Here is a 72,089-nt window from a genome sequence, read left to right on the forward strand (position 1 = left end):
TGCAGGACCCCAGAATGTAACCTGACTATATTACAAATGTATGAAACAACCTTACTCAAGAAGGTGGAGGATAAAAATTCTGACTTCATTAATTCATTTTGGAAATGAGTTTAATCCATGAAACCAAAGGCAGAAGGAACTTTTTTATAAATCCTACATGCTAGTTGATAGTGTTGGATTGTATCATAAAGTATAAAAGAAAAACTCATGAGTGCATACTGATATCAATGAAGTATTTTATACATAAATAAATGCAGGAAAATAGACAAATCTCCCACACAGGATTTCAAACAATTTATGCAGATATGCTGCCCTCAGGGAAGTGGGGCATAACTCCTCACTTCTTATGTTTAGGCTGCCCATATTAACTTCGCTGTAAAGAGAACAGTACAGACAGGTGAAAAAATAATAACTTCATGGTGGAGAAATCTGAAGAACACTATCTCACCCAGGTAATCAAAGCTACCATCCAGAGAGAGAAGTTATGTTGATAGAATGCACCCTTGAGATGGTATAATGTAAATGACACTTTACCTCTGTCTTCCTCCCAAAAACTCATAACCCCCAGTCTAATAATTTAAATAAACAAACAAAACTTTCCAGCAAATACCAATTAAGCAGCATTCTACAAAATACCGTCTGTAATACTCAAAACTATCAAGGTAATCAAAAACAAAAAAGATCCAAAAACCTGCCGCAGACAAGACGGTCCTTAGGAGTCATAATAACTAAATGTGGTATGATGTATTTAATGGAATCCTAGTACCGAAAGAATAACTTTAGTAAGAAGTGAGAAAAATCTGAATAAACGATGTACTTTAGTTAATAGTAATCTATCAACGTTGGTTCATTAACGGTGACAAATTTACCATACTAATGTGAGATGTTAATAAGAGAGGAAACAGCACGTGAGGTATAAGGGCACTCTGTGCTATCTTTCCTTTTATTTTTTTTTTCTTTTTGTAACTCTAAAGATATTCTAAATTGAAAGTTTATTAAAAGCAAATTAGCATTTCCCAAATTTGTTGACGGTAGGCTTTATTTCACAAAACAAAACACACATGCAAAAGAATCCCTTGAGTGCTTGATTTGACAGATGTTCTTAAAAACCTTTTTTTAGCATAAATAATTGAAAGTGTTAAAGGAATATTTGGAAAAAAGCAGTAACTTAAAGACGGGCAGGGAAGGTAAAATGCAACTAACTGAGCCTGTTTATCAAGATAATCCATTATGGAGTTAAATTCTATGGGGAAAAAGACTCACATTAAGAAGCAGAGACACTGTTTCCATAAGCATATCTTTAAAAAGTTAAATTATAAACTTCATTAATGGTGAAATAATGTGATTTGATTACTACAGGGGTTTAGCACATGCAGAGAACTCATTTTTTGAATGGATAAATAAGTACAGTTAGGGATCAACAAATGATACCCCAAAGCATGGCGCCTTTGGTATGATGAGAACTTTGAACTGAAGGACATTGGAAGGGCCTCAGAAGCAAAATCTGGTTCTGACCTTCTCTTGCCCTTCTTTCTCCTGCTTCCCTTCCTTTCTCAAGTCAGCCCCAAAACCTAGAATTCCTCTTCCCCGAGGCAGGTCAGAGAAACCAAAACCCCTATCCCCCAGAGCCAGCCGTAAAACCGAGAAATATTACTCTAACCTGCTGCTGCCTTTCTCTGTAAGGGTTGTCCATAAGAAATTCTCTCACCTATCTTGTCTGAAGGTAGGTCATGAGACCATCATTGAAGAAGGGGTTCTGCCCTACACCTGGGAGAAGGAAGGTCACACAGAAAGACCATAAAGAATCTGAACAGACAGGGCTTGCTTGCTTTCCTCTCTCAGTCTATTTCTGTTGGATCATTCCATTTTTGTCCAATCACAATTCCACACGACTCTCCATTCTGCATCAAACCTAAACATAAAGATACCACTTGATCCAGCAATCCCATTACCGGGTATATACCCAAAGGATTATAAATCATTCTACTATAAAGATATATGCACACGTATATTTACTGCAGCACTATTTACAAGAGCAAAGACTTGGAACCAACCCAAATGCCCATTAATGATAGACTGGATAAAGAAAATGTGGCACATATACACCATGGAATACTACGTAGCCATAAAAAAGAATGAGTTCATGTCCTTTGCAGGGACATGGATGAAGCTGGAAGCCATTATCCTCAGCAAACTAACACAGGAACAGAAAACCAAACACCACATGTTCTCACTCATAAGTGGGGGTTGAACAATGAGAACACATGGACACAGGGAGGGGAACATCACACACCAAGGCCTGTCAGGGGGTTGGGGGAAAGGGGAGGGAGAGCATTAGGACAAATACCTAATGCATGTGGGGCTTAAAACCTGGATGATGGGTTGATAGGTGCAGCAAACCACCATGGCACATGTATACCTATGTAACAAACCTGCACATTCAAGCACATGTGTCCCAGAACTTGAAGTATAATTTAAAAAAAGGAATTTAGGGAAAATAGCCATTCTAAACACTAAAGTATTATCAATACTTAAAAAATAAAAAATACATAGATTGTTTTCCCTTGGTTCTTTGAGTCTTCATTTTTGAAGGTTCTCATGTCAGATAAAATCTTGATTAAAAAATTTGTTTTTTCTCTCTTGTTAACCTGTCTTTTGTTACAAAAGTGTGGCCTTGACCCTTGTGATGGCAAGGAAAAGATCACACGTTTCTACTCTACTGTACTGTGAACCTTAAGATAATTTATGTTCAAGATAGTAGCAGTAGAAGATAGTTTTTACTTGACTTACTAAAATTAGTAACAAGTGAAGACCAATTTGACCAATTCTATTTGGAATATCCTGAAATCCATCTGTACTTTTCCCTTGGAGACTTTCCTTGCATTAAGTAATTAACTTTGGTATATTTGACCCTTTAGGAAAAAGGTTGAAATATTACGTCAGGACAATATACACACCCCTATTTCAGCATGGCTTAAATATTTTGGAGAATATTGTTGGTTACATATTCAACAACATTCCATTTATTATGTTAATTGCCCCATGGAATCGTCAATTAGGTATTTTGCTCCCCAGTAAATTACTCCATCCCAAAAGACCAACTCTGTATTTGGAACATGTTTCAGTAGATCTGGGCTATACCGATTGCTATTTTTTTCTCTTCTTTGCCTGCCACAGTGTGGTGGCAAAATGTCTATTTTACCCCCAATTCTCTCGAGCAGGTTTTTTTTTTTTTTTTTTTCCACTGAAAGCAAAGGCTTGCGATTGTTAATATCTGTGCTACCATGGCCTCCAAAGTCAGACATTCCTCATGAATATTCCCCCAGGCCAGACCTTTAATTCCAGGACGAACACCAAGGCCAGCAATCAATAAGTTGATTCTCCATCTGCCTTTGACAGAGGAAACACCAGGCTGACACCAGCCAGTCTGGGATCAGCTGTTTCCCTGCCTTTGATCTCCTCAGTTAGGGCTGTCCAAACTCCCATGGGCGTCTGTTTCAGCTTAGATACAGGCCACATCATGCTGATAACTCCTCCAAGGGCTATTGTAGCCATTGTATTTGAGGAGGGGATCACCTGTCAAAGTGACTGGTTACAACCCCTCCTTGACTGCGGGAAGTCTTTTTGATGCGGGGCAGATGATAATGAGAGTCTAATTGAGTGATTAACTACCTTGACTGACTTGGAGGTTTTAATGACACCTCTACATTAAGGTCTGCATTTCCCAGCAGGCTCCCAGTTTGTAACTGTATGGCCATGATATTTGCAATTATAAGCCTTTCCTTTAACCAGCAGGGATTTAACAAATGGACTTGGTTAATCACAGCTAGAAGGCCCTCACATCTGACTTTGTTATGGAAAAACATGTATAAATTCAAGGGCATGATTGATTTCTTAATACAGCCCATTCCAGGTCCATGGTCCTGTACGTAAGACAGAAACTATGTTTTTCAGAAGACATGGAAACTAACAAAAATATGTGGCTGACGTACGTTTCAATAGAATAAAATGACCTTGAAGATAAGTGCTGGTCTTTAAGAGTTGCCATGCACATGATCCTTCTAAGCGATGAAAGTCTGCCTAGATATACTGTCTTTAATTAAGTGGGTCTGAAGGGCCTATTAATGCAATGTTAAAAGGAACCAGTCTCAGCGGGTTCTCACAGTGGGAAAGGTATCTAGGGCTTTCAATTTACAAGGTCTTGTTACAAAAGTGCCCTGCTGTTCTGGTCCTGTTCTTTCTGCCTGGGAGCAATTTAATGATCTGCTTTAGAGCAGAGAAATGGTCAGAGAGAAAACGTTCAGGGTTATGTGTTAGCGATCAAATGCCCAGTGGAATTTACAATGGTAACCAGACACTTCCTTTTCATATCAAAGTAGAGCAGGGACAATGACATCAATACGTTTGATTTGAAAAACTCTAATTGAACAAAATGGTAACCCTTCAGTGAATGTTTGCTGATAAATATGAGGCTGATACTGAGCATGAAGCCAACACAAACAATCCAGACAACGAGGATAATGAAAAAAAAAGGAGAAAGAGAATGAAAATCAGGAAAGGCAAATTCTTCCAGGATAAAAATAGGGCTTATGACTTGAAAGTTTCTTCATTAATTTGTTCTTCATTTATTCAACATTATTCAAGAAATATTCAAAACAATCTATCATGTCCCAGGCCTTCTACCGAACATGCTGGAGCAACAGCTGTCCACAAAGCACTTGTGGCAAGTGAGGAATGCATATATTTTTCTCCTTTATTCATTTAAGAAATCCTTGGTAAATGGCTACAATGTGACAGGTATGATACTCTGTTGATAATAATTGAAGTACCTGTATTTCCCAGAACTAAGATGAAGGAAGCCTAGAAAATCCTTGAATGAATACATAGGCATATATTTGCTGAAAGAGTTCTACCCCAGTTAATGTGCTTCTAGTTGAAATCACGAACACAAAACAAATACTGATGATGAAATGCAGTAAAAAAAAACAACCCATAGAAATGTGTGCATTGTGTTAGGGACCCATGGAAAAGAGGCTTGCTAACTCTCCAAAATTGAAGAAAACACAGACTACGTGAAATTTCAATGCATGGGATGAGTACTATTAGGGTACTATTAGAGGGGTGAAAAGTATGGGTCTGAGATGAGTTTTGGACATCTGTGGCTTTTAAAATATAGATTGGAATATGTAAAAAAAAAATTTCATTTTACAGATCTGGAAAGCCTTTATTTCCAAAGGAACTATTATAAACTAAATGCTATAAGAAGAATTGCAGAATTTTACATTTTCAATCCTCAAACCACTGTCTTATCTTAGAATAACATATTAGAATAACAGGAAGGTAGGTGGACCAAGTGGATGTTTCCATTTTGGAATTTAAGGAAACACTGTGAAATATTAACTCTACCTTCTTATCTGCACTGCACTTTCATCACCAGAATTACTCTGTCTTCCAGTAAAAATGAAAATGTTTCAGGAATGTTACTACGGCAGTCCAAAACAACTTTGAAATTTTCTTTAGTCTTGTCCGAATACTACAGTCTACATTCTCAGATTAACCTTTTCTGACCTTTAAACATACTATATACGAGAAATGGTTCTATAATAAGATGAATTAGACCATTACCTTGAGCACTAAAAGGTCAAGCCCTACTCTACACTAATAGCCTCAGTCTAACTTAATAATTCGATAATTATTTGCATTCAAAGATTGTTTACCCTCTTCATACAGTATTTTAATGCTAAGAGTAGATGTAGTAGATTGGGATGGCAAATTTACTGAGTTTATTGAGCCAGACATTGTTAGATATTTATTTTAAAAAATTTGAAAGTCCTATACTGTCTGCAAAATATAAAACAAGGGGAACATTGCTTCTCTGCAAGAATAGTTACTGCAAGTTTCTTACTAGATAGAGAAGGATCATCTTTAACACATGGTTGGAGTAATCGAACCACTTGTGAACTCAAGCCATAAGAATTCAGCAAAGCTCTGGCTGGGTGTGTTGGTTCCTGCCTATAATTCCAACACTTTAGTAGGCCCAGGTGGGAGGATCACTTCAAGCCAGGAGTTCCAGACCAGCCTGGGCAACAAAGCAAGATCTCTGTCTCTCCAAAACAGCAACAACAAACACTCTGACCGTTGGTTACTCAGACATAGTGTCGTTTGCTGACACTAGATATGAAAACCCTAGATTTTAGCAAATACTGTAATGACATGGCACTCTACAAGCAAATACATAGATTGTAAAAGCAAATTAGTAATGACAATCACTCAGTAAGATTGTAAGTCATATTTATCAAGTACAAAAACAGGTCCTTTTAGTAGGAAAGTTGAGAGGGGCAGATAATTTGAGTTAGGTCAGACAAAAAAAGGTCAAAATTGGTGTCTTTGGAAAAATGCAAAATGACCATGTGTTACTTTGACTGAAGGTCTCTGACATGCTGTGTCTAAGAAGGGGCACTGCTCTGCCCATTGGTTTTTATGATGAGTGGGGTACTGGGTAGGGACAGATTAATTAAGACAATAATGTATCTCAAATCACTGTTTAGTTGCATAAAAATATTACTAAGCTTCTTTGATCTTTCTTGATTCTTTTAAAAAACTCATGTTCTATCCTGAATGTGTCCCTTCTTTGCAACTGGAAAATGCCCAGTGACATAACTTGCCCTACAAATGACCTCACATGACAATCTCCATTATGTGTACATTTTCTATAGTGCTTTGGGCTTTCATAGGATGAGATTGGATATCAGTATAAGTTTCCCTACAAAGCACGAATTGGGATAAAAATTAAGTCAATGGAATCAATCCAAATGTTATAACTCATAAGATGTTCATTTAAAGAACAACCCTCTATTTCTTGAAGCTGTGTATGTAAGATTTGTACCCTGTGATGTTATTAGGTTATTCCACATGCAGCATTTGCTTTAGTTATTTATCTGTTCAAATATTGAAAATCTCTCTAGGCAACAATATTTCTTATCCGTAAATGCATCCTTATCAGAATCTTTAAGCAATAGAAGTATTCATTTGGGCTATACAAAATTCAGGCCCACATTTTGCATGAATCTAATAGAATCTTATCCAAATAATAATTTAAAACAATAGAACATGTCTTTTCTCTTAAAAATACAACCTAGAGAACTTCATCTGGGAAATGTATACATCCATGTATACACACACACAGTGGATGCATTACCCACAAGCAGTAATTGCAGTGAACTCGTGACAACCATCACATAATCTGTGGTGGGAATGAGAATAATATATTTTTAAGAGATTAAAAACATTGAATATTTATCATCCTACCCTGTAGGAAGGAGAGTGAACATTCTAATTTACTAGAAAAATCACTAGCCATTACTTGTTCTGTAAAATCACTGTTATTGCCTTGTAACAGTAAGGAAAGGACCTTGCTCAATAACAGTGCAGAATAAACCTTGGATATTTAGTTTTATAAATAGTGAAATGCAGCCCATACAGAATGAACCCTGGAGATTTAATTTTATAGATAGTGAAATGAAAGCCCAGAAAGAAGGAATGACTCCTTTACCATCACAAAGCTATTTGGTGGCCTAGCTGACATTAAAACCCATGTTTTCGGCCGGGCGCGGTGGCTCAGGCCTGTAATCCCAGCACTTTGAGAGGCCGAGACGGGCGGATCACGAGGTCAGGAGATCGAGACCATCCTGACTAACACGGTGAAACCCCGTCTCTACTAAAAATACAAAAAACTAGCCGGGCGAGGTGGCGGGCGCCTGTAGTCCCAGCTACTCGGGAGGCTGAGGCAGGAGAATGGCGTGAACCCGGGAGGCGGAGCTTGCAGTGAGTTGAGATCCGGCCACTGCACTCCAGCCTGGGCGACAGAGCGAGACTCCGTCTCAAAAAAAAAAAAAAAAAAAAGAAAAGAAAAGAAGAAAAAACCCATGTTTTATTGATAATGCCATTCTGTTTTTCTGTTTCCAATACACTACTTTTCCTTTTACTTAAATGTGAATTGTGTGAATCTGAATGTGTGAAAAAAAAATAACATTCCTCCTGGAAGAAAGAAGCTTAAGTCCACTAGCAAGCTTGTCATTGGTTCGGGTCGGGTCCGATTGGAATTTGGAAGAAATGTGGTTTGCTTTATTTGGCTGGGAGCAGTTCTCTGTAACCTAAGGATTCATTAGTTTGAAGTGCTGGCCTTTTGCCTCTTTCCAAGGCCATTTTAGATGCAAATTGTACCCCAGACATCATTTTTAAGTGACAGGAAAATCTCTGGAGATAACAAGAATCAGTCTGTGAAATTTATAGACCTTTTGCATTTTCTAATCCTTCTTGATGAATAACTCAGTTCCCAGCCAGGGTTTGAATTTAAGAGTTGATAAAGCATCAGTCCAAGCTGCTGGCTACTAAATCAATGCAAGCAATGGCTTAATCAGCCTTTCTGCTCCCCCCACGACCATCCAACAGAGTTCCATCAGATTTCTATGGAAGCAGGTCAGCAAGAGACAGACACCCTGACAAGCCCATTTGTAGCCATTAGATAGCATGGGAAGAGAATGCTGAGCAGCAGCTCGGTTGAGGATACTGGTATTCCGGGAAACAGGACTGAAAGCATTGACTTAGAGATCACTTGAGTTTGAGAAGGAGATGTGGATGAGATGGGGAGTATTATGGCAAATGGGGAAGAGACAAAAAATTATGATAGAATTCTAACAATTTGGTGCATTTATAGAGAAGAAACCATTGATGATGCTGTGTACTTGGCTGGCTCTTATAATAGGAATTCATGCCTGGGAGTAAAATACACAACAAATTAAAGAGGGCCCTCTGTAAACCCTTGTGAGAGGGGACTGAGTGGGAGAGTAGCATTTGAGTGAGAATGGGCCCTCCTTAGTTTTCCTCTTCGGGATTTGATTATGGAAATGTCCACGTTCTTCTCCCCCACACCCCCTAATCCCCATCTTCTCCTGGCAATCTGATAAAGGTTTCCACTATCGTGAAACCAAAGTTCTGGCACACAGTTTCATGGGCAGGTTGAGGTTCTACAGAGAGATCTGTATTGCCATGGAAGGATGCGCTGGTGTGATAGTTTGCCTTATTAAAATGTTGTTGTTCGTGTCAGTATGGAGTTTGGTTACAACTGAGAAAAAAATGTAACTAAGGCATCCAGCGTTTAACTGATTAGGTATCTTTTTGTACCCAGACCCATGAAGAAACACTGGCCCCACTCTGGTTTTTCCACTCTTGTGCATAGGGAAGTTGATAGTTCCTGAACCTGCCATGACTTTCTAAACCAGATTCTTGGAACACACAAGAAGATAGTCTGAGCTAGGAGACGGGGTCACGTGACAAGATGCTGAGTCTAGGAAATAAAGGTGTGGTTTTCTCTAGCCTGCTTCTTACAGTCTGAGTGGTTGTCAGGGGAAAGGTTTTTGTGTTGTTCCCTCCAACATTTCTTTTTAGGTTCAAGGGGTACCTGTGCAGGCTTGTTACATGGGTAAATTGAGCGTCCCAGGGGTTGCGTTTGTTTTTGTTTTTGAGACAGGGTCTCACTCTGTCACCCAGACTGGAGTGCAGTGGTGGGTCCATGGCTCATTGCCTCCTCCATCCCCTGGGCTCAAGGGATCCTCCCACCTTAACCCACTGAGTAGCTTGGACCACAAGCTCAAGTCACCACATCCAGCTAACTTTGTAAATCTTTTGTAGAAAGAGGGTCTCACAATATTGCCCAGGCTGGTCTTGAACTCCTGAGCTGACGCCATCCTCCAGCCTCGGCCTCCAAAAGTGCTGGGATTACAGCACTTTTGCTGGGTGAGCCACGCAGCAAAGTGGGTGAGCCCACCATGCCTATGTGGAAAAGTTTGTTACTTGACTAAGAATAAATCTACCATAAGAGATGAAGATGTCTATTTTTGATGGAGGATCAGTGTTACCCTAAATCCTCAATGCTGAAGTGCATTTGTTATTCTGGAAACTTGCTATTTAAAGTGTGATCCATGGACCAGCAGCAGCAACATCTCCTGAGAGCTTTTGAAAAACACAAAATCTCAAGTCTCAACCCAAACTTACTAAATAAGAATCTATAACTTAACTAGATTTTCAAGTGCATCAGATGGACCTGAAAGCTTGTGAAGCACTGTTTTTAAAAAGTGCCAGGTAAAGCTTTTCTCCATTGAGGGTCTTGGGTTTTCTGGACTTTTGTTCCCAGGCAACTCAAATATCTATGGTTGAATTCATCTCTTTACAGGCAAACCCATTCTATTGTAATTTAAATTTTTCAAACCAATTCTCATGTGCATGAGATACTCATGGTTTTAAATAATTCAGATGGATCGAGGCTGTCTGTCTCCTCTCTGGAGGATTAAGCCTATCAGTCCATAAATCTTCAGTATTTTAGTATGAAGACAAAAGCATTTTCTCTGACTGGTTTAAGGATCTCCATGGAGATCAGGAGTGGAGAGATCTGTATTCTCAGGCATAAACGTGAGATTTGATTGGCAGGGTGATTGACAGACTGGCATCTTCGATCGTCATCGGAACCATAAAAGTGTCCTCAAAGTTTTTACCAAAGACTTAATGCAGTGGCATCTGTGACAAAAACGTAAGTACCTTTTTCACATTAAAAGTTTCACAATTTAGAATTTAGACTGCATTAAATTTTGCCTAGATGGAAGGATGTCTAAAAACAAAACATATTTTTCATCTTTTCAAGAAAGTGTACTTAAGTAGGTACAAAGAACTTTGTGGCCAGATGGAAGTTTGTTTAATAAACCAAAAATTTGCTCCAAAAACCAAGTTCCTTTTTTTAGTGGATTTTAAATAAATTACTGAACAAACAAATATTTACTTTTAGCTAATTGCTACAGTAGGAGAGAGAAATAATAGGTTTACTTAGTAATAATTCTTGGATTTTCATGTATACACTTAGATCTGCACTGCTTCATTTCAAACTCAGGGAAAATATCTATGATTATCGATATAAACTAGTTTCCCTGGAGTTTTAAAAATATTTTCTTTCAAATTATTTTTCATATCCAAATTTAGAGAGTAAATGATCCAATCCTTCCTTCTGATGGCAAAGAAGAAATATACAGCATAAAGGAATGTAAGTTAGGCATGCTCAGAATCAAATTGGTTTTTGAATGAGAGTAAATGATAATTATTACTAATCATACTAATATTTAGATAAAGAAAATATTGTAGCTTTAATGTTTTACCAATATCGTGTTTTGGGGAGGTTAGAATAACAACAGTATTCCTAATGGGTATAAACTAATTTTTTAGATCCCATAGACAGCTGAATTTTTAAAAAACTAGAGGAAATTTTCAACATATCTTTCAGTTTCTGCTTTAAATGTGTCTTTAAATTTTTTCATTTATGATTTTCTTATGACCATTGTCACAGCAACAGATACAAAGTGAGCCATTCACTGAAATGGCAACTCACATTATTTGTCTTTATGTCATGCCTTTAAGTATTTAAATTTTATAATGATAAGTAACCAGGGATGATTCATTAGTTCATCTGTTTGCCTGTCTATCTATATTATCTATTTATTTTCAGGAGTGGCATTTTTAATAGATGACTTAAATAGGTATGATTTAACTAAGCCATTAAAAGCCAGTTGATTGTGGGAGTTATTGTTCAATGGGTATAAAGATTCAATCATACAAGATGAGTAAATTCTAGAAATCTGCTGTGCAACATGATGCCAAAGTTAACAGTACTGTATTGTGCACGTAAAAAATGTTTGTTAAAGCGAGGAATCTCAGGTTGGGACTTCTTCACACACACACACACACACACACACACACACACACACAGAGCAACAAAATCGCAAAGGGGCACAAGGAAACTTTTGGAGGTGACAGATGTTCACCCTGATTTTGGTGGTGGTTTCACGGTGTATCCATGTCCAAAGTAATCAAATTGTATACGTTAAATATGTATGGTTTTCCATATACCAGCTATACCTCAATGAAGCTGCCAAAATAACAATGACAAGAAAAAGTAGTTAATTATGGCCTACAAAATTAAGGAGTCCACACCATAGGGTGCATGCCAGTGGGGGAAGATTGGTCTAAAAGAGGCCACTCTGTCATATAGTCAGTCGTTAAGTGAAAAGAGGGTAAGAAGTTTTTCTATAATAATTCATCTTTTCTCTTTGTTTGTTTGCTTTTGTTAACTGACTCAATTATATCTGAAGATGATCTCTTATTCTTCCATCCCTTAAGCACCCACTGATACCTTCCCATACCACTTAGAATGAAATCTGAATTTCTTATATTGATTTTGAAAGTTATCTGTAATCTGGCCTCTTTCATATGACAAGTCCCTACCCCGCCATCCTTTCCATATTGGCTTTTTGTTCCTTACGCTCTTGAACTCTGATCTCCTCTAAAGGACCCAGCACTGGCCTCTCCCACTATCTGAAATAGCCTTACAACTGATAGTCCAGGACTCCACATAGCCAACCAGGGGTCTGCTTAAGTATCCCTATAGCCCAATAGCCTCTGCTGGCCCTCAAATCCACAGTCGATATTGTTGCCTTTCTGTGACTATCCTGACTATTCTGTACCTCGCTACAAAGTACCTATCGTCATCTAAAATCTTTCTTTTTTATTCTTTCTTTAATCATTTAAAAAATTTCGTCCTTATTTATTGTTCTCTCTCCTGAACATATTATAGGATGCATAAGATCAGGGACCTTGTCTGTCTCATCCTCTAGCTTCTCATTTCCAGGCATGTTGAAGCCACCTAGATATATGTCAGGGAAAGGCAAAGTTGATTATAGAGGGGCCAGAAAGGCTGAGTCTGAGGCCCATTTTCTAAGCCCATCCTCTACACAAATATCAGTCACAGGTGCTCAGTGCTAGCTAACACGTGGGAGCAGTTGTATTCTGGAGACCTATGTACAATTGCAATCTCCTCTTTCATGGACAAGCAGGAAGACATACTATCAACTTGGCTCGGTAACTGTCATGAAATGATTAACTATTGTGTCTTAACTCATCTATAAAGAGGCATAGGTTAAGTATTTTGGAGATCAGCAAAGCAACAATCTCCTGTGGGTTCAGGTCTTCTGATTTTTTTTCTCACATGCCTACAATGTGCTGATAAGTAACAGGGTCCAAAAGTGGACGACTGAGTAGATACAATTAGGTATTTCCTGGATCTCTAGGAAAACAAAATTGAGTGCATTTGTTTTGTGTGACAAGGATACTACCAATAAGAAAACTTGTTTTCTATTATGTGCCTAAATAAACTAAACTGAAAAAGGTAATTTAATGCACACATATTTATGATTATGTAAATAAATAATACAATTCTGCACATTGTATTGTTGAAAAAAGTATTATTTACACTAAATTACACAAATAATCATGTTCATTGCAAAACACTATACAATATAGAAGCATTGTATTCTTCAGGTTTAAATGTATGAGTGCATAAGTAAAACTGAATAGAAATCATTGAACTTCAGAGAGTTACTATGAGAGTGAGAGAGAGTGTAGTTTTAGTGGCTAGCCATTTATTCGTATTGTTGAATGCCACGTAAGGACTCACTGTTTCACTTGCTCCTCAAACTCCCTTCTGCTCTGAGATTTAACCCATCTATTCTTTAGATATCTAAGCAACTGTGTGGTTATTATGTTTTTCCCCAAGAAATCTTACTTTAAAAAAGATATTACTACCTAAAGCTGGAAACAAAAATCCTTTCACAAATTAAAGGTATGAGCTAGCAAATCATCAGCAGAGAGAAGTTTATAAGAATCAACAGAAATGGAATAATCAGAGTTAAGGTTTCAGAGGTGAGGAGCAGGGACCTTGGAAAAGTCAAAAACATTGAGCTTTTTTAGGAAGGGTGAGCTCAGCTGGAAATCCAGAATTAGGGTACATCGTAGAAAGGCTAAAGAGAAGGAATATGAGTTTCTCAGTACAAGCAAATCAGGCACATTAGAGGTAAGCCTTGTCTTTTCCACGATTTTGCCATTGCTAACTGCTAGAAACACAAGAGAAGAAAAGTGAAGTTGATGAAGTTTTTGGAACAACCTGGTTCATAGATTTTGAAATAGTGGAGTCCTGTGCCACCTTTTAGTCATTGCTGGCTTTTAAGTTTCTGGGCAAAGGTGAATAATCACATGGAAAGTATACAAAGTAATAAATGTCCTGAAAGACTGGCCAGTCATGGTAGTCAGTCTTCTATGCAATGTCTGTTATTGGGGGCCCCACCTGAGCATGGCTCATGAGCAAATGCTCCTCCCTTCTCAGGGTCCTCATGTAGGAGCTGTGTCTGCTGTCTGAGCAGCCCATGGAGCAAAAGGACTTCAGGGGTCCCATGAGACACAAGGATCACTTCTTGCTCCAGAGACAATCTTAGCTGGTTTGACAACTTTAAGACGTTTGGCAAAAGAACTCACGGGCCTTCTCTGTATCTTGATATCTATATCTCTATATCTCTCTCCCTAAACTCTCTTCATTAAAGGGTGACGTTCTTGCTTAGGATGTATATTCCAAAACAAGGTGTGAGTCAAAAGGCAATTGTAAGCTTTTTTTCCATTTCTTGTTTGCTGGATTGGTTTGGTTTTAATTAGATATTTGTACCAAGAAGTTGAACCCTGAAATGGAGAATTCCATACAAGATCTCACGGTAAAAAGTTTCATGAGGAACACAAATCCATGACGGCTCTTGACACTTAGACAAGGCCCTGTTTTCTTCTGAAAACCTGCATGTCTGAAGCTGGGTCCTCTCTCCTCTGCAAGATCTACATAAAATTGGACCCATCGTCAATTTCAAGCCCAAGGAAAGCAAAAGCCCACTGCGGTGTTTTGTCCCTTTGGAACTCATAATTTCATTTTCTTACCCAGGGCCAACTGTGTAGAGCCAACACACCAGCCTGGCAAGAAGATAGTGCTGCTGCAATCAACCATGTGTTCCTCTTTATCCCTACAGATGCAAAAGTTCTGCCATTTAATAATATTCACACTTCTTCGAAGAAACTCATTGCTTAAATGACAATTTAACTCTCTTATTACACCAATAGTATAAAACGGACAATCTTTCCCACGATTATTCGCTTGTCTAAGGGAATAAAAATGTGTCTTTTTTCCTCTTCTGGTTTTCAACAACAGAGGTTTCCTCAATCTTAAAACGACTGTGTAGGTAAGTACTTATTTATCTTGAAGGAAGTTTTTGTTTATTTGTTTATAATCTCATCAGAAATTTCTGCTACCGGGATACTGAAACATATATACATTTACAATGGTTATAGTTCTAAAAGCACCTAACATAGTACCTTAGAGATTCAACTGTTAATAAATGTATAGGTGAATCTACTAAAACAAGAAAATATATGCCTTAAACTCTTAAAGAAATATGGCAAACAAACATTTGAATAAATGCCAGTTCTCTTGTGCCAGTTGCAATGGGATGAAGCAGGTGGTTAGATGTGGTAATCCTCTAAATTAATTCTTCCATCTTCTGTTGAGCGTATTATCGTTTAGATTTTTGTTAACATTTCTCCCCGTTGTGCCCCAGATTGATTCTTACAGTCACGTCTTCCTTGGGCACTCATTCTCTTACCCCAGAAAACTCTACAACTGCAAATGAATTGAAATCAGAGGAAAGCCTGACTTGGCATTCAGAATCAATACACAAAGTGAAAAATCAAGTCAACCCAGAGATAACTAAGCTCATTGGAGTTGCAGAAACATCAGTGCAGTAACACCGTGGAAAACAGGTGGAATCTGGTAAGGTCTCTTCTGTTTGAGGATTCAGGATCCACCCTCTGGGCTGTAGCTTTGCCCCAAAACCCTGAATGGCAGCAGAAAAGGTTGTATTGAAGCTACTTGTCTCTTTCTAAATATGCCTTACAAAATAAACCCTGGTTCAGATACTCTGTTTAAATTTGAGAACAATTTTTGTCAGGAAATGTAAAGCCCGTGTTACACTTAACAAGAAAGTGTTTATCCAAAGAGTTAATACAGATGAGTAATCTCACACTCAAACGCCAGTTCTCTGGAGGTGGGATTCCCATAAACAGCCAGACTCTTTGAACTTATGGTTGTCACTTTATGTCATACCCCAGCCACTAAAACAGCACACAACTGTGCAGTTCTTCCCTGTTAATCGAAAACATTCCCACCTTGTGGAAAATAACCCTGAAAAAAATGAGAAAGAAAAGCATCTTTCTAGAGAAAGTGCATGTTCATCTCTTGAGTATTGATTAGTCTTTTCACCACTTCACCTTATTTATGCCTCTAGTATAACACATTGAATATTTATTCATCTACCTCCACACTAGACTGGGAGCTCCTCGAAAGCAAGGCTCATGCTTATTAGTTTTTGTCTTAACTCTGAACACAGTACTCCTAACACACAGGAGGCACTCAACAGGTGTTTGTTGAGTGAATGAATGCATTTTTATTGTTTCAATTTATTCAACATAACAAAGTAACTCTAAGAATGGTAATTAGTTTTATATTCAAGCGCAGCTGTTTTTAAATCTAAGACTTCCCCTTAGTACTTGCATAATTCAGAGCAATTTACATAAACTCTGGGTTTAGAATTTTGTTGTTGTTCTTTGTTTGGTATGTATGTATATGTGTGTGTTTGTGTGTGTGCATGTATGTGTGTGTGTGTATATGTGTGTGTGTATATATATATATATTTCCTCTAGAACACTCTCCTTTTAAAGTTACTTGATTGCTATAAAAATATGGGTATAAGTTTTTCAGAGAACTGTCCCTATTCATCAAATCTGCACAGCAAATGTCCATGAAATGGCTTCGTAAATGTGGAAATTTTTCACATCCTGAGAAGACAGTGTTAAAAGTCTGGAGTAATTTTTAGCCTAGGCCAAGTGGTTGGGAACATTAGAGTACACTGTAGGATTTAATTCTTGCCACAATCATAGAAAAGCCCTGTACAGAGTTGAGATTTATCTATTTTTGTATGGGCTATGATTTGTCTTTACATTCCAAGAGATGAATTAAGGCAGGTAATTGATTTTTGCTCAGACCTCTCATCAAACTGGAAGGGAGAAAAGATTAAAAGAAGAGAGACAGTGAGGATATTTAAAGCTTATATTATCAAGATTTACTTTTTCTCAATTGTTATGTCCCTGAGGTGTTTTTATCAGTTGTGAGAAGTGTTGAAAGTAAGCTGTTATGAATAATAGAAATTTGTGAAAGGTTCATAGATACAAATATATAGAACCTATGAAAAATGCTTTATAATCATCTTACTCTAATTTGCTACATTTTAAAATTTAAATAGGTTCTCTTTGAATTTTGTTTTTTCTTTGAAACAGTCTCGCGCTGTCGCCCAGGGTATAGTACAAGTGCTGGATCTTGGCTCACTGCAATCTCCACCTCCCGGGTTCAAGCGATTCTCCCACCTCAGCCTCCCAAGTAGCTAGGATTACAAGCATGCATCACCACACCTGGCATTTTGTATTTTTAGTAGAGACAGGGCTTTACCATGTTGGCCAGGCTGGCGTTGAACTCCTGACCTCAAGTGATCCTCCCGCCTCAGCTTCCCAAAGTGATGGGATTACAGGCATGAGCCACCATGCCTGGCCTGAATTTTTTATTGAGATTTAATTTACATGCACTGAAATAAATATACAGATCTTAAGTTCAATGAGCTTTGACAAAATGATACACCTATGTGACCCACATCTCAGTTAATAAAATAGAACATCACCCCTGTCTTCGTGAAACCTCTTTCCCCATAATCTCTAGCCTCCAATCCCACATACTGGCTTTCTAAAGGGAAAAGCTTTTATGAAAAGCTTTTTTTTTTTTGCCATAAATTAATTTTGCCTATTCTAGAATTTCATATAAATTAAATCATGCAGTATATGCTCATTTGTATCAAGCTGCTGTAACTCAGCATAATGTCTGTGTGATTTATCCATATTACTGTGTGATTTATCCATATTTTAGACATCCATTTCTTTTTCATTGCCATGTGCTATTTAATTATGAGACTCTTGCAACATGTTTAAACATTTGCAAAATGTTTAAACATTTTCTTGATGGACATTTGCACTGTCTTCCGTTTTTGTCTAATAGAAATAAAAACTCCTATGAATATTCCTTCACAAGTTTTGTTAGACATATTTTCTGTTATTGTGGGTAAATTACCTATAAATGGAATTGCTGGGTCATAGACTAGGTGTGTATAACTTCATGAGAAACTGTCACAGTGATTTCCACGGTGGTTGTGGCATTTTATAGTCTTATAGCAACATTAAAAAGTTATGGTTGCTTCTCATTCTCCCTAACATTTGGTGTTGTATGACTTTTTCTCTTAGCCATTCAGATGGACATGTAGTGGTACCTTTAGTGGCTTTACCTTGCATTTCTTTGGTAACTAATAAAGGTAAGCACTTGTACATATGCTTATTGAAATTTGTATTTTTCCCTTTTTGAAATGTCTGTTCAAGTGCTTCATCTACTGGTAAAAAGCAGGTGGTTTTGTTGCATTATTAGAATCATGTTTATATTCCAAATACAATAATACAAGTCCTTTGTCAAAGGTATGTATGGCTGATATTTTCTCCCATCTGTGGCTAACCTGTTCACTTTTTTTTACAGTGTCTTTTGATGAGCAGATGCTTTTGATTTTGCTTAAGTCGAATTTATCAAATTTTTATTGCTTAATGCTTTCTAGGTTGTATCTAAGAAATATTTGCCTACCTCAATAATATGGACTTCTCTTACATTCTCTTTTATAAACTTTATAGTTTCGACTTTTTACTTTGAAGCATGAGCTGCATCCAACTTGTCATTGTATGTGATGAGAAAGCAAAAGGTAATTTTATTTTCTTGTCAATATCTAATTGTTCATTCAGTTACAATTTGTAGAGACAACTCTCATTTTTCCTTTGAATTATTTTGGAAAATTTGTCAAAATCAATTGGACATAAAAGTTTTGGTTTAATCTTTATATCCAATTCTTCTTGTCCCAATCTACCCCAACACTGAGATGAATCAAAAGGGGGTCATTGGTGATTTTTTAATTCTTCCTATGAAGAAAAATCTCTCCATTGCCTATCAAATTCACATCTTGGAAGTACTATATATTAAAGTTCTACAATGTGACTCATCCTTCCTCTCTAAGCATTAAATAAGCGTACTCTCAAATGTGTGGTGATACTCAGACATGCCTCGTGAAATTACTTTTGGTGACTTAAATGTGTTCTCTCAGCCATTATTTTGTTTTTTTATCTGTCTTCTCTTCCTAGTAGAGGAAATTTCTTTTTCCTTACTCATCCTTTGTGTGTAAAGTCAGCCCTATCTTTTCATCTAGAACGATTTTTGACCTTAGGCTCTAGAAGTTAACGGAGGTATAATCAAATAAGCCAGGAATCACCATCAAGTCACCCAAGTTGCCATTCTGGCTCTAACTTTGAAAGCTCTACTCTTGTCTTTCTTCCTGGCTGTGTCCCTGACTTGGTTCCATGCTTAGTTCTATGTGGCAGCTCTAGAATTCACCACCTCCAAAAACTGAATCCTTTATCTAGAACTCTCCATCTCTCATTGTCTCTTATTCCTAGACCCTACATCCTTACTTCTACTTAGTGTTACTGACACCCCATTACTATGGGCAAGACTCTTGGTGCTGATTGGTATATAGACCGACACCTATTTTCAGTGACCGTATCTTTTATGAGCACTGTTCTGCTTCCTCAACTGGAATTTCTTATAACGGATATTGTTCCATTAATGTAAGAACAAGGTGAGTTGGCAATTCTAGTTCCATGTCACGTTCTTCCCTGACAGCTCTTTGGACATCAGGTCAACCCCACAGGTGAAGTAGGAAGTGGCAGAGAAGACAGCTGCAAACAGAAATAACAGGGTCCAGGGACCAGGTCCCACGTGAGTCCTGGCCTAAGTTTGAGATGCCCATGCCATAAGACAGCTCTGGACCCAGTCCTCTCAGGCTGTTGAAAGGGGAATTAAACATTCTGAGGCAAGCACTCCAAAGCACAAACCATCTTCCCCTCCAACCCCAGACCTGTAAACCCCACTTGCCACCCTGATGAGTTTAATTGGATCTTATCTAATTAGGTGCTTAGAGGGGGCTGCCCACTTATTGAATGCTAACACATGGCATAAGGCATGCAGGGAGGAAGGCATGCCTACCCTGGGTGCCAGTGACAGGGGACATACAGAGTAAAGAATGCTTGTCACCACCCCTGCTGATCTTGGGTGCTATAGATTAGAGGTCCTACTGCCGTTGGAACACTGAGAGGAGTGGAGAGTGGATATCTAGGCTTATACGTATGACTCAAGACTAAGGATCGATGGTGGACGGTTGACCCAGAGCTCTGAACTCAGCCTCTGTCTAATATGAAAGTATAAAACAGTGCTTTGCATCATGCTGGCAGCCCACTTTTATGCAGATCCACAAATGAAATATGGTGCCTCCAGGAGGACGATTTGCTTGCCCACAATCTTCTGGAATGAGGACTCAACCATGAGGCCTCAGTGTGATATAAAGTCATGGGTCCCTGAGCTCTTCTGGCATCAGATCAACCCCACAGGTGAAGTAGGAAGCTGCAGAGCAGACTGCTGCAAATGGAAATAAGAGGGCTAAGGGACCATGTCTCATGCTTGTCCTGGTCTAAGCTGGAGATGCCCGTGCCATAAGACAGTTGTGGACCCAGTCATCTCAGGCAGTTGAAAGGTGAATAAAAATTTTTGAGGCAAGTGCTTCAAAGCCCAAACCACCTTCCCCTCCAACCCCAGATCTGTAAACCCTACTTGCCAAGATCTGACTTCATTATCATTCTCATATAGAAGATTTTTTTTCCTGTAATTGGGAAGTCTGTTTTCCTCTACCTCTCTGCAACTTTTTGCCCATTCTTCATTCTTTATGTTTTTCAAATTCCACATTCTCCATAAAACTTTACTAATTTCTCCAACTACAGATGATAGCTACCTCCGTTTTGAACTCCAGTATTCCATTACTATCTTTTCCTTTTTTTTTTTTTCTTTTGGAGTTCTTGGTTTGTTTTGTGTCCAGAATACAGTTGTTATTAAAAACAAAACAAAACAAAACAAAAAAAGAGGGACTATGTTTTATTTATCTTTGTCTTGCTTAGAACCAAGGTAAGTGATTTTTAAAAAATCAAATGAAAGACACCTAAGAATCATTTTTTCCCCTATACTATTTTTATGGATACCTAACAATCAATGTCTTCTAAAATTTAACTTAGTATTTTCCTATAGGTTGTACTCCAAAGCCCTGACCCTAAGTGATGAGAGAAATGTTTCCTTGTGGTAATCCACTCTTTCCACCTTGTTTTAACAATGGATTTAGTTTAAGTAACTGTAAGCTGCTCTACCAACTAACTTCGGTGAGATTCACGGATAAAATAGGAATAATTGTTCCTCTTTATGAGGTCTTTAGAAAATTAGCAATTTGTATATGACATCCATAGAAGTGCTATTTAGTAAATTGCAGCTGGTGTTAATAAAGGAGATAAATTGCAATAAAGATCTTCTGAGGAAATAACCTCTAATCTATTCCTGGCCATATATGTTATCCTGACTACAAAACACTAATTATTCCAGAATTTCAAGGAAGACTAGCTCATTCACTTCCTCTCTGCCTAAAGGGATATTTCTGCTCAGCCTTTAACCTTCACCTACTTGTCAACCTGGAAGTATTTCTCGCACCAGAAAGGAAGTTAAGGAGCAAGGTATCTAGAGAGCATTTAAGTTTTCAGGTGTCCAATAAATACCTGACAACTACCTACCCAGGGTTCAGTTACACTCTGTGCAAAAACAGAGAATAAAGCTACACTGCACAATTAACGTACCTGGTGAATGTAAACTTGGCTATATTTATTGACATCTTTCTCCTGAATTTAGAAGTAACTTGAGATGGCTATATACATATATTTTTAAATAGGTAGGCTGTACTATTTCAGCCAACACATTTTTTTGGCTGAAAATATTTAATATCCCTACTTCAATATATATATTTGTTAATTGTCAATTTTAATTAGATGGTGCTACATGTGCCTGATAAAAATGATTAACAGTAACCAAATCTTAAATACAGTTGGCTTAGAATTCATGATTTGCCTCACTTCAGGTCCAATTACAGCTCTAGCCATTTGTACCATTTCTTAAAAGATCTTAAACAGCTTAAAGGTAGTTTGGTAGTTTAAGGCCATCTACAGGTAGTTTGACACATGGAATTATTAAGCTACATGGTGGAAGGTGACATTGTGAGCTGAAGCAAAAGATCAAATACTATGATGAACTCTATTTCAATGCATTCCAAGTTTATGCCAACAGTGTAGGCAAATTTTGGAAAGACCACATTAATTACAACCTGGAAGACAGAGTAGAAGTGCATAAGTGAAGCCAAAAGGAAAAGCAAAGTCTCTTGACATATTCAAGGGAAGCTTGAATTGAAACTAAAGCAGAAACACATGAGAGGCATAACAAGGGATGGATGTTAGAACATTTAATAGACATCATCATCAGCTAAGGCTAATTTAGATAAGGAGGCAAGGGAAAAGGAGAATTTAGCATGACCCTCAGGTTTCTATTCTGTGCAGCTGAAACAGGTTTGTATCATTTTTTGAGAAAGGAAGGTGGGAGAAGCAGTGCAAATTTGCTCTGGAAAACAGGCTGAGATGAGCTTTGAACATGTTTAATGCGCTAATTTGTCCTAATGTATTAATTTGTGCTGCTTCTCAAGTGTTAAGAAATTTGTTGAGCACAAAACTCTGTAGTGCAAGAAACTTAACTGTGCTCAAGAGAATACTGAGGATTATTATCATTTAACACACAAGTGTGAAGAACTGTTCATGGAAAAGACTAAGAATGACCACAGAGTTTTAAAAATGACCATAAGCAATGGTGTCATAGAATTCAAGAGAAGAGGCCAGGTGTGGTGGCTCATGTAATCCCAGCACTTTGGGAGGCCAAGGCAGGCAGATCATGAGGTCAGGAGTTCAAGACCATCCTGGGCAACATGGTGAAACCCCATCTCTACTAAAAATACAAAAATTTGCTGGGCGCAGTGGCATGTGCCTATAATCCCAGCTACTAGGGAGGCTGAAGCAAGAGAATCGCTTGAGCCCGGGAGGCAGAGGTTGCAGTCAGCCGGGATTGTGTCACTGTACTCCAGTCTGGGTGACAGAGTGAGACTCTGCCAAAAAAAAAAAAAAAAAAAAAAAAAAGAATTCAAGGTAGGATAGAGTTTCAAGAAGCAGAAAGTTCAGAGTGGCAAGTCATGTAGAAAAGTCATGTTACAATAGAATGGAAAAGTGTCCATTAGATATTTTGTCAAAAAGCACCCTCCAGAATTTTGTGAGAACCATGGCATGGAGGTTCCAGAGTCAGGCTGATGGTCGGGTACAAGTGAATCGGGAGTTAAGTCATTGCAGAGAAGAAGTAAATAATCATCATTCAAAACACTTCGCTGTAGAAGAGAAATACTGTGTCATGGGAGTACTTATGGACATATATATATTTTTTTTCCATTTTAGTGGTATATTTAGAGTATTTTTATGTAGAAGAAGAAAATGTTGGTAGCTCTTATGACGAGATGGAAGAGAAATGTTAAAGAGAGGTTTGAGGAGAGGGGATGCAAAACATAGCCAGCAGAATTAAATTTGGACAGAAGAGGGAACCCTCCTTCTCAGAGAAGGGAGGATAGGTGGAAAGACAAATAACTAAATAAAATTGTTCTTTATTTCCTTTGGAAATCCCAAACAGTAAAGAAACACAATTTCACTGACCAATAATTGATGATGCCATGTCGAAGTGTCTCCACCTGGCAGGAAGAGCATATGATTTAAGGTAGATAATCTGCCTCCTTGTCTGCTTTGGGACCATTAGATTTGGGGGAAAAAAAATGGACTTGGTGATTTGGGGAGGTGGCGGGGACAAATGAACTCTCCCTGGGTCCATTCTCACTATATTTTTATTCTCTATGGAAGAGAACAGATGTTCTCTTTTCTGTTGAGAAAGCACCATGTTTCCTCCTCAACTTCATTTTAAACAGGAGGTTTCAAGAGAGGCCACCCACAGCTCTGAGTGTTCCCACTGAGAGGAAAAATAAATGCCAAACCCAAGTGCACTGAGGAAGAAAAAGCAGCTGAAAAAAAAAAAATACTCCAACTTTATAGTCAGACCTGCTTGGCTAGCATAGAGGCAAATTAAGCTTACCAAATTTTTTTTTAAACCATCAATAGTTCATTGCCATTGATAACAGACAACCTAATATGTAATTCATGATAGTCCAATTTTCTAAGCCCAGGAAGTGGAAGGTCTTGGAAAAGCATGACATTTTTTTTTTTGGCCTGGAGATTCATATGCTAATGGGTAGGGGACAGAACTCAGAATGTAAAGTAGTCAAAAGGTATGAATAATATCAGTAATGACCAGAGGGCTTTATCATAGGGGAGTAGATAGGGACTGAGAATCCTTGGAGTAAAAAAATATATATACATAAGTTAGTATACTGGCCACTGACTTTGCCAAGTATAGTCTTGTGCATCTTTAGGGAAATTACTTAACATTCCTATGTATCAATTTTCTTTGCCATAAAATGCTCAATCTAACAGCATCTTCCTGATAAGGTTACATAAATAAATACACACATATAGCACATATACCTATAGTTTGTATTTTATGCAATTTTACTTTGTTATTATAAATATTTTGCAGCATGTTTGTTTATTATTACTTAATTTTAATCCATCAGATTCTTGTCAGGAAACAGAGTTTATAGTTCTTTAAAATGGAGACACTTTAAAGAAATACATAAAGTGAGGAAAGTGGGAGAAGGGACAGGAAAGTATGGAGAGACTCAGCAATGATGAAAAGCTATTACCTCCCAAGGGACACAGAGATCAAATAGGGTCAGAGGCAACTATCAGAGGGAAGACCTGGACACTGGAACCATGCAAAGGGACCACCCTAGTGGGGATGTTAAGTCATGAAGGTACAAAGCTCCTGTGAGAGACTTGGTGTCTACACAGGAAGAAGAAGGAGAAAAAACATTTTCTCTTATTGTATCTACCCTTAGATCCTTTCTGGTGACTGCCATTGGCTAAAGCCAAAAGAATCCAACCAACAAAGGGACTGTGGTTGATGCCTTCAGCAAAAGTCAAAATCCCAGGGCACAGAGTCTGATGAAGAAGAGAATGGAAAAGGCCCAAATCAGAATAACACTAAATTAAGCACTAAAGAAAGCTCATAGCAAACCGTAAAAGCTTAATAAATATTACTGAAATTTATTTAACTCTCAAGCTGATGATGTTGATGAAGAAGATGATGATAATGATCATGTAGTATAGAAAAACCCAAAGGAGTCTGAGGTATGCCAATATTTTTTTTCAGACAAAAATTCCAAGTGCTAGACATGTGACTAGGTTCCGAATACGCCAAGATTGATACGAGATTTTATCTTCAAGGAATTACATAGACTCTACGAAGGAGACAGATATTAAATAGTTATAATACAGCATGAGATATTCTGTTTGGAGAGGTATATATTCAGCCCTTAGGATAGAAAAAGAAAAGAATTCAGTAATAATTGCAGAATTTTTGCACAAGCTGGATTGTGAAAGACATATAATGATTTTGTAGTGGAAAAAAACGTCTTTGTGATTTGCTGATCAAGGTAGCTTAAGATTCACATTCTAATCTACTGACCTAATAACTAAAGAATTGTTTTACATGGGACTGAGCATAATTCTTGGAAGTAATTCTCATAAAATGCCTGTTACTAAAATAATGTTAATTAACCAATTAAGTGTTCACCAAATGCTAATTTAATTAGGTATTGAAAAACAGCTCTGATCATTCACTCCAAGATTGAGTTCTTCATTTTAGGCTTAAAGACTCTGGAAAGAAACAAGAACCAAGGACAGTCACATGTTCCAGAAAGGAAAACATTGCTTACAGGCCACATGCTTTTCCAAGCCTCAGGACTTTCTTTATTGTGGCTAAAGCAAGAACACATCAATATGTGGGATAAGAAACCTCTGAAAGTCTATTTCATTATCTGAAATAATCAAAACAGTGAAGAATAGTGAATTTATATACATGTTGAAAGAGATTCAGTGAATAATTTGTCCAGTCTCTTTCTTATCTAATTTAATCCAAATACCACCCATTGATGGGGAGTTTCAATTTTCAGTATTTTAGCCTAAAGCTCAGGAAGGAATGCCGGTGAATATGGACTTATGGCTTTAAGGGACTAATCACAGCCACTGCTATACAAACATGTAAGGAAAAGCCAACAGACTATGAGGAATGAGAAACTTCCTTATATTTCATTCCTTTGGTGCTTTTTTTCCTTTTCCCTTTCTCTTCTCTAAATATTTTTTCTTTTTTTTTTTTTTTGAGACACATCTAGTTCTGTCACACAGGCTGGAGTGCAGTGGAGTGATCTGGCCTCACTGCAACCTCTGCCTCCTGGGTTCAAGCCATCCTCTCACCTCATCCTCCTGAGTAGCTGGGAGTACAGGTGTCCACCACCATGACCAGCTAATTTTTTTTTTTTTTTTCTCAGTAGAGACAGGGTTTCACCATGTTGCCCAGGCTGGTCTCAAACTCCTGATCTCAAGTGCTCCACCTGTCTCGGCCTCCCAAAGTGCTGAGATTACAGGCGTAAACTACTGTGCCCTGCCCTCTAAACACTTTTTCTAAGTGACTCCAAGACTGCATGTTCAATTGGGATGACAGGCAGTGGAGTTCTGAGGGCCACACAGGTGTTATTTGTTTAGGGGTAGGTGACAGGTCATCAGAAACTTTCATATTGTTCAGTATGGGAAGAATAGACTGATGGAAATGGAATATAGCAGTTATTGGAAGGGAAGAAATGATGAGACCAATTGCAAAACTCCACATCCAAGGCATCATGGGTGAAATTTACTCAGAGATCTTGCTGGAAATCTCATTCTATGATGTAGATGGGGTGTGAAGGCATCATGGCCATTTTTACTCACATCACCTGCAGTTGAAGACAATCCATACCCTCTGTAGACTGATCTACATAAATACAAACACAGAGACACGGCCTCCGCAGAAACACCATGAAATGTGATCTCCAACTAAATATCATACAGTTGAAGAGGAATCCAAGAATCTCAATTATTCATCCATGTAGGAGAAAAACAAATGGATCTTTCAGTATACTTATGCTACTTATGCCTCTACTTCCTAACTGTGGATATGGGAAGAATAATTTGGGTTTTCTTATGCAGGCTAAACAAATTTTGGATTTTTTCATGAACATTTATTATTAAATAAGAAAATTTAAATTACATAACCTGATTGATTCTTTAAGGTCTGTGTTTTAAGTAAGAAACCAGCTTATGATTTTCATAGGTTTTTCACAAAGAAACCATTATGCCAGGTGCATGGCTCATGCCTGTAATTCCAGCATTTTGGAAGACCAAGGCAGAAACATCCTTTGAGTCTAGGAGTTTGAGACCAGCTTGGGTAACATAGGGAGACCCCATCTCTACAAAAAAAAAAATTTTTTTAATTAGCCAGGCATGGTGGTACATGAGTGTTTTCTTAGCTACTTAGGAGGCTGAGGAGGGAGGATTGCTTGAGCCTGGGAGGTTGAGGCTGCAGTGAGTCATGATTATGCCACTGTACTCTAGCCTGGGCAACCGAGCAAGATCTTATCTCAAAATAAAATAAATAAAATAAAATAGAAACTCTAAGTTCATTTATGCCAATGTACTAGATTCATTGTCTATTGACTATAATACCAGTATTAATGTGTCATGGGAAGAAAATGTAATCACAATTTAGTATTGATAATGGTATTTACTATCCTCTAGGAGGAAGAATCTAGAACTAAAGATAACCTGTAGATAAAGAATTTGAAAATCTCCAGGCTGTGGTCCATGTATAATTTTAGAATTTACATTTTATCCAGCCAGTGGGATGATTTGGGTGTCAGATGTATTGTCACGGTTCAAAAGATATGTCTATTCCCTGAGGAATGCTGAGTCCTTGTATTAATAAATAAACAGCTGAGTAGAACTATACATCAGGTTATAACTAGTAAAATGTAATGAAAGTAATAAAGTGAAAAGAACGCTGAGTAAAGAATCTGAACAGTTTTCCGTTTTATTTATTAAATGAAGTCTTACCTTCTTTATGCTTAACTTAAAATCAGAAGCACTTCCTTGTTATTATTATTTTTTTTTTGCTTTCTTAAAATGGTGTTTTTTTCCCCAATGCACATTACTGCGGTATCCTTAGAAACTTCTCAAATAATATTTAGTGTGTAGCTTTTATATGTATCACTGGAAACATTTTCACTCATATTTAAAAATAAGCTTGACCTTATATTTAAGAATGTATGTCTTCTAAATAATAAAGATTGAAGATAACTAGAAGTCATTTTATACAATTTCTTCATTTTAGCAATAACGAAAATGGGACACAAAGAAGCCAAGTAGCTAGGGCCACATAAATATTTAGAGGCATAATTTAAGGCCAGGTTTCGTAATTCTTATGTCGATGGTGAAATACAGAAAAAAAAAAAAAAAATGCGTTGGCTTTGATACATCTCCAATTCCCTTAACCATTATTTCTCAATACTTTCTCATTGGCTTATACTTTTGGTTCCTGAAAGTTTTAGTGCTTCTATGTGGTCAGTGAACTCTGTCTCTGGATCTTCTGAATTTGTTTATCTGCCTCTTCAAGGCTGTGCTTCCTCCTGTTAGTGTAGTGAAAGGACAGTGCATGAGGCCTGAAGTCTTTGAATAATACCCCTGTTTCCCCAGCTTGGCAGATTTGCTGAAACAAACTGTTCTACAGAAGGTGTTTCTTGGATGTAAATGGCCAACCAAATGTATGCAGACTTTAAGGGTAATTTACAGAGGAAAAAAGTTAATGTTACACTGTAGTTACATTTGCTAGGTAGAGCTGGCAAGTGATTCACCAAAGGAGTCTGAGTATATTTTTTTCTCTCTTTTGGAAAGTTGAAGAAAAAAGGAAGGAAGAGTTTGGAATTTTGTTTCCATCTTGAGATTCTGATAAAAGCTGACTCAGGAGTTCAAAAGAAGAAGAGCCAATATTAACAATGTTGTCTATCTTCACATTATTTTTGCCTTAATATTTGAGGTAGCCTTACACTTGAAAAGGAGTAAAATAAATAGTCACAATAGACCTTCAGTTTGTCATAAAGTTATAACCTGCTCTGAGTAACATGTTGAAAGATAAACTTAAATCACAGATAAACAAAATGATCTACTTTAAAAGGTATTCACAGGCTGGGCACAGTGGCTCACGCCTGTAATTTCAGCAGTTTGGGAGGCTGAGGCGGGTGGATCACGAGGTCAGGAGATTGAGACCATCCTGGCTTACATGGTGAAACCTGTCTCAACTAAAAATACAAAATATATATATATTAGCTGGGCGTGGTGGCACACACCTGTAATCCTAGCTACTTGGGAGGCTGAGGCAGGAGAATTGCTTGAATCCGGGAGGCGGAGGTTGCAGTGAGCTGAGATCGTGCCACTGTAATCCAGCTTGGGCAACAGAGCAAGACTCCATCTCAAAACAAAAACAAAACAAAACAAAAAACAAAAAAAGGTATTCATAGTAGTATGCCTGTAATGTGAACAGGTTCTTCTTAAGGTTAAATATGTTTCAAGATAAAAAACTTTTGTTTTAAGTCAAAGTCTCTGTATTGCTTCTACTCCTCTTTCTCCAGTTTGTCACCTCCTTCACCTTCCTGGCTGCAGGCAATCTTTTATGGTTTAGTTTCATTGTCCATAATATCTAAATAAAATTTATTATGATACAAATACTGTAGACATACATGGTATGATATATTATAATAATAAATTCACTGTATTTTCAGAATTAGAATATATTTAAGAAAAATCTATAAAGTAAAACAAATTAGGCCATGTGCAGTGGCTCATACTTGAAATCTGAGCACTTCAGGAGACTGAGGCAGGAGCCTAGCTTGAGTCCAGGAGTTCAAGACCAGCTGGGGCAATGTTGCAGCATCTTGTCTCTACTAAAAAAATTATAAAATTAGCCAGGTGTGGCGGCAGGTACCTGTAGTTCCAGCTACTTGAGAGGCCGAGGTGGGAGGATTATTTGTGCCCAGGAGTTCCAGGCTGCAGTGAGCCATGGTTGTGCCACTGATTATTTGTGCCACTCCAGCCTGGATGATAGAGAGAGACTCTGTCTCTAACCAAATAAAATAAAATAAATAAATAATATAATAAAATAAATCAGTTCAGAAATAAAATCAGAATGGGAATTGGCTTTAGATATTGAAACTCACTTTGCTCATCTGTTAAGACATGATAAATCAATGTAAAAATATCTCCATTTAATGGTTTCTAACAATTGAAACTAAAAGTGTATTTCACATATATAAATTTTAGATAATGTTTCCATGGATTTTTGTATAAAATAAAAGAGAAGATAATAATGATGGCATCAGGAAGGGATTAACATCTTATTTAAAAGGACTTCTTATATAAATTTAACTGGAAAAAATATTTATAACTTTTACCTTCATCAATATCCAAATGAACCAAAGACGTGCTTAAGAACTTAGTAAGAAAAGACATAATTTCATGTATTTCAAAGCTCTAGGCAGGTCACTGCATGTGCTGGTCATGTTCCAACATCTTGGAAAGGCTAATTTGTTCTACATGAGGAAATGGAAAGAATTATTTATTTTTTTTGCTATTTGTTTTCTGGGTTTTTGTTTTTATTTTGTTTTGTTTTGTTTTTGTTTTGTTTTCTTTTGTTTTGTTTTTGCCTCTAGGAGGAACAAAGCACAAGGGGAGAAATAGGGAAAGGAGGATGTTCAAGAGGAGGACTGAACAATAAGGTGGGAGGTTGAAGCTTCAGTTGTGCTGCTGGCCAACCTACTTTCCTCAGCAATTTATTTCCCCAGATAATCCACATCTCTTTCAGTTCTCTTGTCTCACTATTTACCCTTATATTAGCAAATGATTTCTCTTCCTACTTGGCTGAAGAAATAGAAGACAGCTGATGAGAACAACCTCAAATTATATCCACCTCTAACTAAAATCATATTGGAATCTCCACTTTCCACTTTCCATCAGATAAAAGTAAAGTTCTCCTCCTTTTCAAGTATGATGCCCCTTCAAGACCTGGTCTATAGATCCTCTATCTTTCTGCAGGCTCATCCCACTGCCGTATAATCATGTCATTACAAAGCATCAAAACTTGTGGACCTTCTAATCTCATTCTCTTCATATCAAAGCATCCTGACAGAACTGTCCTCACTCATTGCCAATTTGTCACCTCCAATTTTCTTCTCAACCTCTGATATGGTTTACTCTGTGTCCCCACCCAAATCTCACCTTGAATTGTAATAATCCTCAGGTGTCATGGGAGGGACCCAGTGGGAAGTAATTGAATGATGGGGGCAGGTTTTTCCTGTGCTGTTTTCATGATAGTGAGTAAGTCTCACAAGATCTGATGGTTTTATAAAGGGGAGTTCCCCTGCACATGCTCTCTTGCCTGCCTCCACGTAAGACGTGCCTTTGCTTTTTTGTCACCTTCCGCCATGATTTTGAGGCCTCCCCAGCCATGTAGAACTGTGAGTCCACTAAACCTCTTTCTTTTATAAATTACCCAGTCTCAGGTATGTCTTTATTAGCAACATGAGAATGGACTAATACAACCTCTTAATCTTGGGTTCATCCACAACAAGTGTGTTAAAATACTATTTTCAATTTAACAATGACTTATTTAAGTCAATGATGTTTTTCCTTTGGCACTTGAGCCCTGATATGGTTAGACTTTGTGTCCCTACCCAAATCTCATCATGAATTGTCATTCCCATGTATCAAGGGAGGAATCTGATGGAAGGTGATTGGATTATGGGGAGTGGTTTCCCCATGCTGTTCTCATGATAGTGAATGAGTCTCATGAGATCTGATGGTTTTAAAAGTGGCAGCTTTCTGTGCTTGTACTCTTGTCACTCCTGCTGCCATGTGAAGAAAGTGCCTTGCTTTCTCTTTGCCTTTCATCATGATTGTTAAGTTTCCTGAAGCCTCCCTAGCCATGTGGAACTGTGAGCCAATTAAACCTCTTTCCTTTATAAATTACCCAGTCTCGGGTAGTATCTTCATAGTGTAAGAACAGACCAATACAAGCCCTTTGCAGAAGGTGACAATTTTGTGCTTTTTCTCCATTGTCCCACACGGTTAAAGCAGAACGTTTTATTCTACATGTCTTTCTAGAGTGATTCCCACATCCATGACTTCAACTAGTACTGATATGCCCACACTCTTGCCTCAAACTTTAAGCTACTGTATCTATTCTTTCTACCAACACGGTCAACTCAAAGTTCCCAAAGTAACCGAACCTCAAAATGTCTACAATTCCGTCACTCTTACTTCTCCTGCCTCTTTAAATCTGATTCCTTTTACTCCTAATCTTGTGGAAATGGCATTATCATATGGAAAATCTCCTAAGCTAGAAATCTGGGACAATTTCTTCTTCATTATCACCACTTCATATACCATCAGGCTCTCAGGCCACAGAGTCTTAGGTTTTTCCTGTGGATGATAGGATGCCCCTGTAGGGTTTTCAAGCAGGAGAAAGACATGGCCAGAGTTTTGTTTGAGAACACTCAGATGGCATGGTGGAAGATGGACTGCATGGGGGAAGCTATAGAAGAAGCCATACACCAGGTTGGAGATGGTCCCATTTGTGGAAGTTACTGATGTTGGGACCTGTTCTAGAATGTTGGAAGTTGGGATGAAGAGAAACACACACATTTGAGGAATGTTTGAGATGGATGTCTGAGGAATTACTTTAAATAAAATCTAAATTTTACCATATTTATCTGACATGAAACACAGTAACATGATTTGTTTCACGCTCAACACATTGCTGCTATCATTCAGATGGTTGGAATTTCTCATTCCAAGATGTTGACTTCCACCACCACCCTACCATGCATGCCTGTGAACATACAATGCAAATGCTCACATCCCTACACACACACACACACACACACAAGCAAACACACACACACAAACACACGCACACAAACACACAGAAGTACTGTGTGTATCTATTTTTAGATGACTCTTGTATCTAGTCCCTTCTCTATATTAATATTTTATTGTCCTCATTATTTCTTCTCCAGAATAATGCAATTGTCTCTTTTTGCTAATGTAAATTCGATTATCACACTAAACTACTGTTATGAAATATAAATATGATCCTGTTATTTTTACCAATTGCAATACTTCTATTGTTCCCTAGACACGATCATGTCAAAACTACTCGGTGTAACATTGCATCTATCATTTAACATCTGCCTATTTCTATGACTTCCTCTCCTCCTCTTATCTTACAAAACATCCAATATTCTAGCTGTAGAGTTGACGTTTCTTGAATGTGTCATATTTTAAGGGAGTCTCTCAACATTTTGGTCTTGCTTTCTCCCTTTCTGGAACCTCTTCTCATATTCTCTGCATGACTGACATTTCTTGAATGTGCCATATTCTAAGGGGTTTCTCAACATTTGGGGCTTGCACTGTCTCTTTCTGGAACCTCTTCCCATATTCTCTGCCGGACTCATTTCTACAAGTTAACTAGATTCAAATGCACAAGGATCTTTTCCAGAGCACCTTCCTGGTACTCTTACGCTGAATTTGATTTTTCTATTCTGCTTTTTCATATTACATTTTGTAAAGTTATCATTGATATTACTGCATTTTAATTATTGAGTTCACCATTTTCCTTTCCCACTAAAATATGAAATCCTCGAAGTCCTAGTTTTCATCTTACACATCTATGTCCTAAAAACCTAAAAGAAAGTCTAGCAGATATTCAGTAAATATTTATTGAATAAACCTCACTACTAAAGTTCCAGATAAGATGCACATATATGATTGTAGGCTCTATTGAAGTTCACGTCAGCAGCTGGAGAAAGGAAGTCAATCCGTTAACAAGGTTTTATTTATTATTATGCTGCCAAGATTAATTTTATCTCTTTGCTTTCATCTAAGTTATTGTGCTTAGGATAAAATGGTGACCTCATGTTTGAATTTCACTAATTTTGCTGTTCACAGCAGGGAACTAGACTAAGTCAGCATTTTTATATCCTAAACTACCTTCAAGGCATAAGGTCTTACTTAAAATAATAAATGATCATCCTTCAAGAGTCAATTAGAATCATAATCATAACAATTGCTTTCTAGAAAAGACAGTCTTAAGAGACATGTATTTCAACTGTAGTTGAACTGACTCATGAATTTGATAATTGTTCTTCCTGCTGTGAATCTTAGCTTCTATTCTACTTTTAGCCCGACATATATAGTTCCTTGTGACTGTAGAATCTGTTATAATCACCCCAAATTTTATACAAAAATGTACACTTATTTAGTGACTGTTTCAGTCATTCAAAACAGTCTGGAAACTATAAAATTTAACCAAATAAAAATTTCAAGGGGAAAGTCATGTTATTGTTTTTCTTCAAACATACTGTTTTTAGCCTAGAGCAAAAGTAAACATTAAGTAGTCCCTGCAGGGATATCTGACATAGAGGGCTCATTAAGCTGAAGAATTATCCAGCAAGTGTCAAAGAGTTAGTGGAGCTGTCAGTGGTACAGAAACTTCTTTACAAAATTTATGCCATGCCTTTGATATACCACTGGTCCCAGGGAAAGTTCCCAGACATATAAGCTACATGTGTGTGTGTGTGTATGTTATATATATATATATGAATGATATGTATATGTATATACATAAGATATATATGTATATATTTGTATGTACAAATTTACACATATATGTATATAAACATGGTGTACTGTATATATGTTACATGTTACATATAAGTGTGTATATATAAAATATATAGGTACAGATACATACTGTATATGTTTTATTTCAATCAACATATACATTTATACACATATATGAATATTAACATGGTATATATATGTTATATATACATATATACACAGAGCATATATATTTGTTGACTTCAATCTAATATGTTCGATGCTGTGATAAATACAGATAGTGCCCTGTGGAAGCACAGATGAGTGACGGCTCCAGAGTCAGAAAACATTCTCTACAGGAGTTGGAGAATGAGCTCAGGTTCAATGGAAAGGCTAAGAATGGAGGCGCTGATAGGGTGTTGGATTACAGAGAACTTGAAGAGGAGGGCAAACATTACATGGAATGAAAAAGGGAACAGACCAGGGTATATATCTGGGCAATTTACCAGTGATTTGTCCTCATAAAGTAGTGAGCAAGGTGAAGGTGGGAAAGTGAGTAGAGGCCAGGTCACAAAATCTTGGGAATTTCCTGCGGATGACAGGATGCCCCTGTAGGGTTTTCAAGCAGGAGAAAGACCTGACCAGAGTTCTGTTTGAGGAGAACACTCAGGTGGCATTGTGGAAGATGGATTGCATGGGGGAAGCTATAAAAGAAGCTATAAACCAGGTTGGAGATGGTCCCGTTTGTGAAAGTTACTGATGTTGGGACCTGTTCTAGAATTTTGGAAGTTGGGGGGCTGAACAAAAACAATACATTTGAGGAATGTTCAGGATGGAAGTCCCAGAAATTACTTTAAATAAAATCTACAATTTACCACATTTATCTGACATGACACACATTAAAATGATTTGTTTCACACCAAAGTTATTGCTGCTATCATTCCGGCTGTTAGAGTTTCCCATTCCAAGATGTTGACTTCCACCACCACCTTGCCATGCATGCCTGTGCACATAGAATGCAAAGACTCACATCCCTACACACACACACACACACACACACACACACACACACACACACATTGGCTGTATACCGTTATAATGCCTTGCTTAAAGAGTACAGAGCCACTCCTAATTATAAAGAGTACAGAGCCACTCCTAATTATATCACAAAGGAAGTCAAGAAATTCAATTTTGTGCTCAGGCCTAGCTCTCCCATTAAGGTTACTGCAATTTGGGAAGTTAAAGAAATGTTGGAATGGAGATGGAAGAGGAATGAAGTGGTTAGGGAGCTGACTTATCCTCAATTCTTCATTTCACTTTGAAAGTAAATACATCAGCCTTGGGCTCTATGCTACAAAGAAAATAATGGGAAATTATTCGGTTGATCTGATCACGATAGACTGTGAAACCAGATAATGCCTCCTGCACTCCTCATTACACCCTCCTCTTCAAGAGCACGTTGTTTTGTCTACACAGAAATTTCCAAATATAGCTCAGGTATGTTGTTTCAGGAGCTCAGCAGTGACTGCAGCTTGAGGTCCGTCTTTTGGTCCTGTTTTGTAGAGTGCAGTGTCTCAGTAAATTACAAAATAAATGCCTTCTGTTCCATGGGGACCGCTGAACACCAGAGGGAGTTAGGGTTGCCTTCAACAGCGGTGATGCATGTTTGGTTTTTAAAAGACTCTCATGAAATACTGAAACGGAGAAACAAATTTATTCTTTAATTGGTAACGTACATTGTGAAGAAAGATAGCTGTTCATTGTTTAAAAACTCTACTGTACTTTGGTTTAAACTGAAGAATGCGGTTGATGTAACAACAACTTCCCTTCACCTTCTTTACCAGTTTTCTTCTTTACGTTGACAATTTCCTGCTATTTTGAAGGACATTACTAATGTGTAAATGTCCCTTCTTTCTTACTGCAAGTGAGTGAGCCTGTTTTCAAATTTAGGCAGAAGGAAAATACTCCTTTTACTTTCTTTAATTTAAGTAGACTGTGCCTGAGTGCATTTTTTAAAAGGCTGCAGAGGTAAAACTAGGCCACAGAGGTGATATTGGCTCCCGGAAAAATAGTCTGATTTACACTTGAATGCAGTTATTTCAACTTTTCAAGTAATGTAATCTTACAGGGATCTCCATTCCAAAAATATGACAATGTACAAAGTAGAAAAATCAAACTTCACAGGATCATTTTATTTCCATTAAATTCCACTCTGAATATTACAGAAGGTAATATTTAGTTTTATTATTATTAATTCCAAATATAACATAACAAATACTGGTCTCAATCTGGATTGATTTATTATCATTTAAAATAGTAGAATATTTGAAGCTTTCACTTTATAGAAGATAGCATAGGATATGTTCCAAACTACTGTTTCTTCCATTCCCCTTTTGCTAAAAGTAGAATGGTCTAGATTCTTAGAAAGCATGCATTATAGACATGACTATTTTTGAGAAAACAACAATAATTGGACTTGTAATTATTAAAAGATATATACATGATTGCCTTGAGAAAACAATAACACATGAAGAGTTATTACAGAATATTGTCGCTATATCCTATGCATGTGTATCACGTTATATCTTGTTAGTAATATTGGACTTCCCTTTTCTAGCTTGTAAATTGCCCGTGATTAGGCATTTTTCCAGCTTGATAAAGCCTCTTTCAACCAAATGTGAAAAAGTGTTATCAAAACTAAATTTTAGAAATACTTTGGGTCTATTCTGTTCAGTATAATATCCTGTTGTTACTAATGTAATCTTTCAAATTTCCTATAATAATCCAGTGATTATTATTTCTAATATAATTAGGAAATTGTAATGAAGTATCTGAACTCTATTATCACCAACAAGTTGATTCTTCATGAGAGGCAGCAGGGTGTATGGTTAGGAGAACAGATTGTGGAGATCAAAGGTCTGGGTTCAAATCCTAGCACTTTCCCTCATTATTTCTTTGCTTTGGGGCAAACTTTTGACCTGCCCACGTCCCATTATTTGCACCAAATTACTTGGCTTCATTTTTGCCAATCATAGGAAGAGGCTCACAATAGAATGAGGTTATAGAACTAAGAATTTTGGGGTTCATGCTGGAAAATTATTTTTACTCATGTCTGCCATGTAATGCTATAAAGATTTGCCATGATTATTTTTGTGTATTGATTAATTTGCATCACTTTTGGCATTTTGGAAGGTGGGTAAATATGTGAGAGGCAGAGAGCTGAACTAGTGGTACTTATTATAAGAAGAAATACTGAAAATGAAAAGATCAATACTAGTCTTATTTTAATTAGCCTCTCTTAACTAGAATGATATGGACTTGGGAATTAGAAATAAACACTGAACTAAAAAAGCACAAAGAAGGTAGTGGACCCTCATTATATATGCTGAATCAATCAAGGCAAATGAGTAAAGTCCTTTAGTAGTTAAAAAAAAAAAATCCTGAAGCAAAGGATACCTTTTTATCATTTTTAAATACTTAACTTTTCATCCTTGATATCAGATTGGTCACATTATCATTCATCAGATTTTAAATCCCTGCATTAGTCCTCTCAACTCCTTTCTAAAATTATTAGAATTTTAGAATGCAAACAACATGTTTGCATTCAGATTCAGCATCGTTTCAGCACTTGCAGAAAAGTAGCAATGAAAATATAACGTAAGCTTAAATGAAATGTATCACTGTTCTTGCTCATGTAGACAAAAAAACTCTGTGGAAACAGTGCCTCTAAAGAATTTTAGCATTTTAGATGTAGTAACTTCTATTCAAATAAGAGTATATAATAGCAGTGAGTAAGAATATGAATGCACCTTATTTTGGAGAGAAAAAAGAAGAAGCTCTTTTCCAGTGTGATAGCCTTGAGGGCTAATAAGCATGCCATTTGCTCCACTTAATTGTCTTCACTCTGCTCTATGAATTGCCTACAAGATTCTTTATCTTTCCGGGACATGATTAATGTGAACATACATCAATGCTAGGAGTTTGACCTTCTCCACTGAGCTTCCCTTAAGAGGATCATCTACCATGGGGAACAATAAAAGATAGTGGAAACTTTTTTTAAAAAATGAATTAGGGTGGGGAGAAAATCCATCTATTTCATCACTAAACCTCAAATAAATAGATGACCCCGTTAGCAGCGCCCTTGGAGCCCTACTGTTATACAAATTGATCGGCAAATGTTCTCCCAATAGAGAACTGTGACCTATTTAGCTCAGAAGAGCCAAAGACCGAATTAAATCTCTTAAAATATCACACCCTTGGTGCTTCAGCCATTTTCCTTTGTTGCTCTTTAATTTGAGACATTTGTCAAGGAAAGAAAATATATGTCTTCTGAGAGTTCCCTTGTGGAGTTACGAAGGATGCAAATCTGGCCCAAGATACCATGAGCCTTCCAAGAAAGTCAAAACTCACACTGTTGCTTTTCCCATTTATTGCCTAACTTTTCAACTAGAGCTGGAATATGCTCACTGACTCCATCTGACAGTGTTTTTCGAATGGATATGAGAAAGCACTAGGACCATAGGCTTTCGATCCCCACAGGAGCACTGCTAAAACCAAAAGACTAATTTTTAATCCCTCAAATTAAGAAAACAGAAAAGAAAACACCAAAGATCAAGGCCGCATCATGAGGAAGAAAGCAGCTGACGAGTCTTGTGGTTTGTTTTGCTTTCTTGTCCAGAAGAATGAGATCGTTAGCTGAGTTTTTCTCATTCACTTTTCATTGTTTGGAGCAAGCCAATTCTATCCCAGAATCTCAATTTCCTCCTCTGTTATATGAAAGGATCAGACTATATAATCTCTAAGGCCTCTTTTGAGTCTGTGATTTTTACAACTAATTTAGTTAGGACAATTTAGGCCCTAAAATATAGTAAATGGATATATCAAAAGAATGAAAACCAGTGAAAAAATATAAATTTCTTAATGACTTCCAAGAAAACAAACACCAGCCAGCATAAGATGCCAAAAGTGCACTGTGTTTTTAGTAATACCTTTAAATTAAATTTCTTCATCCCAAAACTTTTGACCCAAAGAAATCTCGTGTCTAAAGGCTAGAGCTCTGGGCCTATTTCCTTCTTTGACAGAGTAGAAACCCTTGACTTTACATCTCAGAGTTCCCAAATTATAACTGATATCAAGAGATAAAGAATAATTGCAAAAAAGCAAGGGGAGGGGTATAGGACTTTCAAGGTGTAAGTGTTCACACACACACACACACACACACACATGCTTGATTCAAAGAATAGTCATATGTTGCCTAACAACAGAGAAATGTTATGAGAAATGTGATGTTAGGCAATTTTGTTATTGTGTGAACATCAGTGTTTACATAAACCTACATGGTACAGCCTACTACACACCTAGGCTATATGGTACAGCTTATGGCTCCTGGGCTGCAAATCTGTACAGCATATTACTCTACCGAATGTAGTATTCAGTCATTGTAACACGATGATACATATTGGTGTATCTAAACACAGAACAGGTACAGTAAAAATATGGTATAAAAGGTAAAAAATAGTACACTTGTATAAGGTATTTGTCATGAATGGAGCTTGCAGGGCTGGAGGTTGCCCTGGGTGAGTTGGTGAGTGAATGGTAAGTGAATTTGAAGGCCTAGGGCATTTCTGTGCACCACTGTAGACCTTATAAATGCTATACACTTAGGCTGTACGAAATTTATATAAAAACTTCTTTCTTCAATAATAAATTAACTTTAGCTTGCTGTAACTTTTTGCTTTATAAACTTGTAACTTTTTAAAAAACTTTTTGACCCTTTTGTAAACCCTTAGTTTAAAACACAAATATACTGCACAGTGATCCAAAATATTTTCTTTCTTTATATCCTTATTCTATAAACTTTTTTTTTTTCATTTAATTTTTTAACTTTTTAAACTTAAAACTAAGACACAAACATACACATCAACCTAGTCCGACACAGGGTCAGGATCATTACTGTCTTCTACCTCTGAATCTTGTACCACTAGAAGGTCTTCAGGGGCAACAGCACACAAGGAGCTGTCATCTATGATAACAATGCCTTCTTCTGAAATACATCCAGCAGAACCTACCTGAGGCTATTTTACAGTTAATATTATTTGTTTATAAGTAGAAGGAGTATACCTTATAATAACAATAGAAAGTATAGTATAGTAAATACATAAATCAATAACATAGTTGCTATGGTTTGGCTCTGTCCCCCGTCCCCCAGCAAATCTCATCTTGAATTGTAGTTTCCATAATCCCCACGTGTCATGGAAGGGACCCAGTGAAAGGTAATTGAATCATGGGGGCGGGTCTTTCCCATGCTGTTCTCATGATAGTGAATAAGTCTCATGAGATCTGATGGTTTTATAAAGGGGAATTTCCCTGGACACGTGGCTCTTGCCTGCCACCATGTTAAGACGTGACTTCACTCCTCTTTGCCTTCCACCATGATTGCGAGGCCTTCCCAGCCATGTGGAACTGTGAGTTCATTAAACCTCTTTCCTATATAAATTAGCCAGTGTCCCATATGTCTTTATTAGCAGCGTGAGAACAGACTAATACAATAGTCACTTATTGTCATTATCAAGTATGATGTATTGCATATAACTGTATGTGCTGTACTTTTACAGCATATGCTGTACTTTTATGCATATAACTGTATGTGCTGTACTTTTACACGACTGGCAGCACAGTGGGTCCGTTTACACCAGCATCACTACAAATACATGAACAATGCATTGCCACCAGGACCTTAGGATGGCTGCAGTGTCACTAAGCAAAAGGGATTTTTCAGTTTAATTATTCTCTTATGGAAACACTGTCATATATACAGTCTGTGGTTGACCACAATACCATTATGCGGTACATGACTATAATTATTAAAATGCTACTGGTGAAAGCACAATATTAAAAACATTTTGTTCTTTCCCTTCAAGGGACTCTGGTATGGGTGCTATGATATATAAAAGTAAATTCGATATATGGCATTATGTCATCAGAGCAGATAAAGTGGTGTAAAAAAGGAGGGAAAGCCATTTCCCACAGGAGAGTCAAGGAAGGCTTTGTGGATGATGTGTCATTTGAGATGGGCCATAAAACACAGGTAGTATTTATATTTTAAAGACATTTTGGGTGGAGGAAACTGAATCCATCCATTTATTCACTTGTGCATTCATTTCCTCATTTACTCGACATCTATTAACCAATGGCAATCCACAAGGTATTGTGTTGAATCCCAGACTGTGAAGTCAAATAAAACAAAGTCTTTGCTTTCAGGGCATACTATTTATTTGAAAAAATAGCTAAGAGATCAGCTCATCTAGGTTATAAAATACACATAAAAGAGTAGAGGATATAAAACAGGGAAAGTGGATTAGGATCTAAGTGTGGAAGGCCTTGAATCTCAGCTTGATCCTTATTTGATAGGCAATGAGATGGTCACGGAGGTATCCGGCCAGCCTGCAGGCACAACTTAATCAACAATGTGTGTTACGTAAGAGTCCCCAAGTAGCCTTAAGTAGCACTGACCGGTGGAAGTAAATTAGGTAGACCTCAAACAGAAAAAATAAAGAAAAACTAGCAAACACACACAGGTTAGTAGTCACTTAGTATCTCTTATTTCCACACCCTGACTCAAATAACTCCCTTGAGTCTCAGAACCAATATTTCTTCGGAAATGGCTCTCCTGAAGGGTTTAAACACATTAAGAAATACAAATGTCTGCAATCTCAGGGAGACCAGAAGAAGTAGACGAAATGGGGCCAGTGAGACCCAGAAAGATAGAGGGACTCGTTCAACGTCATGAAGTGAGTCAGAGGGGAGTCAGGAACTGGCTCCATGAGTCATGGCTCCCAGCCTGTGCTCTGACCACGAGACAAAGCTCCTCCCTAGCCACAGTAAGAGGACTCACCCTCGACGCAGCCAAGCTGGCTCTTTCTCTACATCGCTGGCCTCCACTAATGGCAGGACTATGTCCTGTTACATTTTGTTCCACAGTCCAGAATACGTTCCAATGAACACATTTTGGCTAGGTGGAGAAGTGGTAGCAATGAAGTAGTTCACCTTATAATATTAAGTCACTGAAGCCCAATGCAGGTAATAGGGCCAGAGTTGGAAATGGAGTGAGCAGATTCCACCAAGTCCGAAATGAGAAAGTTTCAGTTTACACAGTTGAGGCATTCAGCAAGTCAGAAAAAGATAGGAAAAGAAACTAGGGGTAGAGCAAGATGTTGGGAGTGTGTTTATTTATTCTAGCAGAAGTGTGTTATTGATTTAGGTGGGGGATCGTGTATTAAGATGTGTACTAAGGGTACTTCTGCTCTGGGATAGTGTACTAAGATGAGGAATGAATACATTGGAATAAGATGGCCTGAAAAGTCTGTTGATATTGCTCTGGATATTATCTATTATTTGTTTGTTAGAATGTCTATGCTTATTACCACTTCTCCATATCCGACATTCTAATTTACTTTCTATGGTGAAGAGGATGACGTTTATGGGAACTGCTTTAAAATGGACAAAGTCAACTCCGATATTTGCTCTAGGAGGAAACCACTGTTTTAAAATACCAGATTTGTGGTATGGACCTAAATATTAAATGCTATTCTTTTTTTTAAAAATTATTATTAAGTGACCTGTCTTTGTCATTATTATTTCTTCAAGTCATAGAATCTTCTTTTCCTTTTAATGATGTATGGCTCATTGAAATTATTGTTAAAACTGTATTTTAGCACAGCTTTACATATACAATATTAAAAACATGCCTTGGTCATTAATGCTATGGAAATATAAATACTCCTTGTGTAGATCTGTGGTCATTTCTTACAGTTCCAAGGTAAAGGTACATTTACAAGTGTCTGGGAGAAATGAGTAATAATACCTTTTCTCATATGAAAATATCAATGTGGGAAAGCCAGTGTACTCAATAATTCTTTATAGTGGAGGTGGTTCTCGTACTCATAGGAGAAACATATTGCATTAAAAATTTTCAATTTTATTTAAGTAAACTGTATACACACTGAAAAATTCAAAGTCAAAACCACAAAAAGCTAATCTATATCATTGAGGGATGCACACGTAAGTGATAAAAATATAAATAAATGCAAAAATTATTATTACAGAAATCAAATTAGTATCAGCTTCAAAGGTTGGGAGGAGGTTTTGCTCAGAGACAGTAGATGGTTTGGGGGTTGAGGGTACTTTCAGAGGCTGGCAATGTTCTACTTTTTGACCTGGGTGGTGTTTGCACAGACATTTATTATATAGTTAAACTGTCCAAATGTGTTTTATGCAGCTTTCTGTGTGTATGTTATAATTCACAATAAAAAGTTTTTAAAAGTTGAATAGTACTAAAAGACTATAATGAGAAACAGCTGTTTCTTGCCCCACTTGTCCTCACCTTTAATTCCTACTCAACAAATGCAGCCACTCTAGCTGTTTCTAATGGTATTGATCCTTATATTTCTAAAGAAAATGCTTATATGTCTATCTTTGTTTAACTTTATGCATTATATTTCCACTTTCTTCTAGAGCTGACAAGGAATTAACTCTGGCACTCATTCCTCAACAGGCATGTCTTTTCTCTCCTGCCCTCCTGTTCCCAAGATTGTTGGTTAAATGAATAGTCAGTACCCACCTTTTTATGAGTAGGCATATTTTGCTGATAGCCGAGCTACCCAGTACTTTAAGATTACACTTCGTTCTGTTTTTTTTTTGTTTTTTTTTAGACAGGGTCTTATTCTGTCACATAGGCTGGAGTGTAGTGGCATGAATATGGCTCACTGCAGCCTCAATCTCCTGGGCCCAGCTGATCCTCCCACCTCAACCTCCTGAGTAGCTGAGACCACAGATATACACCACCACATCCAGCTAATTTTTAAATGATCTGGAGATACAGAATTTCCCTATGTTTCCCATATTGGTCTCGGACTCCTGGGCTCAAGAGATCCTCCTGCTTCAGCCTCCCAAAGGGCTGGGATTACAAGCGTGAGATGCCTCTTCCTGTTCTGCACATGTTTATACTCTCTTGACGATAGCTGTCCATATTTTGTTTTTCTTTGTATTTTGTTCTATGTAACTCTCACTGATTCAGCTTCAAAGATTTTCCGAGAATAACTATAAATATTCTCTCAGAATATTCCAATATAATCTCTGAGCTTGGGGTGCATGTGTGTGTGCATGTGTGTGTGTGTGCACATGTGTGTGTGTATTTTCTCTTTTCTTCTGCCTTAACTTGCATAGGTTATTAATTAGGCCTGCTACACCAGCCATCTTACTAAGTGTTCTCTTCACTATCATTCTGGGAGCTCTCTTCACATCTTCCATATTGCATAAATTCCTACATATTCCTCCTTTATAAATTAGTGCCTGGGAGTGTGACACCAGAAGCTTCCTAGAAAAAGAAGCCTGGCTGGTAATTTTTTTTGAGAGTTGACAGGTCTGAAAATATCTCAGTTCTACTATTACACTCCTGATGGCTTGGCTAGGATTATAAGTTTTGAATTTTATTTTTAGACTTTTGAAGACATATTTGTACTGTATTCTAGCTTCCAGTAATCTCACTCATAATTCCTTTTTGATGTGACTTATGTTTTCTTTAAAAGCTTATAGGTTTTTAAAAAATTTTTAGTGTCCTGAAATTTTATCATAAGGCAACTGGATGTGGGTGTGTTTTTCTTTAAATTAGTCTGCTGAATACAAGGTGATGTCATTTAATCTAGAAACTCATGGTCTTCAATTCTGTGTTCCCTTCTCTTATTTGTCCCTTATTCTTGAACTCTTCTTAGAGGTTGAACCCTCTTGGTCAGTCTTTCACTTTTCCTTTCTCATTTTCTTCTCTTTGTCTTTTTCATCTTTTAATTATTTAGTGCATTTTTAATTATCCTATTAAACTTTAAATGTCCCCTTTCCATTTCCCTCTCATCTCTTCTCTACATAGCAGTATGAAGTGCTTTTGTAGCAGATCGACTTAGTGACCAACTCTTGGTGTGTGATACATCTGCACATCTTCCTTAGGATAGAAGTAAAACCCCTCAGCATGCTGTTACGATGTGGCTTTTGCTTATCTCACTAGATTACCACTGCCCAGAATAAGCAATGCACTATTAAATATCTCCCAGTTCTTTGATTGTGCTATTCTCTCCTTCATTTCATTTGCAAGTCTTCTTTGCCTTCATATTTTTATTTCTGTCCTTTATCTGACTATTTATTAATTTAAATTCAGCTGCATATTCTTCTCAAAAGAATAATCTTCTAACATGTTTTTCCAAGGCAACATAACCATCTCAGATGATTTCCGTGTTTCTGCTGAGTGCTTCATAGCATGATATTCTCCTTCCTTCAAAGAGTTTATCACACAGTATTATAACTGTTTGATTATCTTCCTTGTGAGATCTATTGTGCCCTCTACTTGAGAAGGAGCTATGTCTGTCTTGTTTACACTGGTGGCCCATCACTAACCAAGTTCATGGAATATAGTCTAGACTCACTATTTGTTGAATGGATCAAAGAATAATAATCTTTGCATGTATTCAGTGTTTTCAGTCTCCAATGCACTGTTTTCACTACTCTCTATCTATTCACCCATATAACCATCACAAATCCCTGAAGAGGTTACTTCTATCATTATTCCTTTCCCCAAAATAAGGAAGTTAACGTCGATTGGAATACCCAGTTCCATTTGTAAGTGACAAAGTTGTTGATTTGAACCTACATATTCTGATTCCACAACCTCCTTTGTAACTCTCCAGAATGAACACATGGATGAGCCTAGGCAATAAAACACTGAATTTAATCTTTTATAAAAGAGAAATAATTTTCAAATAGTTTTCATAGAAATGGAATTGTATAGAAAAAGGAGCTGACATTTGTGTATTTTGGTAAAATGTATCTAAAATCCTTTTATTAGTCTTTCTAGATAGAAAAACTTTCTACAAGCTTCAATATTTCCAGCCTTTAACAAAGAATTTCCAAAAATATTATAAAAAAAGAGCTAAATGAAAACTCCTTATGTTTAAATATGAAACTTGTTTTGTTTTTCTGAAATAGGTAATGTGAATATGTATTTTAAAGCTATTTAAAATTACCTTTAGAAATATCCAAATTTCAATTCTTGAACATGCTAGTGCATAACCCAAATGGAAGATTTGGGTGTAGACAGATTAAGGAGCTAAATATGAGGGGTTTTATGACTGAATACAGGGTGATCAGTTGCAATGCATAGGTAGAGTAAAATAAAGAATTATTGCATCTTTTCTCATAAGCAAGTTTTGTTTTTGTTTTTAAAAAACAACCCTTCTCCTTTGTCTTAATTGAACTAGTGAAAGGCAGCTCTATTATGCTGATGAAACACCTTTAGGAAATTTTTTAAAACAAGTTTTATTTATGTATCAGAAGATTTACTGAAGAAAAACTGCCAATATCCATTCCATTTCGGGACAAGGTCCACATCATGGTTAGGCAACTTGTGCCACCCATAGGGTCTTGCATTTAGAAGGGCCCCATGATTTATTTAATGTTCTGCTCTTGCCACGCTGAAATTTACATTTTTATAAAAAAGGCCTAAGTTTTCATTTTTCATTGGGCCACACAATTTAGGTAGCGTATCCTTCTGTGGCAGATATTTCTCTACATTAGAGGATGTTGTTGTGGAACAGCCAAAGCAGAGAGATGGGAAACTGAAATCACTGGGTTTAAACACCAGCTCCAATAAAAATTTCATGCCCTTAATAATGTAAACTTGTTCCCGTCATCTATTTCACCTTTATGGAGACTCTACTTGCCATTTATCTAATTCAGAACCTCATCATCCACTCAACTGAAATATTTCAGTAGTATTTTTATTTATCTTGTTGTCTGTCATTTTTCTTGTCTTAATTTGTTCTTCAAACTACTACCAGTTATCTACAAGATTATATTCTTTTAGAAAAATAATGCCCACATTTTGCATCTATGCCCATTCTATTTTGTATCTAGAATGCTCTTTTCTGACACATCTGAAGGTTCAAATTCTTGCACCAGGTAGGAATGGTTCAGTTACAAATTACAAAAAATCAACCCAACCTAGATTAAGAAGAAAGAGAGAAATTATTATCTTGAATATTTAAAAGTCCATAGATAGTGCCTGGTTTCAGATATGGCTGAATTCAGGATTCAGGAGCTGTCAGTGGCACCCAGCATCTCAGCACTGAATGGCATTCTTTCTACTGTGTTGGCTTCATTCTCAAGCTCCACTTATGACTCCTACAGTCCCAAGCTTATATCACTAAAACATTGAATATAAATGGCCATAGATCATGCTTCTTTAGCAGTGCTAATAAGTGTTTTATATTTACTGGGTTTTTAATTTACTGACCTTGAGGTCAATTCAGCAATTGAGTTTTCTGACTGATTTTACCTAGTGTCATGTACTCCACCCTGTTCCTAGAGTGGGATTACGTCTACAGAAATCACATAAATAAAAGTCAAAGGAGATGAATTCCCACTTCATTTGCATGGTATTATTATAAGAAGAGGAAGTTGACAGTGAGATGATCCTCACTTTCACAGACATTCGAGTTGCTCAGATATTAAAACCTTCCAGACTGGTTGACAAAGAGCTCCTTCTCCAAGTTCCCTGAAAACTCCTTGCCTGGCCCAGCCAGTCTGGTCATGCCCATAAGACCACCCCAACCTCTCTAAAATCTATCAACTAAAGGGTTAATGCTGGAACAGTGGGAGATTTCCAAGCCCACCGGGACTCCAAGTTCAGTGTTCTTTCAGCTTTGCTAGTAACTGGGTTTTACTGGTGACTTTATATTATTATATGACCTCTGAGAGAAGAAATTTCATTTTTAGGATAACTGGAGATTTTAGTAATAATAAATATTACTACCTTCTATTTTAGCGATAAGCAGATAGCAATTTTAGTGATAATAGCGAATGTCAGAAAACCCAATTACCGGTGGCCTAAATGCAGAGGTTTATTTCTTGCTCAAACAAAAGTAAAGCCTCAGGCTGGTTTGGCAGCTTCTCAATTATTCAAGACCCTAGAATTTTCTATTGTGTTGCTCTGCCATTTTTCATAATTGACTAATACCTTGTGGTCCAGGATGGCTCCTTAAGCTCCAGCTACCACTTTGCATTTCCAGGCAGCATGACGCTGAAAAAGTAAACAGAAGGGAATGCCCCCACCCCTTAATGGTGTGTCCTAGGAGTCTCACACACAATTTTCCTTATATTCCATTGGACAGAACTTCATCATTGCACCTAGTTTCCAGGGAGAATGTAACTATAGTTACTGCTTTAGGGGGCCATGTGTCTAGTCAAACGGTAAGGTGCTATTATTGTAGAAGAAAAAAGTCCTGGGTATGGGTAGACAACCAGGCTTCTCAGCCACAGCTAATCTGTTCATAGTCTTTGATTTATCATGGCAAGAGAACCTTAGGAAGGAAAAGTATTCTTCAAGAAAAGTTTGATGGAGAATTGGAATCTTAGTCAAAAAAAAGTTCTTATTTTATACCCCAAAATGGTGATGAGGGACTGCCTAGAAACCATAAATCTTATTCTGAAGGAAGATGGTTTCTTCTAAACTCTGTCTATTTTTCATCCCGTCCATCCAATGTGGGTGTTTTTCTTTCTGCTTGATTTCAACCACATGTGGCATGTAAAATGCAAGCAGGAATTGTATACATTCAAAACTCTTTAACTCCTCTGCCTAATACTTGTCTCTCCCATCTCCAAACTTTTAAAGGACTTACAGTTTATATAAAGCAATACAATTAATTCATTAAACAACTACATCTTAAGCATCTTCTACATGTTGGACATTCTTCTAGGAGCTGGGAAAACATCAGTGAAAATAACAGATACATTTAAGGGTGGAAAGACAAACAGTGAATAAGTAAATGATACTGTGTGTTACATCTTGGTCAGTGTTCAGTGATACAATAGATCAGGATATGGAAGATTGTGAGTACTGGGAGTGGAGACTTGCAATTTTACAATAGGTTGCTTCACTGAGAAGTTGATATTTAAACAAGAGAGACAAGAGAATGAACCACACATAAATCTGGGAGAAAAATCTTTCAGGCCAGGGAGGAGGAAGTGCAAAGGTGTTAAAGAGGCGTCATGCCCATGCTCCAAGCAGCAGAGAGTTATATGTGTGCTTGGCTCTACTAAAGCAAGCAAGTGGGAAATGACTTCAGAGACGAGATCATAGATGCTTAGTAGGCTGTTTAAGACTGACTTTTCATTATCCTTAGCAAACTAATGCAGAAGCACAAAACCAAATACCACATGTTCTCACTTATAAGTGGGAGCTAAATGATGAGAACACATGGACACATTGAGGAGAGTGACACACACTGGGGCCTTTCGGAGAGTGGAGGGTGGGAGGAAGGAGAAGATCAGGTAAAATAGCTAAGGGTTACTAGGCTTCTGTACAACAAACCCTCATGACACAAGTTGACCTACGTAACAAACCTGTACTTTTACTCCTGAACTGAAAATAAAAGTTTAAAAACCAAAACAAAACAAAACGAAAGCAAAACCAACCAACAAACAAAAGACTGGCTTTTAATCTGAGTGAAGTGTGACATCATTTTGAGGGTTTTGAGACGAGAAGGGGCGTAATCTGTTTTAGAATCATCCTACCAGTTGCAGTATTGAGATCAGACTCTACGGGAGAACGAGAAGAAGCAAGGAGAGAAATTTGGAGGTAGAGTCGACTGAAATAATCCAAGAAAATATTATATAGGTACTGTTTAGAGAGAGTAGAAAATGTTGACAGCGTATACTGACAAATTCGATATGGGGTGTGAGAGAAAGGGAGGGATTAAGAAAGACATGAAGGTATTTGAAGGATATAGTTTTGCTTTGGCTGAGATGGTGAGATGGTAGGACACTGGAGAAGTCTCAGTAATTCTGTTTATTAGACATCCAAACGGAGGTCTGGGATTCAGTGAAGCATCCTAGGCTGAAAATGTAAAAATGTGCTCATCCTTAGCACATAGGTGTGATTTAAAACCATGCTACTGGATGAAATCACCAAGGCATTGGGTGTAAGTTGGTAGAAACAAACAAACAAACAAACAAACATGAATTCTGGGACATACCCATCCAATGTTTAGAAATTGATGATACAAGGAGCTAAAAAGAAATTATTTAGGTAGATAGTGAGGGTAAGAGAGTCCTCGGCGGCATTTCCCTTTTAACAAAAAGTAGCCCCCACATCATTTCTTTTTCTTTTCTTTTTTTCTTTTTTTGTTTTTTGTTTTTGAGACAGAGTCTCGCTCTGTCACCCAGGCTGGAGTGCAGTGGCCTGATCTCAGCTCACTGCAACCTCCACCTCCCGGGTTCAAGCAATTCTCCTGCCTCAGTCTCCCGAGTAGCTGGGAGTACAGGTGCTTGCAGTCACGCCCAGCTAAATTTTGTATTTTCAGTACAGACGAGGTTTCACCATGTTGCCCAGGCTGGTCGCGAACGCCTGAGCTCAGGCAATCCTCCCGCCTCGGCCTCCCAAAAGGCTGGGATTACAGGCGTGAGCCACTGTGCCCGGCCAAATCATTTCTTTTTTAACAAAGAGCATCCTGAGAAATCGAGCTGCAAACATAGATAAGGAAGCCGGAAGCGTGCTTGGGGGAAATGCCGGAAGCTGTGCCAACAGGAAAGGGCTACCTGGAAGCCAGATGGGTTCAACATGGAGGCTGCTTAGTCCCTTTTCTTTGTCGCCACGTCTACATGAGGCCAGCCAGGTAGAGAACCTATCTGCATCATAAAAGATTAGGGCGTGGTGGCCAGCTTCTTCATGGGCTATGCAAATAGCACACCTGGTCCGACCAATCCTTTGTGCCCTATGTAAATCGAACACCGCCTCTTCAGGCTCCTCTATAAAACCTTCTGCATTGCGCTGCAGAAGCAGCAACCCATTTTCTCTGGGACCCCTCTCTGCACAGAGAGCTCTTCTCTTTCTTTCGCCTACTAAACTTATACGGCTGTGGGACAATGAACCTCGGATATTACCCCAGACAAATGACATCGCTTCATTGAAGGGGATAAAAAGATGTAGCAAAGGAAACTGAGAATGAGAAGGCAATAAAGTAGGTAAGAAACAAGGTAGAGTGACATCATGAAAGCCAAACAAAGCAAGTGTTTCCAGGATGAAGGCGTGACCAACTGGGTCAAATGCATGATGACAGATCAAATAAGATGAGGACTAATCATTAATCATCGATATTAGCAACATTGAGTCCCTGTGGACCTTTATAAGAGAAGTTCTTATAAAGGACTGAGAGCAAAAGCCTGGTTGAAGTGAGTTTTAAAAGATGTGAAATGGTAAGAATTAAATACAATGAATATTTTCCTGGAATTTTGATATATAGGGCTTTTGTTTTAGGATGCAAGAAATAACAAAATTTTTTATTTATGATGAACATGACTCTAATTGAAAGAAAAAATTGATAATATAGTAGCCAAAGAAATAATTGCTGAGTAATGCTCTTGCAGCGCAGGTTAGAGGGGGTAGACTTTAGATAGGAGCGTAAATAATTCCCCTCCATTGTCAAGAGGGTAAAGTATTTGGGTACAAAAGTCAGCAGGTTGGTGAGTGGCCTGGTGAAGATTTAGTGGTTGTACTTTAGGTCCTACCTTTAATTAGTTTCTTATTAATGAATTAATAATCGATTAATATTGTGTTTATTTGTAAATTTCTTCAGGCCAAAAACTGCCTCATGTATGTTTTGACACTTATTTAGCCAAGCACCAAATAATTGTTTATTAAACTCTGAATAAATAACATGACAAAGGGAAATGACTGCATCACCATTGGGAAATAACTATCTTTACAGAACTTCAGGCCAGAAGGGTTCCTGTAAAATCTTAAGAATGGTATTCGCTAAAGAAATTTTTAATAAAGTATAATTTACCAGTATTAAAGAATTACTTGTTAAAGTAATTGATAAAACTAAATTGTTAAAGAATTGATAAAACTAAAGTTACCTTTTTTTCCAAGTTCCACTCTTTCTGGTTTAAATGTTTTTAAAAATTTTACGGTAAAATGTGTTTTACATGAAAAAAATGAATTGAACATATATGTGCAGTAAAGTAAGCCACATCATCTAATTAAAGAAATAAAATATGACCTGCACTCGAAGAAAAAAAAATCACCCATCCCCGTACCTCTTCTGTGATAGCATCAACTGTTTGAGGTGACTGCTATACTGATTTCATGATAATCAGCCTCTTTGAGGTAACCGCTATTCTGAATTTGATGAAAATCATTGTATCTTTTTTCCTCTGTTGTTTTATCTATTTACCTTTCAGAAATTGAGTTTATCTGTCTTTGGACTTTATATGAATAGAGTACTATTCTGCACATCCTTTTGTGTCTTTATTTTGTTCAGTGTGGATAATCTGGGTGAACGCTATTTGGAAAAGTACTAATATTGCAACATTTCGGAAAGTCTAGAATCAATAATTAAAAATAAAAAAAAATAATATTTAATTAAGATAAATTAAAATACAAAATGTTTTAAAATGTGTACTTTTTAACCTAACTATGGAGTACCACCACTGTCATACAATGAGTGTATACAATATGGTCTATTTCTGAGTTATCACAAATTTTTTGCATTTATCCAGATATCTGCTGTGCAAATTCTGCATTGCCTTAATCACTATAGCTTCAAAATAAGGCTTGATAACAGGAAGAAAAGTTATCTAACTTGATTCTTTATTAGAGGTTTTTTTTTTCTTTTTCTAAAATCATTTGTTGTACTTTTATGTGAATTCTAGAATCTACTTCTCAAGGCCTACCAATGGGAAAATCATTAGGATTTTTATTGGGATTGAATTAAATCTAGAGATCAGATTGAGGAGTTGAAATCTTTACAATGTTAAGGTTTCACTCCATGAACATTGTCTGTCATCCCATTTATTTATTTATTTATTTATTTAAATTTCTCAGTAATTCTATATTTTTTTCTTAGAGATATTTTACACTTTTGTTAGATTTGTTCCTTAGTACTTCCAACTTCTGATGCAATTGTAAATAATAGTGTATTTTAATAGTGTATCATATTAAAATATACATTCAGAAAAATAAATATAAGTTTAAAGCTTGATGTGTTTTCTCGAACTAAGTACATCCAAGAGACCACCACTCAAATGAAAACCAGAACATTACCAATTCTAGAATCACCTGTGTTTCTTTCAGCCACTATCCTACAAAGATAACCTGTATTTTAACAGGCTATTTTTGTTTTACCTATTTCTGAGCTTTCTATAAATAAATTACACCAAATGGACTGTTTTGAGTCTTCTTTCAGTTCTTTCATTATGGTTTTCAAATTCATTATATTGTTATATGCAGTGATTGCTAATTGCTTATTCTAACTGCATAAAAATATTTCATTGTATGAATTTACTTATTTACAACAATTTATTTGTCATTAAACTGCATTTTGATAGTTTCCAATCTTTGGTTATTGAGAATAGTGCTGCTAAGAATATTTTAATATATATCTTTTTAAAATATATGTATGCACTTCTGTTGAGTAACAATATCTGAAATTTGAGGAAAGTGGTACATGTGTGCATTCAGTTTCATCAGCTAAATCCAACCATTTTCCAAAATAGTTGTACAAATTTACACCCCCATCAATTGTCTATGAGAATACAGTTTCCTCCACATTCTTGTCTATATACTTGGTACTTTCTATTTTTTTCATTTCAGCTGTTCTTTCAGGTGGCTAGTCTCAGCTCCAGTGGTTTGGGTTCATGTTTCCTAATGACTAACGAACATCTTTTCATATGTTTACTGGCCATTTTGATAGTTTCCTTAGTGAGCTGTCAATTCAAGTCTTTTGATCCATTTTCTGTTCAATCGTCTCTCTTTTTCTGATTGATTCGTAGTTTTAAAAAATATATTCTGTATGCAAATCCTTTGTCAATTGTCAATTTCTGTATTACAAATATATTCTCTCACTTTGCAAGTTGTTGCTCCCTATTTTAATGGTGTCATTTGATGAACAGAAGTTATTTTAATACAGTCCTACCAACTCTGAGGTGATATATTTTAGTCAATGTTTACAATTGTTTCTTGGGTACTCGAAAATAGTATGCATTCTTCAGTTATTCATGGCAATATTCTACTTGTGTTTGTCAAGTGAGATTTGCTCATTGGTTATCTATCTATCTGTCTATCTATCTATCTATCTATCTATCTATCTATCTATCTATCTATCTGATATCTATATATCGGTTATATCTACCCTGTTCTTTCTGATATCATTGTTTTCATGATGTAGCAATTACCTCAAGAGATAAGCAATAACCTTCCGCTATAATTATGGACATGCCTATTTCACCGCTATCTGTGTTTAATTTGGTTTTAATGTATCTTAAATCTATGTCATTTAAGCCATAACCATTTAAACTAGTTACATTTTTTTTTCTGGCAAATTGAAGCTTGTATCATCATTGTAAAGTGACTCTCTTTAACACAAAAAATGTTACTAATATAAAAACAATTTAGTCTATTTCTATTTTTTTGTTATTTATTTACATATTTCCCCCTTTATTTTAAACCTTTATATGTTCTTATACTCAAAGTATATGCCTTGAAAACAATACAGAATTTGTTTATTTTTATAATCTGGTCTGATTGTCTTTGACTTTTAACTGAAACATTTAGTTTTTTTACCTAGTCGCAATTATTGTTATATTTGAATTTCAAAATAGCACCTTATTTTGTCCTTTAAACACAATATGTGGGCATTCCTGATAAATAGGATGAGATTTCACTTTAGGGATGCAGTATAAAGTTGTCCAGGCTGTTCACTGCATCCAGGTAGCACATCTAAATGGGCTACCAAGCACTTTACAGATGCCTTAAATTCTTGTACTTGTCACATTAATTTTTGGGTAGATGCAAGTAATGTCTCATGGGAGAAGAATCTTTTTTAAAATTTGAACTCAGATACCACATGGGTAAGGATTTGCATTTGCACAGGCTCTGCACCTGGCGACATTCTAGCCCCAGATAGCTTCAGGCTAAATTCACAGCGTAAAGTCCCTTCTCCGCCTTGGTATCTAGAAGCTGGATTGCAAAGTTCTGTGAGAGTCAACCCATGGCAACATTTTTGCAGGAATTTTTTTTTTCCTTTCAATAACAACCACCCCCACTCTTCCTGACTAAGGTGATCTATTCAGTTCCCTGGGGGTTGGGAAAGGGCTGGCTTACATCTGTTTAGTGCTGCCCACACTAAGCCTGGGAGGTTCCATATTGATGTGAGAAATTTCCCCATTTGACTTCCTCTTGGGGCAGTGGGAAGGCTACTGGGCCTTGACATTGAACCCAGTTAATATCCTTTCCCTGCCCCCTGGTGGTTGCCAAAGTTAGAGACCAAGTTTGCCAATGTATGCAATAGCCATCAGGACACAAGTGGTTCCTGTGTCCTGGTGCTTTGCTTAGCTGTCTTGGCTCCTGCTTCTCCATTAATTTTGGCAGTGTCACTCCTTATTATCTTATCATTGCTGTTCTGTTTTCAAGGACAACTAAAATAGTTTTTCTGTGTCATTAGTTGCTTGCAGGGAGTAATTTGGTCTCAACAACATAGCCTATTAATACTAGAAATGGAAGTCCACCTTTAAATCTTTAATCTTTCTACTACAACATTTTACATATGGCATAGAATAGAAATACCACTTCATTATTTTTCATATGGGAAGCCAATTGCTTATGCTGTCTATGGACTAATTCCTCCTTCTCCCAGTCATTGGCCGGGTCATCTTTGTCAAATATCATGATTCCATATAAAGTTGGTTTGTTTCTTCACTCTAGTTGCTCCATTGCTGAAACATACGTGATATAGTTTGGCTCTGTGTCCTCACCCAAATCTCACCTTGAATTGTAACAATCCCCACATGTCGTGGGAGGGACCTGGTGGGAGGTAGTTGAATCATGGGGGTGGGTTTTTCCCCTGTGCTGTTCTCATGATAGTGCATAAGTCTGAGGAGATCTGATGGTTTTATAAAAGGGCAGTTCCTCTACACATGCCCTCTTGCCTGCTGCCATGTAAGACATGACTTTGCTCCTCATTTACCTTCCACCATGATTGTGAGCGCTCCCCACCCCCAGCCATGTGGAGCTGTGAGTCAATTAAACCTCTTTCCTTTATAAATTACCCAGTCTTGGGTATGTCTTTATTAGCAGCGTGAAAACAGACTAATACAATATGTCAGCACATTGCCGTGCTGTCAAGATATTAAGGAGTGACTGTGCCAAAATTCACAGAAAGGATAGAACTAGGATAATTATCAACAAAGCACTGGAATGCAGTGCTGATGGCATTTACCTATGTTGGCAAACTTGGCCTCTAGCTCTGGCAACCACAAGGGGGCAGGGAAGGGTCAGAAGTCAAATTGAGAAGGGTCAGAAGTGAGAATTGAGTCAGAAGTCAAAGACCAAAGCCTGCGGAATGTAAAAAGTCAAATAGAACTTCCCCCATCAATATAGAGCTGCAAAAGGCTATGCGCTCTGAGACAGGATAAAGCAGACATAAACCAACCATCTCCCCAAACCCTACTTAATAAGACTCTAGTTAACAATAATTTATTGTATCATTTCAAACAATTAGAAGAGAATTCTGAATGTTCTCAACACAAAGAAAGGATAAATGTTTAGGTGATAGATAAGCTAATCAATCATTACACATTATATACATATATCAAAATATTACTCGGTACCTCATAAATATGTACAATTATTATATATCATTCAAAAACAAGGATCCGAGCAACCACAAAAAGTTAAGTAGTATGACATCACCATGGCTACCCGTGAGCATGAAAAAAAAGCCCCACCTACTTCAACTGTATCCTTTACACATAAATAAGGTAGTGTAAAAAATTTTACACTTAAATAATGTAGCTTTATAATAAATTTATGTCTTGCAAGACAAACACTTATTCCTTTTCCTATTGTGTTATTATTGTTACTCTTTATTTTTTTTAATGCCATTGAGTCAGATTGTCAAATTTTATGAAGAAACTTGTTGAGATTTTGATTGAAAATATCTCATATATATCCGGGGGAACTTGAAATCTTTACAATATTAAATTTTCCTCACTCTCCTTTCAGTTAAGATTTTTCAATAAAGTTTTACAATTTAGTATTAAAGGTTTTCTACATCTTTTGATGGAATAATTATAGGTTTTTAGGTAAATAGGGTAAGTTTTTCATAACTCTCTCATTCTTTGTTTCTAGTGGCTAGAAATGCAATTAGGTTTTGCACATGAATCTTAAATCTTGCAAACCTGCTAAGCTCAATTACTCTTAGTAAATTTTCTCATCTATATTTTTGGACATATGTGTGTGAAAGATTGTTCTGTAGTCTTTTTCTAATTTGTATACCTTGCATTTTTCCTACTTGTCGTACTTGTGCTATACTAAAAATGTTAAATAAATGTGTTTGTGAAGGACTTCCTTTCTCTACCTGATTTTAAAGAGAATAATTTGCGTTTTACCACTAAATGTCTTTGCTATTACTTTTGATGTGTTTTAGTAATTCTGTATGTCTATCCCTACCCTTGATCACTTTAGGGCATCAGTTAATGGAAGAGTAATTTTAGGACTTTCCTTTCCAGCACAGTAATTATGTGTTTGGTTGTCAATGTAAAGGGTCTAACACCGTAATATTGATACGCAGTTAAGAGGAACGTTTAGAAACAAACATGTAATTACAGGCTCATTTATATGTTGCTGAATATTATCAATGTACAATCAGACTTTATTTTCTATTTTAGAGAGAGTTTTATAGCCAACATTTAAATACTTTATACATGTCATTTTTCATTATCAAGCAGTATACTGTCTTTGGCCCAAGCAATTGTGTAATTATATGAAATTTCATTTCTCCATTTTTTTTCTCAATATAATTACTCTCCATTCTATAGTTATGTGTAAGGGATACAGTTGAAGTAGGTAGGTTTTTTTCCATGCTCACTGGTTGCCATGGTGATATCATAGTACTTAACTCTTTTTGGTTGCTGGGATCTTTAATTTTTAAATTGACACATAATAATTGTACATATTTAGGAGGTACAGAGTGATATTTTGATATATGCATACAATGTGTAAAGACTGGTTAGCATATCTATCACCTAAAACATTTATCCTTTCTTTGTGTTGAAAACATTCAGAATTCTCTTCTAGCTGTTTGAGATGATACAATAAATTGTTGTTAACTAGAGTCATTCTATAGCACTATAGAACACTAGAATTTATTTCTCCTGTCTAGCTGTAATTTTGTATCTGTTAACCATCCTTTATATATCTCCCCACCCCCACAACACCCCAACACCCCTCTTTTTTCCAGCCTGTAATAATCACAATTCTGCTTCCTAAGTTTATGAACATAACTTTTTTTAAGCTACCATGTATGAGTGAGAACATTCAGTATTTGTCTTTCTCTGCCTGACTTATTTCATTTAGCATAATGTTCTCCACGCTCATCCATGTTGCCATGAATCACAGGATTTCCTTAATTTGATGGCTGAATAGTATTCCATTATGTATATACACCTCATTTTCTTTATTCATTTGTCTATTGATAGATATTTAGGTTGGTTTTATATCTTGGCTATTGTGAACAGTGCTATGATGAAAATGGGGTGCAGATAATTCTTCAACATGCTGATTTTAAGCAATATGTTTTAAACATATAATTTTAAACATTTTATAGCATTTTAGAAATTTTTTCCTGGGCTATTTTAAATCTTAATGTTTATTAACTCTTTAACCTTTTTATTGCCTCAACTCCAACAAAATTTTCACTTTAGGAACTCTTGTGTTTTAGTCAAGTCTAATTAATATTTGGCGTTCTAAAAAAGCTACAACTATATGCCAGTTATAACAATATGTTATTTTTCCTTCTTAGCTAAGTGGGGAAAGCTAGTGACAGAACTGTGGCAAGAAATGTTTTCTGTACATTGAACGAAAATAAATGAAATCAAGTATGATTCTTTCAGTCAAAATATTAGCCATGCAGCTTCTGAATACTTCAGCCATGGAGTAAAACATATGATTTCTTTAAAGGAAGTTAAAATATGATACCAGTTATATCAGCCTGAAAACAAAATCTGATAAAACGTTGTCATATTCATACTGTCTGAATCCTCATCCAAAAGAAGGCACAGAAGTTCCCAAGTCTCTATTAGGGATTCTATAGAAAACGGCTGAACATTCATAGACATTTAACATTCATAGACATAGACTTTTGTATGAAATTAAATTTGCCACTGCTCTTTCACACAACATTTCATAGAAAACTGTGCTCCATAGTTAAAATTTTAAATTAAAATTTCTCAAATTAAATTGAAAAATGTAATATTAATCATCAAATCAAGTCCTTGATTAAGCTGTCATTACAATAAGAGGGAATTTTCTTTCCCCACATATGTTCACCTATCTAAGACACTTTCTTGACCTTTTTGCACCTTGTTCCTTTTCAGTCAGAATATAAACTGACACTGTTTTGAGATTTTTCTGTTATTTTTTTCGTATTTTCACAGAATACTCAGCTAGTTGTGGAGGAGAATGAAGATAATGTATGAAAGATCTCATCGCTAGGCTATCATTCAAATGATACTTTCAAACATTCTGAAAGTTTACATTTCTGAGCCCATTCCCTTATTCTTGATCAATATATCTTTTTCAAATGATCTGTGACATGAACAGCATCTGTAATGGATGTCACTGTTTGCAGAAACTTACATATACTTCATTAAATATATGTTACATAGACAATGGAATTTTTTCACGTAAATATTTCTGCATAGATGTTCACATGGAAATAAAACAAGAAGAAAATGAATTCTAAACTTGGTTCATTGCCTAATTTATTTTATTACTACCTTATTTTATTTTATATGCAGACCCAAGTTTGTTTACTTAGCTAAGATAAAGAAACTGGACAAGTAGTTCCCGTCTCTGGAAATTTGGTTTCACTTGTGTGATACCACCCAGATTCCCTCCACCTCTTCCTTGCCGCCATTGCTCTACCCAGTTAAAGTGAGCTAAAATATTTAATGGGTCATGAGAGTAAGAACTCTATTTTTTTTCAATTTCATATAAAATAGCGGTGCAGTATCGGTTATGATCAACAGAGTCTAAGGCTCCTTTGTAACCACTAAATCTAAGAAAAGCCACAAATTACCACTGGAATTGAAGAGCAGTTGGCTTTGGGTTCTGGTTTCAATGACCCCCTCCCCCTAAATTAAAATATCCTGCATCTGTGTAAATAAACATCTCTAGGTATATGGTAAGGCAATATTTAGCACAAATATGTTTCATACAAAATTAGCAGCAAAGAAAAACTTTAAACTTGTAATTACATGAAAAAAAAATTAGGCCATTAGTGTAATTAAGATGTTCTTTCTTTTTCCCTTAAACATGGAGAGCAGGAGCAATCACTCTTTGCATGAGTACTCTCATTGATGAACTTTCCAAAGCATTATTATTATTTTCTTTTTTCCATGACACTTTATAATGATACTTTTATTCTGGCAAGAAATTAAGTTCTAGCACTAAATGTTTATTGGCTAAATTCACATTTATAAATGCTAAATTTAGAATAGTATTTCTGCCAATGAGATCTAGGAAGTCAACAGATAAGCTTCTTTTTTTTAAAATTTATTTATTATTATTATACTTTAAGTTGTAGGGTACATGTGCATAACGTGCAGGTTTGTTACATATGTATACTTGTGCCATGTTGGTGTGCTGCACCCATCAACTCGTCATTTACATCAGGTATAACTCCCAATGCAATCCCTCCCCCCTCCCCCCTCCCCATGATAGGCCCCGGTGTGTGATGTTCCCCTTCCTGAGTCCAAGTGATCTCATTGTTCAGTTCCCACCTATGAGTGAGAACATGCGGTGTTTGGTTTTCTGTTCTTGTGATAGTTTGCTAAGAATGATGGTTTCCAGCTGCATCCATGTCCCTACAAAGGACACAAACTCATCCTTTTTGATGGCTGCATAGTATTCCATGGTGTATATGTGCCACATTTTCTTAATCCAGTCTGTCACTGATGGACATTTGGGTTGATTCCAAGTCTTTGCTATTGTGAATAGTGCTGCAATAAACATACGTGTGCATGTGTCTTTATAGCAGCATGATTTATAATCCTTTGGGTATATACCCAGTAATGGGATGGCTGGGTCATATGGTACATCTAGTTCTAGATCCTTGAGGAATCGCCATACTGTTTTCCATAATGGTTGAACTAGTTTACAATCCCACCAACAGTGTAAAAGTGTTCCTATTTCTCCACATCCTCTCCAGCACCTGTTGTTTCCTGACTTTTTAATGATTGCCATTCTAACTGGTGTGAGATGGTATCTCATTGTGTTTTTGATTTGCATTTCTCTGATGGCCAGTGATGATGAGCATTTTTTCATGTGTCTGTTGGCTGTATGAATGTCTTCTTTTGAGAAATGTCTGTTCATATCCTTTGCCCACTTTTTGATGGGGTTGTTTGTTTTTTTCTTGTAAATTTGTCTGAGTTCTTTGTAGATTCTGGATATTAGCCCTTTGTCAGATGAGTAGATTGCAAAAATTTTCTCCCATTCTGTAGGTTGCCTGTTCACTCTGATGGTAGTTTCTTTTGCTGTGCAGAAGCTCTTTAGTTTAATTAGATCCCATTTGTCAATTTTGGCTTTTGCTGCTGTTGCTTTTGGTGTTTTAGACATGAAGGATTCCCTATTGAATAAATGGTGCTGGGAAAATTGGCTAGCCATAAGTAGAAAGCTGAAACTGGATCCTTTCCTTACTCCTTATACGAAAATTAATTCAAGATGGATTAGAGACTTAAATGTTAGACCTAATACCATAAAAATCCTAGAGGAAAACCTAGGTAGTACCATTCAGGACATAGGCATGGGCAAAACAGATAAGCTTCTTAAGAGATAGTAGCTAAAAGTCTTATAATCTATTTTATTTATAGAAGTCAAGGAAGTGAACTCAGATGAGATGAAAACTGAATTATTTAGCTCGAGAGAGTCTGTCTCCAGTTGTCATCCTCATTTCCCCTGCCTTGATCATTCATTCTCTTTCCAGTTTCCGAAGTCAAAACTGCCTTGTGAAAGTGACACAAAATTCTAGCATGATGGTTCTGTTAGTGAGGCAGTAACTCATAAAAGTGTGTTTTCAAGGAAAGTGCTCATGGATGTATTCTTCTCTGCCATCTTCCTTCTGAATTCTTGGAAATAATTATATCTTAATATCCTTAATATTCTGAAATTAATGAACAAGTAACTTCAGTTTAACTGGATTTTGGACACTTTTCCCTAGCGAATTCAGGAACCCACTGCCTACGGTTTTCTACTGCTATTCATGGAAGAAATGGGAGTTCATGTTATCAATCTGTATTGCTAGGAGACTTTCAAGTGACGGTGCTGGAGAAATGTATGAAAAAGCTTCCAAGATGATAGGGAAACCAATGATACACTAGTGTTCTCACCTAAATATACAGCTTTTCTTCTTGGACCACCAATATGGTCAAAGTCTTCAATGACTCCTTTTGTTGTTGTTCTAGAAGTAACTATTTCATTTTATTTTAATTTCTTCCATTTGATTTATAAATTATTTATTTTTCAATTGTCAAAAATTCTATTTATTTATGGTATATAATATAATGCTTTTTAAAACATTTATTTTAGATTCAGGGGTACCTGTGCAGGTTTGTTATATAGGTAAATTGCATGGTACAGGGGATTGGGATACAGATTACTTTGTCACCCAGGTAATAAGCATAGTACAGGACATGTACTTTTTCAATCCTCACCCTCCTCCCACCCTCCATCCTGAAGTAGGCCCTAGTGGCCATTGTTCCATTCTTTGTGCCCATATGTTTCAAAGTTTAACTGTCACTTCTAAGTTGAGAACGTTCAGTATTTGGTTGTCCGTTCCTGTGTTAGTTTGCTTAGGATAATGACCTCCAGTTTTACCCATGTTCCTGCAAAGGACATTATCTTATTATTTTTTATGGCTGCATAGTATTCCATGGTGTATATGTACCATAGTTTTTTAATGCAATCTACCATTGATGGGCATTTGAGTTGACTCCATGTCTTTGCTATTGTGAGTAGTGCTGTGATAAGCATACGTGTGTGCATGTACCTTTAAGGTAGAATGATATACATTCCTTTGGGTACATACCCAATAATGGGATTGCTAGGTAGTATAGTAATTCTGTTTTAGTTCTTTGAGAAATTGCCAAGCTGTTTTCCACAATGGCTGAAGTAATTTCCATTCCCACCTGCAGTGTATAAGCATTCCATTTTCTTTGCAACCTCACCAGCCTCTGTTGTTTTTTGACATTTTAATAATAGCCATTCTGACTGGTGAGAAAGTTTCTCATTGTAGTTTCAATTTGCTTTTCTCTAATGACTAGAAATGTTAATAATTGTTTTATATACTTGTTGGCCATGTGTGTCTTCTTTGGAAAAGTGTCTGTTCATGTCCTTTGTCTACTGTTCCATAGGGTTTTATTTTTTTTTGCTCATAAATCTGTTTAAGTTCCTTACAGATTCTGAATATTAGATCTTTGTTCCCATCAGTAGAATCACAACTGATCCCAACCACACAAGGCTATGGTGGTTATATGCTCCAACTTCCTTATTTACAAATGAAAAAAAAATGGAGTCCCCAGATGTAAAAGTTGAGGAGCAATCAGAGTTGGTGGCAAAATCAGAACTAAGACTCAATTCTTTTGATGCATAGACCATTTTTTTCTTTCACATTTGTTAAATCTGTTTGGCCAATACACCCTAGCGTTTTTCACATTGCCCTACGTGTATTTCAAGACCCATCAAAACCTTGTCCCATCTTACCATTTAACTCTATTTTCTATTTGTCTCATAATATGAAAATCCTGCGACCATCAAGCTGAGCTTCTTCCTTCTCTTTACCAATGCACCTACTGAACTTCTTTTTACCTTGTGCTAGGGTGAACAAACATCCCAATTTTCTAATGACTGTCTGGGTTTTAGCACTGAAAGTCCTGCACTCTGGGGACCTCCTCTGTTCTAAGCAAAATACCCTAGTTGGTTACCCTACCATGCCCACTACTTGCGTAGCTATTGCCTTGATCGTCTTCTCTAGAATTTTCTTCCCCTTATCTTTTCTTCCCCAAATTTTCTTCCTTAAATTTTTTTGATGATGAAAGAAAATTCAAATGCCCTTCCTTTTGGATAGTCTTCAATTCTTATTCTCTAACCTTCTATGGATCTGTTATTATGCCTTACACATTTAAGCTTTTCATTAAAGGCTGTCTTGACTTGCTTGAGAAGTACTTGAGACATTTTCTTTCCTGCACAAAGTAGTTGATAATCTACTATCAAATAGAGTCATGGAGATAAAAAGCAGTTTGTTTCTGTAAGGTAAATTTTGTGAGATAGGCATTGTACTCATTTAATAAATACCATACACTGTGAGATAAGTATTATTACACCAATTTTATGGAAATAAATTAAGTTCAGAGAAGGGAGCAATTTGATCATAAGGATTCAAATCTAGCCCTCTCTGACTCCTTCCAATACATCACACTTACTGGATAGGAAATATGTTGATGTTTTGGAAATTCTCACAACGCTAACCTAGTGCTAAGCCCAAAGTGCATGCTCAAAAAATACTTGCTGTTATGTTCTAAATTGCGCTTCCAGTTAGATCTACAAACCCATGTTCATGATGGCAGGGAAGATACATTATTTCCAAAAAGAATAATAAATCATAGAAAGTATTTTATCCAATATAAGCATAATTGAATTTTATAGCATAATGTTGTAATATCGTTGAGTGTGTTCTCTTTGCCTTCTTATTCTTCTAGCCTTAAAAATAGTCACAAATGTCCTATATCCATATATTCACACACACACACACACAGACACACACACACACACACACATATATACATACACATACACACAGTCTTGCTATCATTGCTATAATTTTTGTCACGATCTAACTCATTTTTGGCTTTTCTGGCTTTCTTACTTTTCCTTATCTCATTTGTTAGATTTCCACTGCTGAATACAGTAGCCACTAATCAAGTGTGGTTTCTGAGCACTCAAAATGTGACAGATTCACAGTGAGACATCCTTCAAGTATCAGATACACAGCTGACTTTAAAGATGTAATTCAAAAATATAAGAATGTAAAACAGCTGATGAGTGATTTTTATGTTGATTACATTTTTAAAAGATAATATTTTTATATATTGGGTTAAATGATACACTCAAAATGTGACTGATTCACAATGAGACATCCTGTAAGTTTGAGATACACAGCCAACTTTGAAGATGTAGTATAAGAAATAAGAACGTAAAATAACTGATGAGTAATTTTTATATTGATTACAGGTTTAAATGATAATATTTTTATATGTTGGGTTAAATAACACATTATTAAAGTTAACATTGCTTGTTCCTTTTTTACTTTTGAAAAATATTTGGCTCTAAGAACATTTAAAGTTACACATATGGGCTACATTATATATTTATTGGACAGTACTGCTATTACTACTACTTTCTAGAGACATCTGGTGATGAATACTTTTTATTCATTTTCCTTTGAGAAAATATCATATTTTAATATAATTTTATGGATTTTTTTCAAATAAAGCTATCTTTAAATATCATGTATTTCTTGATTAAATTAATAAATGTTGACAATCTCCCTACACATGATCAGCAAATGAGACTTTTTTCCTGATAAAATAATTCATGGTAAAAGGAAAGTTATATAGGCCATGTGAACATATATGTGATGGTGAAATTCTGGCATAGTGTTTGTGGCATGAATCATGATATTCAAAGAACAACATATGAACCTTCTGTTAATTTGGATTTCTATATATTTACCATGGAACTAAACTTTAACCACACTGATAGCATAGAAAAATAAAACAGTGAAAATAAAACACTCATAATTACTAGGAAGATGCAAGAAGTTTTATGAAAAAATATTGTGTAGTTCAACTATTTCTTAAAACCTATTTAAATCTGGAATCTGGACTATTCAGACCTGGGAAAGTTATAAGATAAGGCCTGTAAAATACACCCTCATCAAAGGATGGCAATAAAGTTGCTTTGTGAAAGCTCTTATAGGAAACAAAATGCTCCACCCTCTCACAGCTAATGTGAGGATTTAGAAATTATGAGCAAATGTATTAATTATTTCTAAATCACATGGCTTTCCAGTCTCATTTCCAACAAACTGATACAAAGACCACAGAAAAGGAAGAAAGGAGAACTACAAACCACTGCTCAAGGAAATAGGAGAGGACACAAACAAATGGAAAAACATTCCATCCTCATGGATAGGGAGAATCAATAGGGAGAATCAATATCGTGAAAATGGCCATACTGCCCAAAGTAATTTATAGATTCAGTGCTATCCCCGTCAAGCTACTATTGACTTTCTTCACAAAATTAGAAAAAACTACTTTAAATTTCATATGGAACCAATAAAGAGCCTGTATAGCCAAGACAATCCTAAACAGAAAGAACAAAGCTGGAGGCATCATGTTACCTGACTTCAAACTATACTACAAGGCTACAGTAACCAAAACAGCATGGTACTGGTACCAAAACAGATACATAGACCAATGGAACAGAACAGAGGCCTTAGAAATAACACCACCCATCTACAACCATCTGATCTTTGACAAACCTGACAAAAACAAACAATGGGGAAAGGATTCCCTACTTAATAAATGGTGTTGGGAAAACTGGCTACCCATATGCAGAAAACTGAAACTGGACCCCTTCCTTACACCTTATACAAAAATTAACTTAAGATGGATTAAAGACTTAAACATAAGACCTAAAACCATAAAAACCCCTGGAAGAAAACCTAGGCAGTACCATTCAAGACATAGGCATGGGCAAAGACTTCATGACTAAAACTCCAAAAGCAAAGGCAACAAAAGCCAAAATTGATCTAATTAAACTAAAGAGCTTCTGCACAGCAAAATAAACTATCATCAGAGTGAACAGGCAACCTACAGAATGGGAGAAAAATTTTCAATCTATCTATCTGACAAAGGGCTAATATACAGAATCTACAAAGAATTTAAACAAATTTACAAGAAAAAAGCAAACAAACCCATCAAAAAGTAGGCAAAGGATATGAAAAGACATCTCTCAAAAGAAGATATTTATGTGGCCAACAAATATATGGAAAAAACTCATCATCACTGGTCATTAGAGAAATGCAAAATCACAATGAGATCCCATCTCACACCAGTTAGAAGGGTGATCATCAAAAAGTCAGGAAATGATAGATGCTGGAGAGGATGTGGAGAAATAGGAATGCTTTTACACTGTTAGTGGGAGTCTAAACTAGTTCAACCATTGTGGAAGACCCTGTGGTGATTCCTCAAGGATCCAGAAATACCATTTGATCCAGCAATCCCATTACTGGGTGCATACCTAAAGGATTATAAATCATTTTACTATAAAGACACATGCACATGTATGTTTATTGCAGCACTGTTCATAATAGCAAAGACTTGAAACCAACCCAAATACCCATCAATTATAGACTGGATAAAGAAAATGTGGCACATATATACCACAAAATACTATGCAGCCATAAAAACGGATGAGTTCATGTCGTTTGCAGGGACATGGATGAAGCTGGAAACCATCATCCTCAGCAGACTAACACAGGAACAGAAAACCAAACATGTCATGTTCTCACCCATAAGTGGGAGTTGTACAATGAGACACATGGATACAGGGAGGGGAACATCACACACCGTGGGGGGCTAGGGAAAGTATAGCATTAGGAGAAATACCTAATGTAGATGACAGGTTGATGGGTGCAGCAAACCACCATGACATATGTATACCTATGTAACAAACCTGCACGTTCTGCATATGTATCCCAGAACTTAAAGTATAATTAAAAAAAAAAAAGGAAGAAAGGGAAGTTTAGTGTGTGTGTGTGTGTATGTGTGTGTGTGTGTGTGTGTGTTAAGGGAGATAGAAAACTTGTTCTAATCCCTATTGTGATGAAATTTTCCAAGGACTTGTGTCTATTTACAGTAAGAACTTATTCCATATATTTTGAAATACAGTATGTTACCTTAAGCCCAGTAAATTTGTCTAGGCAAAAGTTTTCGATTATGTGTGAAAGTGTTCACGATGATAACTTCAATTAGATATCTCCCCTTGTTTATTAAAAGATGTGCTTGAAACTAACACTTTAAGGATATTGCTTTTAAACTGAAGTATCTGGAGCAAAAGGAATCATTTATAATGCAGGAACTTTACATTTCTAGGACCCTGTTATTCGAAGTGTGGTGCAAGGAAAAGAAACATCAACATCACTTTGGAGTTTGTTGGGATCTCCGGCCTTTCCTCATCCTGATTGACTCAGATCCTGTATTTTAACAAGACTCCTAGGAACTAATGTATACAATAAAGTTGCTGAAACACTAGTCTATGGAATCTATGATGTTGAAAAGTACTTGTTCTTTTGCATAGACAGACCACATTATTGTACTTAGGTAAGTTCAGGTGCCCTGGGAAGCATAAAGCAAGATAAGATTAGATATACAAGAGCTTTATAGTAGAAGGAAGCAGATGAATGTACGGTGAGCTTTCCAATTTCAAAACAGGTCTGACATCTGTGGAAGGAGACAAGAATAGAAGAAGAATTGGGCAAGAAGGGTCTCTACCACAGTTCAGTTGCGAGGAAGTTTTGGCCAAGCCACTGGGAAGTTCTCACACAAAAGTCACCCTCTGTAGAGCCCTACTGTTGGTAGGAATGAGTCTTTTTGCCCCTTCTGTGCACAGTCATTGGCTGAAGGCAGCCCACAGCAACATCACCTCCATGCAAACACAGGGTTGGATCAAGATAGTTGTCAATCAGTAATGCTCCCTGTCACAAGAGCTTCGACTCATGCACTCTCACAGTCACCACATAAGGCAAAGCAAAATTTAGTAAACCTAGAGGTGGAGGAAAAAGGGAAGAGAATTTTAAGCATTAAAACTGAATAGAGGAGCAGGCATGGTGGTTGACACCTGTAACCCAAGCACTTTGGGAGGCGGCGGCAGGAGAACTGCTTAAGCCCAGGAGTTTGAGACTAGCTTGGGCAATATGGTGAGACCCTGTCTCTACAAAAAATTAAAACACAATTAGCTGGGCCTGCTGGCTCCTGCCTGTAGTTCCAGCTATTCAGGAGGCTGAGGTGGGAGGATTGGTTGAGCAAGGAGTTTGAGGTTGCAGTGAGCCAAGGTTGTGCCACTGCATTCCAGCCTGGGCAACAGAGTGAGACATTTTTACATTGGAGTTCACTCCTCGTGTTGTACATTCTATGGATTTTGACAAACGCATGATGACATTTATATGCTATTGTAGATACACTGTAATCTACAATCTAGATCTCAGCAGTCTTATCAGTAGAGTAGCATTTGACATTATTAGGCAACCTGTTTCTACAAAAGAAAAACAAAACAAAACAAAACAAAAAAGGAGAAGAAGAAAAAGAAAGAAAAACTGACTAGAGTAGTAGGTGAATGGATAAACTATGATACATCCAGAAAATGGAGGTATTATTCAGTACCAAAAAGAAATGAGCTATCAAGCGATGATAAGGCATGAAAGAACCTTAAATGCATAATTGCTAAGTGATAGAAGCCAATCCAAAAAGGCCACATCCTGAATGTTTTTAGCTATATTACATTCTGGAAAAGATGAAGTGTGGTGTCAGTAAAATCAGTAGTTGCCAGAGGTTAATGGGGAGAAAAGGAATGGATGGGCAGGGTACAGTGAATGTTTAAGGCTGTGAAACTATTCTATGTGACACGACAATGGTGTCTAGATTGTAGATAACAATGTATTTACAATAGTAAATAAATGCCATTATGCATTTGTGAAAATCCATAGAACGTACAATACCAAGAGTGAATCCTAATGTAAACTGTGAACTTTGGGTTAATGATGATATGTCAATGTAGGCTCATCAATTGCAACAAAGGTACCACTCTGGTGTGTGATAATGATAGTGGGGGAGACTGTACTGTGTAGGAGCAGGGGATATATGGGAACTCTCTGTACTTTCTGCTCAATTATGCTTTGAACCTAAAGTTGCATAAAAATAAAAGTTATTTGTAAAAAATGAATAGAGAGAGTGATCTTTCAGATTATTTTATTTCAGCTTTGTCTATGATGGGCTGAAGTCACCTAGCCAGAAAAACAAAAGTTGTAGAATCCCCTTTGGTTACTGAATACAAGATCTGTGACAACTTGGGTTTCCCTGCTCCAGAGACCCCAACAGGTGCTACTATCTTTTTAGTAGCAGAGGTGGCTTAGAGTTCAGCAGAGCAGTGCAGATAGCTTCCTTGTTGAGAAAGTTTCTCCTTTTTTATTATACAATCTGTTATTTAGGAGACTACAAGAAAAAAAATTATGTTCCCTGATTTAAAAAAGAAAAAAAAAAAAAACCCTGAGCATTATAGGTATAGACTTGAGTCACTAAAGAAACAAAGACTATTAGGGTTATTAAATAATTCTTAGAAACTTCAAACTGTTCCTTGTCAACAGAGACCCAGAGGAAGTATTAAGAGAAGAACACAGGTGCACGGTCCCCTCAGCAGCCTTATCAGTAGGGCGGCATTTGGCACCATCTTTTGGGATGTGGTCACATCACTCAGGCTCTTTGATCTCAGAACCTTCATCTTTGAAGAGCAAAGAAGCATTCATATTTACTTTTCACTTCCTTTACACCTAAACATTACTCTCAGTACACTCATGAAATCATTAATGATGATAGCTTCCTGGGGATCAAACACTCTAAGAGCATTTAGAAAATAAAAGTAATATGAATAATGTCATATTTATCCCTTTCAAGAGCTGGCTGATGTAGCAATTGAGGTTTACAATAGGAATTAACAACAGAGTTTTTTGATTAAAGTGCCACGAGGGGCACTTGGTATCTACATGATCTATTAGGCAGTTAGCTTCTCTTGCAGAATAATAAGCTGAGACAAGTATTAAGCACTTACAGTGTGGTATCTACACTGCTCGGTCCTTTGTATGCACCCTTTTATCTAATTCTCACAATAGATTGATGATAAGGTAGTACTGTCTCCACTTAAAGAAACCCTTGGACATGGATTTAAGGTATTAGCCTAAGGTCAACATTTAGCAAATAGTGGAAGAAATATGAACCACGTAGAAGTACCAAGTGGTTCTTCTATGTTGGACGTGCACCAGAATCATGGAGAAAGTTTGCTAAATCGCAGATCTGTAGGCCAGCATCAGGGTTTTTTATTAGAGTCTGGGGTTGTGTCTGACTGTCTGATATATTTAGAAGAT

This window comes from Macaca nemestrina, chromosome 17 (genome assembly GCF_043159975.1).
Source record: "Macaca nemestrina isolate mMacNem1 chromosome 17, mMacNem.hap1, whole genome shotgun sequence".
NCBI lineage: Eukaryota > Metazoa > Chordata > Mammalia > Primates > Cercopithecidae > Macaca > Macaca nemestrina.